Raw genomic sequence first — 72,089 nt, 5'->3', positions numbered from 1 at the left:
AGGCCTGGCCTCTTATACACAGTTAAATGAATTTTATTGCAGGTAACACAGTCTTGTAATGCTTTGAAGTACGAAAGGATGTCCTCCGAATCTCCCCTTCAGGCCCGTTCCCACACACATTTACAGTTGAAGTCCCCACCCCGGTCACAACAGGTGATGATTATCGCGCAGCTGGACATTCCGCCGATTCATGGAATGTGGGGGTTTGATCGGATCTCATAGGGTGGGGGCTTTGATCAACTCGGGGGTCCTTTGATGAGGGAAGCTTTCTACTGTACGGGGAGGGGCAATAAACAGTATCGGCAGAGCTAGGTGTCGGCCTGGGAACGAGGGAGACAAACGGGCACACAGGAAAAGGGGGTTTGTATCAAAAGGGCCTGGGACCATGAAAGGAATGAAGGGAGGTGTCGCGCTGGGAACAGGATGGGGTTCTGAAGCAGAGCTGCGCTGAAGGGGGGGGTTTATGACCCAAGGCATGTGCGAGCGGGGGTTGTCAGTGTGCGGGCTTTTGTGAGGGCGAAGGGCTATGCTGGGGGCCAGTGGCATGCAAAGGGGGTGGTTCTGATCGAGGCACCTAAAATGGCGGGTGCGCACGACAAAAGTGTGGCATCAGGGGAAAAAGGCAAGATGGCGCAGATAATGTTTACCAAACCGTACTAATTTTCCACAGAGGGAAGCAACGTGCAGTGTCCAACCACAGTCCCATATCTAGCTTGATAACACGCCCTCTGATGGGCTGCTCATGATGAGGCTGTGTACTGCTTTGTGGGAGTTGTGGTCGGAAAAATTATTATTTGCATCCATTTCATTTTCGTTGATCCTTTCTTTTACTGTGGGTATTTCAAGCTCATAGATTGAGCCCCAGTCTGTGTGTGTCTTAAAATCCAGCACCTCTGCTCCAGGTCAGAGGCTCGTAGGATATTTGCCCCTGTGGCCCCCTGCTTCAAAAGGTGGTGCACCTCGGCGGCACGACCGCCGCCTATGTATTACTGCTCCCAGCTTGGTGTCGTCGTGCGAGGTACACTCTAGGAGAGGTGAAGAGCTCCACGCCTCAGCTCCAATAAACCGGTAAAAGGCACCAGCCGGCTGTTCCCCTTTCACAGTCCTGCTACCATCGTAGCCTTACGCATTTCGAATATTTTCTTCCTCAGAGGCTGATGGTGGAGGGAAGCAACGTGCAGGGTCCAACCACAGTCCCTTATCTAGCTTGATGACACGCCCTCTGATGGGCTGCTCGTGATGAGGCTGTGTACTGCTTTGTGTGAGTTGTGGTCGGAAAAATTATTATTTGCATCCATTTCATTTTCGTTGATCCTTTCTTTTACTGTGGGTATTTCAAGCTCATAGATTGAGCCCCAGTCTGTGTGTGTCTTAAAATCCAGCACCTCTGCTCCAGGTCAGAGGCTCGTAGTGTGATGTATTCCTATAGGTTCTTAATTGATCCTCCTATTCCTGACCCTGTTCTGGTTAATAATTAACTAGCAGCCATCCCACGGTGCAAAAACCGTTATCTGATTAAGCCACACCACGGCACAGGAACGCGTTATCTGATTAGGTCATAACGCTTGCCATCTAATTAGGCAAGCACTATTCCTTCAGCCCCTGATAAGGCATACGGAGTTCTCAAAACAAATCAAACCTATTACAACCTAGGAAAATCCCCGGGGCCATTGTTTTGATTTCACCAAGAACTTCAGTAAAGAATGTGCTAACGACCAGTTCGTATGACATCCTTATTGACGTATCTATGTCCATCCTTACGTCAATCTCGGCACCTTACAGGTATAAATATTACCGACATTGCCTTAAGCAAACACACGCGGTGGTGACGAGATCGGAGCAGTGAGACTTGCCGAAGAGGCCAGCACAGAGCGGACCCCGCTGGCGCTGCCCCGCCTTCCTGACGCGCTGAGAACGAGACGCTGCTTTCTCCTGCCGAGACATCCAGCTCCGGCGCTTCCAAGCAGCCCTCGCAGGCAGCTGGAATATCGAGACCAAAGACGAGAGATACCAGCCCTCAACCATTCTAGATCTCAGGTACAGAACTGAATAACCCCTTACAGAGAATTCTTGAGTCAGTCACTTGGCAAAACTAACTTAACTTAAACTGCTACTTATCTACTCCCGCCCACGTATTAGGCTTAGGTCAGGTACACTGGGGTAGGCGTAGTTAGAAGCACCAGTTGAGTACGATTAGTCAAATGTATATATGTATGTATCTATTTTATCCATTTTAAATATCTTATGGCTTAAGAAACCATATCAATGCTATTACAGTATTATTTTATACTCCTGCTTTTATTGTATGCACTTTACTTAACCATAAGTATTGCAATAATATCGATTCATTTCTCTTGTACAAGAAAAGAGACTGATCAATAAATAACATCTTTTATTGAACACGCCCGTCTCTTCCTTTTCTCTACAATCTGGTGAAACTAAGATTGCACTGAACTGACTGAGTAAAATAAGTTGTCTTTTGTTTTCACACAACTCTAGAGATACACTCTTGATTAGGGGAGAGCAAAGTTGTCATGTTCTATGGTTGTCAGAAACTAAATCCCTTCTTGTCTATCCAGGGAGGTTAAACTCCTCCTTGCCTATTCGAGAAAGTTTCTAGTGAACTCTGAGCTAGCTGGCAAACACAAAACTTTAAGTCTAATATCGTCAGTAGAAGACCTAGTTAACCTCCGTCCTAGGTCTATACTATTGAAGGTATTATTCCAATGCACAGAGACTATTGGGTTAATAGGAACTACACTACATGGCGCCCAACGTTTGGAAAGGCGATAAAACTAACGCAAGACATTAGAGTAACTCAGTCGTGCTTTTTCACACAGAACCCCCTTTTTTCCCATAATACTCCAAAGACGTCTGGAGTGGGTGAAAGGTCATATCCGCCAAACCTCGCAGGAGGAGACTCCTATGTATGGTTCTTGGTTTAGTCAACGTTGAAGGATACGCTGTTCCAAAATATTGTGCATCTAATCTTTGTTTCCATAAGAAACCTGATCTGCAAACAAACTGAATAACCTTCCGGACAGTAAAATGTCAGACAGTGAAGGTGAAAGAGAGGCAGCTAGAATAGCAGCTGAACTCGTAGCAGCTGATAATACTATGCAAGAAGCAGACCCGGATATAATACTCATCCCGGTCAACAAAAGGAAATCTGTAACTTTAAAACTTATAGAAAATGGACTGACACCTAGAGGTGGCACAGTCATATTCGTAATAGAGGCACACGAATATCGGCAGACAGAGGTATTCTATTCATGGATAAACTTTCCAGCAGCTAATGCTGTAACAAAGGTCTTCCACTATTACAAAACAGAGGAACCTCCTGATGAGTACATTCCTTTCGAGGAGGTGGAAGTACCACTCAAATTCCAAGAGCACCTGCTCTTGTTTGATGGCGCCCTAAAACATAATAATCACATCACCAGGCTCGATCCACTAGGTAGACCAGGAGCAACGTGGCCGGTCCTAGCCGGATACACACCACATCCAGACATTGAAGAAATGCCTGCAGCAGCTCTTTTAATACAATTAAAACAATTAATAAAAGTACATAGACAATTAGTCCGATATGTAATGCGGACTTCAACAATCCAACCAGCAATCAAAATTCCACAGCTGACCCCTCATCAGGGGAACACAAATAAAATTACACCACAGAACATACAGTCCTGTCTAGGTAAAGTACCCGCAAAAAGGGAACAAATACCTTTCTGGCTAGCACAAAAAATCAGTCTAATAGAGGCGGTGTTTCCAGACACCACCCCTGTTGAGAAACACAGGATTCTGACTATCTGCCTTCCAATGGGAATCGCACCACACGTGGAGGACTGTGACACTTGGGGTACAGTCTTTGCTTCCATATACACAAAAACACATGGTGTACCATCCATGTCAGTAATACCAGATGTGCTAAAACAAATTCAAGATGAATATGGTCCAGAACCCGCTTTAACTCTTGGTATGAAATTACTGAAAGACTTCAAGCAGGTCTCGGCTATATTATTAGCCAACATAAAGGAAGAAGCAGCAAACGTGGCGATCCGCCAAAGGTTAAAAGAAACAGATATAGCAGACCAACCAACTAAAATTGCCAGAATCATAGAAAAATCCTATGAAGAACTAGGAAGAGATAGCCTGGGTGGAATATCGGTGAAACCTCAACTATTTGAAAGTCCAGAAAAAATATTTATTAAAAATAATTTAACACAAAAAAAGAGCTGGGAAGGAAATAAACAATCCTATCCTAAAGAAAAAAGATTCCAGACCAGAGGAAGGTCTCCTCGGCGGAGAGAAAGATCTCCTGACCAAGGACGCAAGTCTCCCCAAAGGGAGCCCTCTGTGAAAAAATACAACCTTAGAAATAGGGATAATATAAAGAAACCTGATAGATATCAAGATAATGATACACGTCCCTCTCAATCTTTTCAGACTTCCTCGCAGAAATCGGAAAGAAGAGGACGATCAGAACACAGGGAAGAGAACGTCAAGTCCAAAGACAAGGAACCTGCTCATCCAAATAAAAAATTACAATTTCCAAAAAAGAAGGTAGCCAGCATTAAAGTAATCAATAATGCCGAGAATACTGAGGACACAACTGAAAAACGGAGAATGGGCTCAGACAATGCTAGACAGCGCAGCAGAAGTGAGCATAGCTCGCAAAGTCCTTATGAATCATCTGGAGACAGTGGACACGAATGAATACATTCAGGTGGAAACTGCAGACACCAGAGTTAGCAAACCTCACAAAATATATGAAATAACATTACGTATAGAGGGGGATAAGACTAGGAAAATAAGGGGTCTATTTTGGGATAATCTCTCCCAGGGCTATGACATCCTTCTAGCTGAACGAGACTGGCCACCCGAGTTTGTCAGGGAGTCCCCTCATGGCGAAGAAATAATTATGCCTGCCTTCTCAAATCACATTCCAATTCATAAAAAATATACACTTGCAAGAAAGTGGGCAGTAGCTCTAGCTCCTGCTTTATATAAAAATCATGTAGGATGGGATAAGGACTCTCCTCCTCATAAAATCCAGTTAAAATCACAACCTACTGCACAGAGGCAGTACCCAATTAAGCAAGAAGCTAAAAAACAGGTAAAAGAGATCCTAGATCAACTTGAATACCAGGGGGTGATTGAAACTTGCACCTCACAAATGAACAACCCTTTGTTTCCTGTCTCCAAACCAGACAACTCATATCGTCTAGTTTTGGATTACAGACACCTTAACTCATGTTGCAAAACGTTTGCAGTGCAAAACTCGCATAGTACTGCACTAATGAATAACATAGTGCGCAAAAAATACAAAACAACATTAGACATCTCTAATGGATTCTTTTGTCAAAATATAGCACCAGAGAGCAGATATTTGACTGCGTTCTCGGTAAATGGCTCGCAAAAAAGTTTCTGCCGTTTACCCCAGGGGCACAAGAACAGCCCAGGATTATTCTCAGCGAGAGTAACAGAATTACTACAAACATATGATGACGAGGCATTATCTTATGTCGACGACATTTACCTAACAGATGATGACTTGGATACTCACTTGAAGAGAGTGAACACCATAATACTTGGGTTCGCAGCAGAGGGTTACAAATTCAACTTTAAAAAGTCTAGAATTGCCCATCTAACAGTCCTGTTTTTAGGATATGAATTATCAGTGAAGGCAAAAGCCTGGCTGACAATTTCCTAGAGAAATGTGCTGTACTCCAAGCACCTAGAACACTAAAAAACCTACAATCAATTCTAGGCTTCCTAAATTTCGGAAGAACATACATTGCAAATTACGCAGAAAGGGTAAAACCCCTTTATGATCTAATAAAACCAGATTTTAAAAGAATCAATTGGACTCAAAAACACACAGAAATTTTGAGATCTTTACAAACAGACATGTTAATTAAAACAAAATTAGAAACACGTGATAACACACGCAATCTTGTGATTCGACTCATCCCAGGAAGATGCGGATTCACATACCTGACCTCTAATGAGGGAGAAAAGGTACCAATTGCATACAAATCACACTTGTACACAGAAGCTGAAAAGAAGTTCAGTATTAAAGAAAACATTGTTCATGCAGTTCAAACGGCTATAGCAAGAGAAAAAGACAACGCTGACGGTAGACGTATCACAGTCAGAACAGCGGAGTCAGCCTTTGAGGCATTAACAACCCCATGTAATTTACCAACAACAGCGTTGAATCCAGAATGGATACAATGGGTGAATTCAATTACAACGGACAGAGTAAAATACTACTTTGATCCAGAATTAAAGGAATTAAAATATCTAGAATATGAACTGACATACCCTCTGCCAATCGACATTCTGCCCTTACGACAGTACGCCTGTGTAATTTATACAGACGGCCATGCTCAACCACCAGGGTGGGGAGAACAAGCATATAACCCCACATGTGAAATCACAAAAGAAGTGTGGCACGGAGGGAAACTGAGACCTCTGCTAATAAAAACACACTCAGTAGAAACTAATTCAGAAGAACAAACTGAAATAATAGCATTGAAAATGGCGCTAGATAATGCAGATCGCGAATTCCCGACACTTATAGTGTCCGATTCATATTACTGCGTCAAATCATATAACAACGATTTGCAGAAATGGATTCAAAACGGTTACAAAGATGACACAGGTGCAACAATAAAGCAAAAAGTGCTTTGGAAACAAATTGTTCTTTTGCAGAAAGAACTACCAAAAACTCACGTGATACACTCACTGAGTCATCAGCGTGATGGCGTTCACGTTGCAGGGAATTCATTGGCCGAAAAAGCCACAACGGCAGCAACTGAATCGGCTTCCGTAGTAAGTAAAAAGCGTGCAGTAAAATACATTGACGGTGAAACAGTGCTGGCGGTGAAAACGTCATCAAAAGGCGACTGCTCAGCACTACCGATCAACTATCCACTCAATTATACATACATAATCGATGCAAACTCCGTTCCTTTTGCTCGAATCCCTGGAGTGGGGGATAGAGTAATTCCAAACACGGACAGGAGAGGCTTGTTAATAGCAGACGCACATATGGGTGAGGGTCTAAGACACCTCAAACTAAAAGATTCTCTGGAAGAATTACAATCAACGTACTGGTGGCCAGGCATGAGCCTGCAGCATCACATTTTTGTAAAAAAATGCCCTGACTGCAACAGAGAACGCAGTGGCGAGAGAAACGGTATATTACCATGGCGTTTCACTCCAGAATGGATCAACAATAAAAATTAATGCGTCCAATTAACATATAAAGACAATTTTTCCACTTGTAATGTAGACCCCAGCACTCGGCTGACGTCTGGACTGTTATACAAAGATTTGCGAGTCTATAATGGCATATACGCTTGAAGCATGCTACGTTTGGCTAAATGTTTTTTCCTCTTGCACAAAAGCGTGTGGAAAAACATGGCCAAATGAGCATAGCATAGCGGGGACTCTTCTCACTTCCTACCTGAGGGAACGGGATGGTGTAAAGAAAAAACCAAAGGCATAAAGCAATCTATAACAGCGAAGGTATTAGGTTCGGGAGCTGGGTGGGTCAAACATCTAATAAGTGTCCAGCGTAGTCTAAACAACCTGCCAAGAAATTCTCTGAGGGGATTCAGTCCGTACGAATTATTGTTTTGAACTAGAATGATGGTCTTAGATCTTGACAGTCAGACTTCAGTGGTTAAAGAAAAAAGCTTTGATATCAAAGATCGTTTGGCTATTTTACAGGACTTAAACGAAACAAGGAAAGACCTGAGCAACATAAAGTTGAAACAACAGCCAACGACCACTGAAGAAAAACCACCTGTCCCAGCAAGACCTGTCTGGATTCCAAAAGTCGGGGATCTAGTCAGAGAAAAGATCGCGGTAAAGAAGGAATTTGGGCCTTCTTACAGAAAAGCAGTTCCTGTCTTGTCAATCAACGGAACAAGATCAGTAGTACTACCGCCCCTTGCTGGTAAAAAAGGAGAACAGAGTTGTATCAATCGACCTGGTAAAACCACAATCATGTGGCCGATAACAAACAGTAGGCCAAGTGGACTCCCGATAAGTAGTAGAACACCAAGGTTTGCTACAAACACAGAGGTTCAATCTAAGAGGCTACTCACATTTGAAATGCCTACAGAACAACAACAAGGACTATGCAACAATGCTATGGAACTTAAACCTCTAAAAACCCAAATAAAAACATTTAGCAGAGACACACCAATCTACAATGAAGTAACAGATGACTATGCTGCTGCAACAAAACACACTAATAAAGCAAACAGTAATCCTGAAGCAATTGGAACAATAGACAGAACGGCATCCGGCTACTTCATCAACTTCAATGATTCATCTGAAGATCTGAGTGAATCAAAGAAACAGACATCAACAAAAACCTTTAAAGATAAAGCTAAGGAACTTTTTCAACATCTGAAAGAAACCTATCTAATTTCTCCATGGATTGAATTCTGGGTGGCCTTAGGTACACTTATCCTCATACTTTGGCTCATCATGGTACTATGTTTGGGACATTTCATTGAGGGAAAATATGTTAAAATGGACACAGCAAGCTAGAAAATCAACTTGGTCCTCAAACCACACACATCTTCACACTTCAAGAAAAGAGAACTTTCTTCAGTCAACTTCACAGCCAATCCTATACCCGGTGGGGTAGCATGGGACAATACTGATTATGAAATCTTTGGTCCGGTTGAAATCCTGAAGTATCCACATCAAATTAAGATCTCATTGAGTGACTTTGTAAAACCAAGCACATTTGCTGATGATTGGGACTTTGAAAGTATTAATGATATGATGTCTGACCTAGTGATGTCTGCTAAATTTACAAAACATGATTATTTGCAGGGTTCGTCTAATTATGATAAGATGTTCTGCTATAATCACTTTAGTAACCATTATCTGCATAAATCTGCACAACCTAGAAATGTTTTAAATTATAATCAATGGGAACACTGTGCAACCCCTCCAAAAGGCAGCTCAAGAACTTTTTATGACAAATATTCATATTTTTCAGGGTTCAACACAAGTAATGCAGAAACATTTTATTTCAAATTGTCAAACAGGACAGGTACAAAGACCATGCTTACAAACACTAAATTGATATGTTCAGACTCATTTTTTGAACAAATGAATACATTTGGGTTTGATTACTGGGACAAAAATGTTGAAGTAAAAAGTGTTTGGGGTACAAAAGAATGGCAAGTACAAGGTATAGAATCATTGTTTAGAGCCTGCATGATCCCAGAACAAATTATATTTTTGAATGACACTGTTCAACAAACTACCTGTCTTGGCCTAGCCAAAATCAAAGATTTAAACAAACCGTCTATTCCAAAGCCAACAATGAACAGTAATAGCTCTACAGATGAGGAGATAGACATAAACAATATATTAAGCCAAAACAGAACACATCCTGATTGGAAACAATGGTTGATCTGGCCCACAGATACTAATAACTGTCAAGACAGATTCCTGAACAAAATACTGGGGTTCACATTGACCAGGCCAGACCCTAGATATTCCCAAAGACAACACCCAGGGATAATTACCACGTACAGTGTGGGCAAACTCTGCCTTCAATGGCTACAAACATCCACACTGGCAGAAATTAAGCAACACCAAACTTTACTTACTGATGGTGCTGACTTGCGTGATTTCATTATGGGACCGCGCAAACAGCGTCAAAAACGCTTCATAGCAGCCTCTGCATATGCAGCTTATAACGAAGCCTGGAAAATAACTCAAATTGAAACATCAGAGAGAATACGGGAAATTGACCGTATTAATTTGGAAAAATCACTTTCTGTAGTGGACAATGGGTTAATGACTCTGTCCTCCAGAATATACTCTTTGGACAGCATTGTGTCTTCAGCAATCGACATAATATCGCAAGACTTACTGTTGTTACAACACGGTCAGTCCCAATTGCGTTCTATTGTACAGCTAGGCTGGACGTTACAAAATCTGCGTTCAGGCTATGTGCCTTGGCGTTTGATCAACACAACGTCACTATTCAATATCTTTAACCTTACTGATAAACAAATCAGTATGGCACAGAAGGGTGCTGATTATACAATCCTGAGCATTGAGAAACTCGAGAGATTACCATTGAAAATGTCAGAACGACCGGTCAGTAAATGGATAATACATGGGATAATTAATATTCCAATATCTACTTTCAGGTTTCAATACTGCCAAAAATATATACAGGCTGGCATGTACGATAAAAAATTGGGAAAAGGGTACATTAAGTCAACATGGAACTTGCCCTATTCACATGCATGTGTCAGTAATAAAGGCCAGAAAGTGTTTCTTAGTGGCAATAATTGTGCGATGTCACTAAGCGGTACACTTCTGTGTAATGGTATTAGTTTACACGGAGCCTGTGAAGGGTCCTCAAATAACCTTTCATGCCACCAGCTAGGCACACCTGCAACACAAATAGAACCATTCTTTAGGAGACTATCGAACGGGAGTTACATTGTAATTGTAGACCGCAGATGTTGTAGTTTGCTGCCCGGAATACCTTATCTCATAACTACGACTGCAAAGGTCATGTGCGGTGAACGAGTATTGTTCCCCAGCGCAATGCCAGACAGGGAGGCAAGGTTATGGCCGAATTTGAAAATTGCCCCTATTCGAATTGATACTTTAAGCAGAATGAAAACAGTGCTCCTTCAAACGCCGACCCAGCTCACGTCATCAAAAGAAACGTATGATCTCCAAGTTGCAAGGACAACGGCAGAGATTCATTCATTGTTATCAACTAATTCCCCCATACATTTGGCAGAAATCCTGAACGAAATCTTAAATATTTCTGATACCAGTGGAGTCTCAAATGTATTTAAGACAGCGTTTTTGGGGGCTTTAACACCATTTAAAGCCATTCTGGGTATTTTTACGGACTTCGTCCATTCCATCTTTGGTGGACTTCCTCTCCTTTTGGGACTAGTGGCAGGAATACTATTTTTGATCCTGTTATTTCGCTTTGGCAAACCGTGTCACAGACAAAACACCTGCGACAAGGGAAGAAACAATCCTAGCCATTGGATACCGGGACCGGATATCTAAAATCCTTGGACTATCCCGGCTTAGAGACCTGAACATGACTTGGTTTCTTTCATTTAGACCAATGTGGCAAAGATGTGTTTTACCTGTATTAAGGTGCTTGCTATGCGGAGAAGAATGCGTGTTGGACACCTGTCTGACGCTACAATCGGATGCGCCAATGGATGCAGAAACTTTGTTGGGTCCGGTCACGGCTCATGCATTGTGCTGTCCCCAGCGGCTACCAATCCTGATGACGGCATTCGTGGAAACTTCACCACTACGATTGAGGGGTAGTGAGGTTCAAGATGAAAGCAGCATCAATCAGGGACGACCTTCTGTCAGCTATGCTGATCAAAACATCAATGGAGGCAATCATGCTCATGAATGCATGGGGACCACTTTTTCCGAGTTAGTGGAACTTTCACAGGAAGCTGTTGACAGCTTTTTCGACAGTCTAAATGATATGATGTTCTCACCAGAGCAGAAATAATGACTTTTGAGCAAGCTGGCACGCGGCGTTCCAACCACCATGAATTTGGCCTTCAACTTTAATGATAAAGTAACATGAACAATTTTTCTCCAGTCTACGGACAGCAGATTTTTTCAAAACCCCCAAAATATTTTTATGGTTTTTCGGGACACTTATCTTCTGCTTAAAGTAGAAACTATTCTTAGAGAAATAAATTTCTATTTTAGGAACTTTTGAGACATTAGCTGTCTTCTGGCATGTTCATGGATATTTTCATTTGTGATGAAATGGTCTCGCATTTTTTCTTCTGTATTAAGAGCCATTTCATGTGTTATTTTCATATCTTATTAATAATGATGTATAAATATGCGTGATTAATTTAGCATTCCTCTACTGCTTATGTGCATATAGTGCATATGATTATATTTTTCTCGTGTATTACATAATTTCGAAATACATATGGATGTATTTTGGGGTGGTACGGTATACACATACGTCACTGTATATTTACTATGCCTAGATTTGTAAACATGGACATAGTCTGCGTGGAGTGGGTTTGATGTATTCCTATAGGTTCTGTATCGATCCCCCTATTCCTGACCCTGTTCTGGTTAATAATTAACTACCAGCCATCCCACGGTGCAAAAACCGTTATCTGATTAAGCCACACCACGGCACAGGAACGCGTTATCTGATTAGGTCATAACGCTTGCCATCTAATTAGGCAAGCACTATTCCTTCAGCCCCTGATAAGGCATACGGAGTTCTCAAAACAAATCAAACCTATGACAACCTGGGAAAATCCCTGCGGCCATTGTTTTCATTTCACCAAGAACTTCAGTAAAGAATGTGCTAACGACCAGTTCGTATGACATCCTTATTGACGTATTTATGTCCATCCTTACGTCAATCTCGGCACCTTACAGGTATAAATATTACCGACATTGCCTTAAGCAAACACACGCGGTGGTGACGAGATCGGAGCAGCGAGACTTGCCGAAGAGGCCAGCACAGAGCGGACCCCGCTGGCGCTGCCCCGCCTTCCTGACGCGCTGAGAACGAGACGCTGCTTTTCTCCTGCCGAGAAATCCAGCTCCGGCGCTTCCAAGCAGCCCTCGCAGGCAGCTGGAATATCGAGACCAAAGACGAGAGATACCAGCCCTCAACCATTCTAGATCTCAGGTACAGAACTGAATAACCCCTTACAGAGAATTCTTGAGTCAGTCACTTGGCAAAACTAACTTAACTTAAACTGCTACTTATCTACTCCCGCCCACGTATTAGGCTTAGGTCAGGTACACTGGGGTAGGCGTAGTTAGAAGCACCAGTTGAGTACGATTAGTCAAATGTATATATGTATGTATCTATTTTATTCATTTTAAATATCTTATGGCTTAGAAACCATATCAATGCTGTTACAGTATTATTTTATACTCCTGCTTTTATTGTATGCACTTTACTTAACCATAAGTATTGCAATAATATCGATTCATTTCTCTTGTACGAGAAAAGAGACTGATCAATAAATAACATCTTTTATTGAACACGCCCGTCTCTTCCTTTTCTCTACAATCTGGTGAAACTAAGAATGCACTGAACTGACTGAGTAAAATAAGTTGTCTTTTGTTTTCACACGACTCTAGAGATACACTCTTGATTAGGGGAGAGCAAAGTTGTCATGTTCTATGGTTGTCAGAAACTAAATCCCTTCTTGTCTATCCAGGGAGGTTAAACTCCTCCTTGCCTATTCGAAAAAGTTTCTAGTGAACTCTGAGCTAGCTGGCAAACACAAAACTTTAAGTCTAATATCGTCAGTAGAAGACCTAGTTAACCTCCGTCCTAGGTCTATACTATTGAAGGTATTATTCCAATGCGCAGAGCCTATTGGGATAATAGGAACTACACTACAGTAGGATACTTACCCCTGTGGCCCCCTGCTTCAAAAGGTGGTGCACCTCGGCGGCACGACCGCCGCCTATGTATTACTGCTCCCAGCTTGCTGTCGTCGTGCGAGGTGCACTCTAGGAGAGGTGAAGAGCTCCAAGCCTCAGCTCCAATAAACAGGTAAAAGGCACCATCCGTCTGTTCCCCTTTCACAGTCCTGCTACCATCGTAGCCTTACGCGTTTCGAATATTTTCTTCCTCAGAGGCTGATGGTGGAGGGAAGCAACGTGCAGTGTCCAACCACAGTCCCATATCTAGCTTGATAACATGCCCTCTGATGGGCTGCTCGTGATGAGGCTGTGTACTCCTTTGTGGGAGTTGTGGTCGGAAAAATTATTATTTGCATCCATTTCATTTTCGTTGATCCTTTCTTTTACTGTGGGTTTTTCAAGCTCATAGATTGAGCCCCAGTCTGCGTGTGTCTTAAAATCCTGCACCTCTGCTCCAGGTCAGAGGCTCGTAGGATACTTGCCCCTGTGGCCCCCTGCTTCAAAAGGTGGTGCACCTCGGCGGCACGACCGCCGCCTATGTATTACTGCTCCCAGCTTGGTGTCGTCGTGCGAGGTGCATTCTAGGAGAGGTGAGGAGCTCCAAGTCTCAGCTCCAATAAACAGGTAAAAGGCACCAGCAGGCTGTTCCCCTTTCACAGTCCTGCTACCATCGTAGCCTTACGCGTTTCGAATACTTTCTTCCTCAGAGGCTGATGGTGGAGGGAAGCAACGTGCAGTGTCCAACCACAGTCCCTTATCTAGCTTGATGACACGCCCTCTGATGGGCTGCTCGTGATGAGGCTGTGTACTGCTTTGTGGGAGTTGTGGTCGGAAAAATTATTATTTGCATCCATTTCATTTTCGTTGATCCTTTCTTTTACTGTGGGTATTTCAAGCTCATAGATTGAGCCCCAGTCTGCGTGTGTCTTAAAATCCTGCACCTCTGCTCCAGGTCAGAGGCTCGTAGGATACTTGCCGCTGTTGCCCCCTGCTTCAAAAGGTGGTGCACCTCGGCGGCACGACCGCCGCCTATGTATTACTGCTCCCAGCTTGGTGTCATCGTGCGAGGTGCACTCTAGGAGAGGTGAAGAGCTCCAAGCCTTAGCTCCAATAAACAGGTAAAAGGCACCAGCCGGCTGTTCACCTTTCACAGTCCTGCTACCATCGTAGCCTTACGCGTTTAGAATATTTTCTTCCTCAGAGGCTGATGGTGGAGGGAAGCAATGTGCAGTGTCCAACCACAGTCCCTTATCTAGCTTGATGACACGCCCTCTGATGGGCTGCTCGTGATGAGGCTGTGTACTGCTTTGTGGGAGTTGTGGTCGGAAAAATTATTATTTGCATCCATTTCATTTTCGTTGATCCTTTCTTTTACTGTGGGTATTTCAAGCTCATAGATTGAGCCCCAGTCTGCGTGTGTCTTAAAATCCAGCACCTCTGCTCCAGGTCAGAGGCTCGTAGGATACTTGCCCCTGTGGCCCCCTGCTTCAAAAGGTGGTGCACCTCAGCGGCACGACCGCCGCCTATGTATTACTGCTCCCAGCTTGGTGTCGTCGTGCGAGGTGCACTCTAGGAGAGGTGAAGAGCTCCAAGCCTCAGCGCCAATAAACAGGTAAAAGGCACCAGCCGGCTGTTCCCCTTTCACAGTCCTGCTACCATCGTAGCCTTACGCGTTTCGAACATTTTCTTCCTCAGAGGCTGATGGTGGAGGGAAGCAACGTGCAGTGTCCAACCACAGTCCCTTATCTAGCTTGATGACACGCCCTCTGATGGGCTGCTCGTGATGAGGCTGTGTACTGCTTTGTGGGAGTTGTGGTCGGAAAAATTATTATTTGCATTCATTTCATTTTCGCTGTTCCTTTCTTTTACTGTGGGTATTTCAAGCTCATAGATTGAGCCCCAGTCTGCGTGTGTCTTAAAATCCAGCACCTCTGCTCCAGGTCAGAGGCTCGTAGGATACTTGCCCCTGTGGCCCCCTGCTTCAAAAGGTGTTGCACCTCGGCGGCACGACCGCCGCCTATGTATTACTGCTCCCAGCTTGGTGTCGTCGTGCGAGGTGCACTCTAGGTGAGGTGAAGAGCTCCAAGCCTCAGCTCCAATAAACAGCTAAAAGGCACCAGCCGGCTGTTCCCCTTTCACAGTCCTTCTACCATCGTAGCCTTACGCGTTTCGAATATTTTCTTCCTCAGAGGCTGATGGTGGAGGGAAGCAACGTGCAGTGTCCAACCACAGTCCCTTATCTAGCTTGATTACACGCCCTCTGATGGGCTGCTCGTGATGAGGCTGTGTACTGCTTTGTGGGAGTTGTGGTCGGAAAAATTATTATTTGCATCCATTTAATTTTCGTTGATCCTTTCTTTTACTGTGGGTATTTCAAGCTCATAGATTGAGCCCCAGTCTGTGTGTGTCTTAAAATCCAGCACCTCTGCTCCAGGTCAGAGGCTCGTAGGATACTTGCCCCTGTGGCCCCCTGCTTCAAAAGGTGGTGCACCTCGGCGGAACGACCGCCGCCTATGTATTACTGCTCCCAGCTTGGTGTCGTCGTGCGAGGTGCAGTCTAGGAGAGGTGAAGAGCTCCAAGCCTCAGCTCCAATAAACAGGTAAAAGGCACCAGCCGGCTGTTCCCCTTTCACAGTCCTGCTACCATCGTAGCCTTACGCGTTTAGAATATTTTCTTCCTCAGAGGCTGATGGTGGAGGGAAGCAACGTGCAGTGTCCAACCACAGTCCCTTATCTAGCTTGATGACACGCCCTCTGATGGGCTGCTCGTGATGAGGCTGTGTGCTGCTTTGTGGGAGTTGTGCTCGGAACAATTATTATTTGCATCCATTTCATTTTCGTTGATCCTTTCTTTTACTGTGGGTATTTCAAGCTCATAGATTGAGCCCCAGTCTGCGTGTGTCTTAAAATCCAGCACCTCTGCTCCAGGTCAGAAGCTCGTAGGATACTTGCCCCTGTGGCCCCCTGCTTCAAAAGGTAGTGCACCTCAGAGGCACGACCGCCGCCTATGTATTACTGCTCCCAGCTTGGTGTCGTCGTGCGAGGTGCACTCTAGGAGAGGTGAAGAGCTCCAAGCCTCAGCGCCAATAAACAGGTAAAAGGCACCAGCCGGCTGTTCCCCTTTCACAGTCCTGCTACCATCGTAGCCTTACGCGTTTCGAACATTTTCTTCCTCAGAGGCTGATGGTGGAGGGAAGCAACGTGCAGTGTCCAACCACAGTCCCTTATCTAGCTTGATGACACGCCCTCTGATGGGCTGCTCGTGATGAGGCTGTGTACTGCTTTGTGGGAGTTGTGGTCGGAAAAATTATTATTTGCATTCATTTCATTTTCGTTGTTCCTTTCTTTTACTGTGGGTATTTCAAGCTCATAGATTGAGCCCCAGTCTGCGTGTGTCTTAAAATCCAGCACCTCTGCTCCAGGTCAGAGGCTCATAGGATACTTGCCCCTGTGGCCCACTGCTTCAAAAGGTGTTGCACCTCGGCGGCACGACCGCCGCCTATGTATTACTGCTCCCAGCTTGGTGTCGTCGTGCGAGGTGCACTCTAGGTGAGGTGAAGAGCTCCAAGCCTCAGCTCCAATAAACAGGTAAAAGGCACCAGCCGGCTGTTCCCCTTTCACAGACCTGCTACCATCGTAGCCTTACGCGTTTCGAATATTTTCTTCCTCAGAGGCTGATGGTGGAGGGAAGCAACGTGCAGTGTCCAACCACAGTCCCTTATCTAGCTTGATGACACGCCCTCTGATGGGCTGCTCGTGATGAGGCTGTGTGCTGCTTTGTGGGAGTTGTGCTCGGAACAATTATTATTTGCATCCATTTCATTTTCGTTGATCCTTTCTTTTACTGTGGGTATTTCAAGCTCATAGATTGAGCCCCAGTCTGCATGTGTCTTAAAATCCAGCACCTCTGCTCCAGGTCAGAAGCTCGTAGGATACTTGCCCCTGTGGCCCCCTGCTTCAAAAGGTGGTGCAACTCGGCGGCACGACCGCCGCCTATGTATTACTGCTCCCAGCTTGGTTTCGTCGTGCGAGGTGCACTCTAGGAGAGGTGAAGAGCTCCAAGCCTCAGCTCCAATAAACAGGTAAAAGGCACCAGCCGGCTGTTCCCATTTCACAGTCCTGCTACCATCGTAGCCTTACGCGTTTTGAATATTTTCTTCCTCAGAGGCTGATGGTGGAGGGAAGCAACGTGCAGTGTCCAACCACAGTCCCTTATCTAGCTTGATGACACGCCCTCTGATGGGCTGCTCGTGATGAGGCTGTGTACTGGTTTGTGGGAGTTGTGCTCGGAAAAATTATTATTTGCATCCATTTCATTTTCGTTGATCCTTTCTTTTACTGTGGGTATTTCACGCTCATAGATTGAGCCCCAGTCTGCATGTGTCTTAAAATCCAGCACCTCTGCTCCAGGTCAGAGGCTCGTAGGATACTTGCCCCTGTGGCCCCCTGCTTCAAAAGGTGGTGCACCTCGGCGGCACGACCGCCGCCTATGCATTACTGCTCCCAGCTTGGTGTCGTCGTGCGAGGTGTACTCTAGGAGAGGTGAAGAGCTCCAAGCCTCAGCTCCAATAAACAGGAAAAAGGCACCAGCCGACTGTTCCCCTTTCACAGTCCTGCTACCATCGTAGCCTTACGCGTTTCGAATATTTTCCTCCTCAGAGGCTGATGGTGGAGGGAAGCAACGTGCAGTGTCCAACCACAGTCCCATATCTAGCTTGATAACATGCTCTCTGATGGGCTGCTCGTGATGAGGCTGTGTACTCCTTTGTGGGAGTTGTGGTCGGAAAAATTATTATTTGCATCCATTTCATTTTCGTTGATCCTTTCTTTTACTGTGGGTTTTTCAAGCTCATAGATTGAGCCCCAGTCTGCATGTGTCTTAAAATCCAGCACCTCTGCTCCAGGTCAGAGGCTCGTAGGATACTTGCCCCTGTGGCCCCCTGCTTCAAAAGGTGGTACACCTCGGCGGCACGACCGCCGCCTATGTATTACTGCTCCCAGCTTGGTGTCGTCGTGCGAGGTGCATTCTAGAAGAGGTGAGGAGCTCCAAGCCTCAGCTCCAATAAACAGGTAAAAGGCACCAGCAGGCTGTTCCCCTTTCACAGTCCTGCTACCATCGTAGCCTTACGCGTTTCGAATACTTTCTTCCTCAGAGGCTGATGGTGGAGGGAAGCAACGTGCAGTGTCCAACCACAGTCCCTTATCTAGCTTGATGACACGCCCTCTGATGGGCTGCTCGTGATGAGGCTGTGTACTGCTTTGTGGGAGTTGTGGTCGGAAAAATTATTATTTGCATCCATTTCATTTTCGTTGATCCTTTCTTTTACTGTGGGTATTTCAAGCTCATAGATTGAGCCCCAGTCTGCGTGTGTCTTAAAATCCTGCACCTCTGCTCCAGGTCAGAGGCTCGTAGGATACTTGCCCCTGTGGCCCCCTGCTTCAAAAGGTGGTGCACCTCGGCGGCACGACCGCCGCCTATGTATTACTGCTCCCAGCTTGGTGTCATCGTGCGAGGTGCACTCTAGGAGAGGTGAAGAGCTCCAAGCCTCAGCTCCAATAAACAGGTAAAAGGCACCAGCCGGCTGTTCACCTTTCACAGTCCTGCTACCATCGTAGCCTTACGCATTTAGAATATTTTCTTCCTCAGAGGCTGATGGTGGAGGGAAGCAATGTGCAGTGTCCAACCACAGTCCCTTATCTAGCTTGATGACACGCCCTCTGATGGGCTGCTCGTGATGAGGCTGTGTACTGCTTTGTGGGAGTTGTGGTCGGAAAAATTATTATTTGCATCCATTTCATTTTCGTTGATCCTTTCTTTTACTGTGGGTATTTCAAGCTCATAGATTGAGCCCCAGTCTGCGTGTGTCTTAAAATCCAGCACCTCTGCTCCAGGTCAGAGGCTCGTAGGATACTTGCCCCTGTGGCCCCCTGCTTCAAAAGGTGGTGCACCTCAGCGGCACGACCGCCGCCTATGTATTACTGCTCCCAGCTTGGTGTCGTCGTGCGAGGTGCACTCTAGGAGAGGTGAAGAGCTCCAAGCCTCAGCGCCAATAAACAGGTAAAAGGCACCAGCCGGCTGTTCCCCTTTCACAGTCCTGCTACCATCGTAGCCTTACGCGTTTCGAACATTTTCTTCCTCAGAGGCTGATGGTGGAGGGAAGCAACGTGCAGTGTCCAACCACAGTCCCTTATCTAGCTTGATGACACGCCCTCTGATGGGCTGCTTGTGATGAGGCTGTGTACTGCTTTGTGGGAGTTGTGGTCGGAAAAATTATTATTTGCATTCATTTCATTTTCGTTGTTCCTTTCTTTTACTGTGGGTATTTCAAGCTCATAGATTGAGCCCCAGTCTGCGTGTGTCTTAAAATCCAGCACCTCTGCTCCAGGTCAGAGGCTCGTAGGATACTTGCCCCTGTGGCCCCCTGCTTCAAAAGGTGTTGCACCTCGGCGGCACGACCGCCGCCTATGTATTACTGCTCCCAGCTTGGTGTCGTCGTGCGAGGTGCACTCTAGGTGAGGTGAAGAGCTCCAAGCCTCAGCTCCAATAAACAGGTAAAAGGCACCAGCCGGCTGTTCCCCTTTCACAGTCCTGCTACCATCGTAGCCTTACGCGTTTCGAATATTTTCTTCCTCAGAGGCTGATGGTGGAGGGAAGCAACGTGCAGTGTCCAACCACAGTCCCTTATCTAGCTTGATTACACGCCCTCTGATGGGCTGCTCGTGATGAGGCTGTGTACTGCTTTGTGGGAGTTGTGGTCGGAAAAATTATTATTTGCATCCATTTCATTTTCGTTGATCCTTTCTTTTACTGTGGGTATTTCAAGCTCATAGATTGAGCCCCAGTCTGTGTGTGTCTTAAAATCCAGCACCTCTGCTCCAGGTCAGAGGCTCGTAGGATACTTGCCCCTGTGGCCCCCTGCTTCAAAAGGTGGTGCACCTCGGCGGCACGACCGCCGCCTATGTATTACTGCTCCCAGCTTGGTGTCGTCGTGCGAGGTGCAGTCTAGGAGAGGTGAAGAACTCCAAGCATCAGCTCCAATAAACAGGTAAAAGGCACCAGCCGGCTGTTCCCCTTTCACAGTCCTGCTACCATCGTAGCCTTACGCGTTTATAATATTTTCTTCCTCAGAGGCTGATGGTGGAGGGAAGCAACGTGCAGTGTCCAACCACAGTCCCTTATCTAGCTTGATGACACGCCCTCTGATGGGCTGCTCGTGATGAGGCTGTGTGCTGCTTTGTGGGAGTTGTGCTCGGAACAATTATTATTTGCATCCATTTCATTTTCGTTGATCCTTTCTTTTACTGTGGGTATTTCAAGCTCATAGATTGAGCCCCAGTCTGCGTGTGTCTTAAAATCCAGCACCTCTGCTCCAGGTCAGAGGCTCATAGGATACTTGCCCCTGTGGCCCCCTGCTTCAAAAGGTGGTGCACCTCGGCGGCACGACCGCCGCCTATGTATTACTGCTCCCAGCTTGGTGTCGTCGTGCAAGGTGTACTCTAGGAGAGGTGAAGAGCTCCAAGCCTCCGCTCCAATAAACAGGTAAAAGGCACCAGCCGACTGTTCCCCTTTCACAGTCCTGCTACCATTGTAGCCTTACGCGTTTCGAATATTTTCTTCCTCAGAGGCTGATGGTGGAGGGAAGCAACGTGCAGTGTCCAACCACAGTCCCTTATCTAGCTTGATGACACGCCCTCTGATGGGCTGCTCGTGATGAGGCTGTGTACTGCTTTGTGGGAGTTGTGGTCGGAAAAATTATTATTTGCTTCTATTTTATTTTCGTTCATCCTTTCTTTTACTGTGGGTATTTCAAGCTCATAGATTGAGCCCCAGTCTGTGTGTGTCTTAAAATCCAGCACCTCTGCTCCAGGTCAGAGGCTCGTAGGATACTTGCCCCTGTGGCCCCCTGCTTCAAAAGGTGGTGCACCTCGGCGGCACGACCGCCGCCTATGTATTACTGCTCCCAGCTTGGTGTCGTCATGCGAGGTGCACTCTAGGAGAGGTGAAGAGCTCCAAGCCTCAGCTCCAATAAACAGGTAAAAGGCACCAGCCGGCTGTTCCCCTTTCACAGTCCTGCTACCATCGTAGCCTTACGCGTTTCGAATATTTTCTTCCTCAGAGGCTGATGGTGGAGGGAAGCAATGTGCAGGGTCCAACCACAGTCCCTTATCTAGCTTGATGACACGCCCTCTGATGGGCTGCTCGTGATGAGGCTGTGTACTGCTTCGTGGGAGTTGTGGTCGGAAAAATTATTATTTGCATCCATTTCATTTTCGTTGATCCTTTCTTTTACTGTGGGTATTTCAAGCTCATAGATTGAGCCCCAGTCTGTGTGTGTCTTAAAATCCAGCACCTCTGCTCCAGGTCAGAGGCTCGTAGGATACTTACCCCTGTGGCCCCCTGCTTTAAAAGGTGGTGCACCTCGGCGGCACGACCGCCGCCTATGTATTACTGCTCCCAGCTTGGTGTCGTCGTGCGAGGTGCACTCTAGGAGAGGTGAAGAGCTCCAAGCCTCAGCTCCAATAAACAGGTAAAAGGCACCAGCCGGCTGTTCCCCTTTCGCAGTCCTGCTACTATCGTAGCCTTACACGTTTTGAATATTTTCTTCCTCAGAGGCTGATGGTGGAGGGAAGCAACGTGCAGTGTCCAACCACAGTCCCATATCTAGCTTGATGACACGCCCTCTGATGGGCTGCTTGTGATGAGGCTGTGTACTGCTTGGTGGGAGTTGTGGTCGGAAAAATTATTATTTGCATCCATTTCATTTTCGTTGATTCTTTCTTTTACTGTGGGTATTTCAAGCTCATAGATTGAGCCCCAGTCTGCGTGTGTCTTAAAATCCAGCACCTCTGCTCCAGGTCAGAGGCTCGTAGGATACTTGCCCCTGTGGCCCCCTGCTTCAAAAGGTGGTGCACCTCGGCGGCACGACCGCCGCCTATGTATTACTGCTCCCAGCTTGGTGTCGTCGTGCGAGGTGCACTCTAGGAGAGGTGAAGAGCTCCAATCCTCAGCTCCAATAAACAGGTAAAAGGCACCAGCCGGCTGTTCCCCTTTCACAGTCCTGCTACCATCGTAGCCTTACGCGTTTCGAATATTTTCTTCCTCAGAGGCTGATGGTGGAGGGAAGCAACGTGCAGTGTCCAACCACAGTCCCTTATCTAGCTTGATGACACTCCCTCTGATGGGCTGCTCGTGATGAGGCTGTGTACTGCTTTGTGGGAATTGTGGTCGGAAAAAATATTATTTGCATCCATTTCATTTTCGCTGATCCTTTCTTTTACTGTTGGTATTTCAAGCTCATAGATTGAGCCCCAGTCTGCGTGTGTCTTAAAATCCAGCACCTCTGCTCCAGGTCAGAGGCTCGTAGGATACTTGCCCCTGGGGCCCCCTGTTTCAAAAGGTGGTACACCTTGGCGGCACGATCGCCACTTATGTATTACTGCTCCCAGCTTGGTGTCGACGTGCGAGGTGCACTCTAGGAGAGGTGAAGAGCTCCAAGCCTCAGCTCCAATAAACAGGTAAAAGGCACCAGCCGGCTGTTCCCCTTTCACAGTCCTGCTACCATCGTAGCCTTACGCGTTTCGAATATTTTCTTCCTCAGAGGCTGATGGTGGAGGGAAGCAACGTGCAGTGTCCAACCACAGTCCCTTATCTAGCTTGATGACACGCCCTCTGATGGGCTGCTCGTGATGAGGATGTGTACTGCTTTGTGGGAGTTGTGGTCGGAAAAATTATTATTTGCATCCATTTACTTTTCATTGATCCTTTCTTTTACTGTGGGTATTTCAAGCTCATAGATTGAGCCCCAGTCTGCTTGTGTCTTAAAATCCAGCCCCTCGGCTCCAGGTCAGAGGCTCGTAGGATACTTGCCCCTGTGGCCCCCTGCTTCAAAAGGTGGTGCATCGCGGCGGCACGACCACGCCTATGTATTACTGCTCCCAGCTTGGTGTCGTCGTGCGAGGTGTACTCTAGGAGAGGTGAAGCGCTCCAAGCCTCAGCTCCAATAAACAGGTAAAAGGCACCAGCCGGCTGTTCCCCTTTCACAGTCCTGCTACCATCGTAGCCTTACGCGTTTCGAATATTTTCTTCCTCAGAGGCTGATGGTGGAGGGAAGCAACGTGCAGTGTCCAACCACAGTCCCTTATCTAGCTTGATGACACGCCCTCTGATGGGCTGCTCGTGAAGAAGCTGTGTACTGCTTTGTGGGACTTGTGGTCGGAAAAATTATTATTTGCATCCTTTTCATTTTCGTTGATCCTTTCTTTTACTGTGGGTATTTCAAGCTCATACATTGAGCCCCAGTCTGCATGTGTCTTAAAATCCAGCACCTCTGCTCCAGGTCAGAGGCTCGTAGGATACTTGCCCCTGTGGCCCCCTGCTTCAAAAGGTGGTGCAACTCGGCGGCACGACCGCCGCCTATGTATTACTGCTCCCAGCTTGGTGTCGTCGTGCGAGGTGCACTCTTGGAGAGGTGAAGAGCTCCAAGCCTCAGCTCCAATAAACAGGTAAAAGGCACCAGCCAGCTGTTCCCCTTTCACAGTCCTGCTACCATCGTAGCCTTACGCGTTTCAAATATTTTCTTCCTCAGATGCTGATGGTGGAGGCAAGCAACGTGCAGTGTCCAACCACAGTCCCTTATCTAGCTTGATGACACGCCCTCTGATGGGCTGCTCGTGATGAGGCTGTGTACTGCTTTGTGGGAGTTGTGGTCGGAAAAATTATTATTTGCATCCATTTCATTTTCGTTGATCCTTTCTTTTACTGTGGGTATTTCAAGCTCATAGATTGAGCCCCAGTCTGCGTGTGTCTTAAACCTGTTTATTGGAGCTGAGGCTTGGAGCTCTTCACCTCTCCTAGAGTGCACCACACACGACGATACCAAGCTGGGAGCAGTAATACATAGGCGGCGGTTGTGCCGCCGAGGTGCACCACCTTTTGAAGCAGGGGGCCACAGGGCCAAGTATCCTACGAGCCTCTGACTTGGAGCAGAGGTGCTGGATTTGAAGACACACGCAGACTGGGGCTCAATCTATGAGCTTGAAATACCCACAGTAAAAGAAAGGATCAACGAAAATGAAATGGATGCAAATAATAATTTTTCCGACCACAACTCCCACAAAGCAATGCACAGCCTTATCACGAGCAGCCCATCAGAGGGCATTTTATCAAGCTAGATAAGGGACTGTGGTTGGACACTGCACGTTGCTTTCCTCCACCATCAGCCTCTGAGAAAGAAAATATTCGAAACGCGTAAGGCTACGATGGTAGCAGGACTGTAAAAGGGGAACAGCCGGCTGGTGCCTTTTACCTGTTTATTGGCGCTGAGGCTTGGAGCTCTTCACCTCTCCTAGAGTGCACCTCGCACGACGATACCAAGCTGGGAGCAGTAATATATATATATATATATATATATACATATATATATATATATATATATATATATATATATATATATATATATATATATATATATATATATATATATATATATATATATATATATATATATATATATATATATATATATATATATATATATATATATATATATATATATATATATATATATATATATATATATATATATATATATATATATATATATATATATACAAGGGGACAGGAGCAAGCTGCAGTATTTTGGTTTGGATTTTATTCCTGCTAACATCAGGGGCGGCGACAGGCTGCGGAAGCTACGCCGCTTAGAATCCAGTTATATCATTGATTTATCAACAAAATTTACCAGGGGCCTTAATAGTGGAGAGGAGTTAGCTGTTCACTTGGGGAAATAGTAACATATTTCCTTTGATCTCGTCCCTTCTCAGACTTAGCTTATGCTGTTTGTCCTATTAGAAGAAGCACTGCATGGTTGCATGTTGTACCAATACAATGTTTACGATTTGAATAAGTAATTAAATATATGTATGTTTACGTGTATATATGCTGCTAGGTAGTTTGGTTGCTTTCGAAGAAGTAATGATCTGATATTACACTAATTTAATACTTATGAATTGAATCAGTATTTTAAGGTGTATGAGATTTACTATATGTATGCTGTAGACTATTTTGACTGATTATATTTTCGCACTATGTTCATGTTATTATTTTCAAGTAAGGGACATTAGCCGATCCACGGCGATATTGTCTCTTACACTCCTTTACATTGTGTAAATATGGATGAATTGCTTTGCCAATTCACTGCGATTCACTGCGTCATAGGAGTCTTTTGTAGCGCGTTAATTCATATGTATTGAATGTTGATGTGCTTTGTTTACGTGACATTGAGAATTCCAAAATGGCGCCCATGTTGTGTAAAGGTGTAATTGTCCCTTCTTGATGTTTATACATGCCTGAAACTTTATTAGCATGCCACACCTACGGTGTCATGAACACCGATGTAGGCTAAACGCCGAAACGCGTATGTTCAAGCAATAAAGAAGTCTGCAAACGCTCCCCCGTGAGTGCAGTAATTCTTTCGTAAAACAAGGAATTTTAGCTTGCATATATATATATATATATATGAGAATTGACAACATGAATTTAAAGATTGTTCGACATTTTAGTAAGAGGATACTCTTCAAACTACAAATCACTATTTTTGCAATGGGTAGAGCATCATTCACTTACGTAGTCCTGGTTTTTTTACTGATATTTTGACTAAAATGAATGAAGAGCATTTGTATGATTATGACATTTCATCTGCGTATTTACACAACTATATTTGCACTAGTATATTGTGGCTGCTATGTACATATATATATATATATATATATATACATCACACGAGGTTGCCCCAGTAGAAATACCACACCCGGGGAGTATCCTCCATCATGCTGGCAACAGTGAAACTGGCCCCACCTTTCATCAAGTTCAAGCGCCAAACATGTTTCGGACTGGGTCGTCCTTGATCACTGGCAAAATAAACAAAGCAAACGGCAGCAGATTGTTGGAACACCTGCCTTCTTTATTGAAAAAGGTCCCGCCCCACTGGGCGTGATTTCCAATCAGCAAGTGCTGTGTGCCACTAAGCACTCTGGTACTGGCAGTCCCAACAAGTATCAATCCACAGTGGGTGCTGCAGTGCGCCTTGAAGTAAGTCTAGTAAATACCCTAGTGGGGTGATGCGAGGTGTGGGTGCTCGAAGCACTGTTGATTACAAAGTCCCGCATGGTTGGGCCCCCCGGTCCTGTTGAGTCTTCGAACCTGGAGACTCTGAAGCCGATGAAATCACGGCGGGGCATTTCTGCGGCCGGGCCGGCCGCTAAATAAACATCACACGAGGTTGCCCCAGTAGAAATACCACACCCGGGGAGTATCCTCCATCATGCTGGCAACAGTGAAACTGGCCCCACCTTTCATCAAGTTCAAGCGCCAAACATGTTTCGGACTGGGTCGTCCTTGATCAGTGGCAAAATAAACAAAGCAAACGGCAGCAGATTGTTGGAACACCTGCCTTCTTTATTGAAAAAGGTCCCGCCCCACTGGGCGTTATTTCCAATCAGCAAGTGCTGTGTGCCACTAAGCACTCTGGTACTGGCAGTCCCAACAAGTATCAATCCACAGTGGGTGCTGCAGTGCGCCTTGAAGTAAGTCTAGTAAATACCCTAGTGGGGTGATGCGAGGTGTGGGTGCTCGAAGCACTGTTGATTACAAAGTCCCGCATGGTTGGGCCCCCCGGTCCTGTTTAGTCTTCGAACCTGGAGACTCTGAAGCCGATGAAATCACGGCGGGGCATTTCTGCGGCCGGGCCGGCCGCTAAATAAACATCACACGAGGTTGCCCCAGTAGAAATACCACACCCGGGGAGTATCCTCCATCATGCTGGCAACAGTGAAACTGGCCCCACCTTTCATCAAGTTCAAGCGCCAAACATGTTTCGGACTGGGTCGTCCTTGATCACTGGCAAAATAAACAAAGCAAACGGCAGCAGATTGTTGGAACACCTGCCTTCTTTATTGAAAAAGGTCCCGCCCCACTGGGCGTGATTTCCAATCAGCAAGTGCTGTGTGCCACTAAGCACTCTGGTACTGGCAGTCCCAACAAGTATCAATCCACAGTGGGTGCTGCAGTGCGCCTTGAAGTAAGTCTAGTAAATACCCTAGTGGGGTGATGCGAGGTGTGGGTGCTCGAAGCACTGTTGATTACAAAGTCCCGCATGGTTGGGCCCCCCGGTCCTGTTGAGTCTTCGAACCTGGAGACTCTGAAGCTGATGAAATCACGGCGGGGCATTTCTGCGGCCGGGCCGGCCGCTAAATAAACATCACACGAGGTTGCCCCAGTAGAAATACCACACCCGGGGAGTATCCTCCATCATGCTGGCAACAGTGAAACTGGCCCCACCTTTCATCAAGTTCAAGCGCCAAACATGTTTCGGACTGGGTCGTCCTTGATCACTGGCAAAATAAACAAAGCAAACGGCAGCAGATTGTTGGAACACCTGCCTTCTTTATTGAAAAAGGTCCCGCCCCACTGGGCGTGATTTCCAATCAGCAAGTGCTGTGTGCCACTAAGCACTCTGGTACTGGCAGTCCCAACAAGTATCAATCCACAGTGGGTGCTGCAGTGCGCCTTGAAGTAAGTCTAGTAAATACCCAGGTGGGGTGATGCGAGGTGTGGGTGCTCGAAGCACTGTTGATTACAAAGTCCCGCATGGTTGGGCCCCCCGGTCCTGTTGAGTCTTCGAACCTGGAGACTCTGAAGCCGATGAAATCACGGCGGGGCATTTCTGCGGCCGGGCCGGCCGCTAAATAAACATCACACGAGGTTGCCCCAGTAGAAATACCACACCCGGGGAGTATCCTCCATCATGCTGGCAACAGTGAAACTGGCCCCACCTTTCATCAAGTTCAAGCGCCAAACATGTTTCGGACTGGGTCGTCCTTGATCACTGGCAAAATAAACAAAGCAAACGGCAGCAGATTGTTGGAACACCTGCCTTCTTTATTGAAAAAGGTCCCGCCCCACTGGGCGTGATTTCCAATCAGCAAGTGCTGTGTGCCACTAAGCACTCTGGTACTGGCAGTCCCAACAAGTATCAATCCACAGTGGGTGCTGCAGTGCGCCTTGAAGTAAGTCTAGTAAATACCCTAGTGGGGTGATGCGAGGTGTGGGTGCTCGAAGCACTGTTGATTACAAAGTCCCGCATGGTTGGGCCCCCCGGTCCTGTTGAGTCTTCGAACCTGGAGACTCTGAAGCCGATGAAATCACGGCGGGGCATTTCTGCGGCCGGGCCGGCCGCTAAATAAACATCACATGAGGTTGCCCCAGTAGAAATACCACACCCGGGGAGTATCCTCCATCATGCTGGCAACAGTGAAACTGGCCCCACCTTTCATCAAGTTCAAGCGCCAAACATGTTTCGGACTGGGTCGTCCTTGATCACTGGCAAAATAAACAAAGCAAACGGCAGCAGATTGTTGGAACACCTGCCTTCTTTATTGAAAAAGGTCCCGCCCCACTGGATGGATTAAACGCGAGTGATGCAAAGGCGCCCACTGGGGCAAAAACAATAGGAACTCAAAGTACCGGCATGCATAGCATGCATACGCCCACAGAGGCGGGACTATTTGAAATGCACAGCAGCTGTTCCTGATTGATAGCCAGCATTCATTCCTACCATTCGCCCGTGATCAAGAGCACCTCAGTGCTTGAAACGCGTTGGGCTTTTTAGGAACTGGGAAGCGAGATTGTTACCCTGCCAAGCTACAGCCATTCATTAAAGGCGTTTACTCTCTGCTGTGCGGCGTCCTCACTGTTTGGGCAGTTTTTGAATGGATTATTGCGGCCGGCCTGGTCGCGAGGACGCTCTGCTGTTTCCATGCAGATCCCCGGTTCGTACTTGCGAACTTAGTGGAGCAGGGTGTGCCGTGTGAATGGACTTTGGAAACATGGCTCGCAGTGGATATCAGCTCTCTTTCAACCCACTGGGGTAAAATTATGGATTAAACGCGAGTGATGCAAAGGCGCCCACTGGGGCAAAAACAATAGGAACTCAAAGTACCGGCATGCATAGCATGCATACGCCCACAGAGGCGGGACTATTTGAAATGCACAGCAGCTGTTCCTGATTGATAGCCAGCATTCATTCCTACCATTCGCCCGTGATCAAGAGCACCTCAGTGCTTGAAACGCGTTGGGCTTTTTAGGAACTGGGAAGCGAGATTGTTACCCTGCCAAGCTACAGCCATTCATTAAAGGCGTTTACTCTCTGCTGTGCGGCGTCCTCACTGTTTGGGCAGTTTTTGAATGGATATATATATATATATATAAAAAATTGCTGGCATTTGCACAATTACATTTGCACTAATATATTAATTGCTGCTATATACTAAATTGCTGCTATATTGTTGTAAATAACTTTATTTGCGTTTATATTGATTTTAGCATTTTAGCTATCTTAGATCAAATGTGTCACATTTTCATTGTGTAAAATTTATGACATATCCCAGTCTTTTAAACCTGTCTTCACAACGACCAGTCTGTCATCACTGCCCATTGTTTTGTGATGCTTGATATCCAATCATGTGCGTGTTTTCTTTGAACTTGCACTTTAAAAGCTGTTTGCTTCCTCTATGGCGTCATGTGATCAAGGCCTCTGGGTAGGCCGAAACGTCATGCTGGCGGGGTGCGCTTTGTGTTAATAAACACCGAAATTGCTCACCTGCATTCCTGGGTCGACTCTCGTTTCTTGTCTTCGAATCGCTCCCTGAACTGGGGGCTCGGTGATTTGGACTGAGTTTGAGATATATATATATATATATATATATATATATATATATATATATTTGTATTGGTGCCGTGGGTCCTTGCTGCATGGAAGCTTGGAGATTGTGAAATATATATATATATATATATCTTTTTTTTAAACATCCATGAAGTGATCACGCTCTCTCAGGAGATCAGTTCAAGCTTCGATTTTAATCCAGTTACGCATTTCGGGACACACAGTCCCCTTGCTCACACACTGGGTACTCTGTTACAACCACAACTTAAACTAAAATCGAAGCTTGAACTGATCTCCTGAGAGAGTGTGATTACTTCGTGGATGTTCAAAAAAAACTATGCCCAATGGGCTTCGCCGGGATTCGCTCCATCTGCCACGGGCTGAGTGGGGCGGAAGAAGCACCGTGTTCAAATGATATATATATATATATATATACATTTTTTTCCAGTTCCAGTTTCCCAATATAAATCTGACACCAAACACAAGGTGTGACGCTCCAATGCTATTTCCACAATTATTTTAATTTCACTGTAACGCGTTACTGCCTTGTTCACACATCATGTGTTTTACATACATTGAGTTTAAAAACCCTCGGGACCTAGCAATCACATGGGCAAAGATTTCAGTGCAACTGAAAACAGACTTTGAGGTCAAAGTTCTTTTTCATTTTCTCTTTTTTTCCTTTACTCAATAATCACATATTACTACATATGTATGTGTCTGTTCAGTCATCAAAATTATGTTTAAAATGTGTCACATAATAAAATACAAATTTCATTCATGTTATTCTATACATTTTTCCATGTGACCCACATGATTATGTCTTGAAGTTTACTACTTCTATTGCTAACCTGTACATACGAGACCATGTATTTTTTTATGATAAAGTGAAAGTGCATGGCTTTACTCCACATTCTTAAATAGTTTTTCTTGCGGTACCCACCAAGTGGCAAGTATTGCAATAAGCATGAAACCTCTATATATATATGTAAATATATATATCACCTACTGGCGGTCGCCAGTAAGTAGTTATAGTTAGGACCTATTATCTATAGGAAAACTGCAACATTCTATTGCCAATAACTTTGGCGTCGATTGATGAATCTTCTTGAAATTATCGAAAGTTTTGGCCAGCTTAGTTCTGCTCCCTCCCTGAAAGTTTGGGGGTGATTGGTGTAGTGGGGGCCGAGAGAAAGGAGGTCCCAAAACGCGTTTTCTCTTATGCAATTTTTTCATAGGACCTTTAGCCACGGCTACAGCTCGAACGGCTGAACAGAATTACACCAAATTTGGCAGAGAGGTAGTCCTCAGTTCCCACTTGTGCTTTTGGCATATCTGGTCTCAATCTGTTCAGTTTCTTTAAAAATTATGGTTAAAGTCATTAATAAATCTATGGGCGCGGAGGATCCGCGGATTGTGAGAGGATTGGCCTCGTAGGATAAGCGCACTTTCCGATCACGCGCTGAATTCTAATTGGCTGTCAAGCGGTTGTAAACATTCGAAACCAGGAACTGTTGGCAGCCATTTTGTGCCTCGGTAGAACCGACTGTGAAGAAGTCTGTGAAATATGTTGGCAAAACATGAACAGGGGCAGGTTAGATACACCCTGACCCCCTAGGCCTGCTCAGGGGGTGACATAGGGACCCATAGGGCAAAAAAAGTAAGACATCTTTTTTACATAAAAAGTCGCAAGATGCGTGTAGGATCCGCGCATTTGGTCGCTGAAAAAAACGAAGCATGTATTTTTGAGATATATATCAAGCTTATGTCTATAGATGATGGGTGGTTCTACAAAGAGCCCTTGTGTTTATTGAGAGATTTTAGTAATTACAAGTAAGTACAGATGCAGAGTCTAAAGTTCATGAGGAAGACTTGGTTTCCTTCATCTGTAAAATTTACACTATCTCTTTAATAGATGCCATGCATTTTGAAACGCAGATTGTTTGTGGTAAATGGACAATATTCTATAGTCTCGTAGAAAATTAGAAAGATTTATTCACATGTTTATTCACTTATCTGCGCAGATCAGGTGTTCCAGTCTTCCCCTATCTCGAAGACTGGCTCGCCCCAGACAGTCGTCTCCCACCTCCAGACTACGGTCGACCTCTTGCACCTGCTGGGGTTGTCCATCAACGAGCAGAAGTCGCACCTGTGCCCCTCTCAGAAGCTCCTCTTCTTCGGAGCGGTCTGGACTCGGCGCAGTTTCAGGTTTTTCAGTCCGAACAGTGGGTGTGGAGGTTCAGGATATTTAGGCTCTGATTCTGATATTTCAGCTTTTATCCCGGGTCTCGGTCAGGTTGACGCTGCGGCTCCTGGGGCTGAAGGCCTCCTGCATCCTAGTGGTGCATCACGCAAGGTGGCATGTGAATAAATATAAACATAGGCCACGCAGTTTGCCTCTCGTAATACACTAATTTCAGGGGGTGGTGGTTCCCGGGGCTTGAGGAGGGTCGTTGAAGCCCACATACTTGTAATGTTGTAGGGGGAGCCTTGGACGCGAAAGTGGTGCAAGGGGGTTACAAATCTGGTACGCAGTATTTTGTTTTACTTTGCTTTCCTTTCTCTGATGTAGAAGATCCTGGGTAAATATAACGTTTTTTGTACAGCCAGTAACTTTTAACCCTACCCCAAATGGCTTTCTGCCTGTTACCATAGTAACAGTTCATGGAACACTTACGTGAGCACAGAGGTTAAAAGTTCACCACACTATGTTGCTAATGAGTTAGCCTCAGAATTATACTTCAAATTAAAAATATCATTTCTATTGATGACTGCTACCCCCACAAAAAAACAGATGTATGTACTTTTTTAATAAAGTTTTATTAAAATAATAACTGGAACTATAACTAAAAGATAACAATACAATAAATAACTATAACTATAACTAACAAAGCAGTATAATAAACAACATATAATAACGACACCAAAAGAAGTATTGTAGTTAATCTGCAAAACAAAAAAGAAAATTAGTGTTTAAAATTAGATTGATATGACTAAATGAGGTCAAACATTAAAAGTCAAAGTAACACGACAATATTTATATGTTTTTTAAATGTTTGCAGTGTGTCTGAAACGCTTCCACTGGCATTGTACATGCAGACTTTGGTCCACCCTTTTTATCAATTTTGGAAGTTTGAGATATAATGTCCTACCTCTGTTATTCATCTCCTACTTTCTCCTTTCAAATTCTCTTGTAAAGACCTTAACAACAATTAAAGGGATCATGTTCTGCATATTTTTAATAAAGTATTTGACACAATGCATAGTGACACCGTATTTATTGAATGTTTTGAAATTAATTTTCACAAGTCTTAAAAAAGGTGAATGCAAGAAAAGTTACTTGCCACATATGCAAGACTGCTTTCAAGAGGAGACCCCAATAAAGAGGACTGGTGTGGAACTGCAAGTATGCGGAAGCACTTGCAGACTAAGAATCCGGTCAACTTTGCAAGGGAAAAGTTAAGGAGATTAAGAGAGGCTCCTCCTGCTTCATGAGGAGGCCCAGTGGAGCAACACCATCAACCTCTACTGCACAGCCTAATATTCGTCCCCAATTTGGAACCCTTTAAGAAAAAAAGTAAGAAGGTTGGGAGCTCTGTATGCCATCCTAATACCTAATCATCCTTTAGTTATACAGAGATCTACCCTATATCAGACCTATCCGTACAAGTGTGAATTTGAGATCATCTGCCACCGAAAACCCCTCAAGTACTTGTATCCGTTACTTTTTAACTTCGTAGAGTAGTCATATTGTGAGTATTTACCTTAAAGTTGTCCGTTAAAAATTTGTGAATCTCTCTGGCTTCATACAACTAGTTCATGCCGTATTTGAGACATTGGTAAAATGAACTGGAACAGGAGGATATACTTTCTTCAATGTTGGTAACTTGCTGCTCACTTATGTAACATTGTGGTACCTGAAAAAAGATTTTAAAATGTGTACTCCGCTTATTGTCATCGTACCATGAGCGCACCCTTCCCATCACGTGCTGAAGGCTTATTGGCTGTCAAGTGGTTGTCAACATTCGAAACTAGAAAGTACAAGGGAGGCTGAAGAAGTGTGTGAAATGTGTATTTAAAACGTGAAAAGGGGGAGGGTAGACCCACCCTGATCCTCTAGGTCTCCTCAGGGGATCCAACAAGGTCTCCCAGGGCCCCTATTTTTTTTCTTTTTTTGGGAAAAATCGCGGGGTGCGCGTATGACCCGCTCATTATAGCGATATTTACAACAACAAAAAAGACCTGGGCTTCCGCGCGTCTTTGGTAATTTGCATTCTTTTAACTGTTTAGAGGAGATGCAGCAGTGCTGTATCCAGAATCCACCACTGAGTAAGAAAAGGTAACGATAACACTATTTACCTGCTAAGTGAATTTCTACCCATAGGATAACAGTGATGTACTTTTTAAGAAAGTTAAAGAAAATGATTAAAATAATAACCTCAGATAATCTCTTGTCTTAATATTTATATTAAATATATATAAATAAGTTTTTCAACATTGAAAAAATTGCGGAAGGCGCGCACACACCGCGTCTGATATGTATATGACGTCATGTGCTACCGCGCGTCAGTCACATCGCGTTATACGTACATCTCGCGTATGCGGAAGGCGTTGCGCACAAGTCACAAAGCAACCGTGTGGGAAAAGTTGTACCCATCGCACACCCTTCGCGGATCATAGACAGTGACCCTAAAATGGCGGACATGTTTCGCGCAGTAAATTAGTAGGGTGTTCGTAGGGTGCGCAACTGCAATAAAAAAGGAAAAAAATAATAACAATTATTTAGGTATATTATAAACAATGTAAAATAATGGAAAAAATTATATTTTTATGTAAAAAAATAATCAAAAATGTGTATTGTAATTTAAAAAATACATCTAAAAATAAAAAGATTAAAAAAATGTAGTTAGAAAATATAAAAAAAACAATTACAATATTTACAAATTAGCATTTAAAAAATCTTTGAAATTCACTGAAAAAACCATAGGTTTCAGACATGTTATAGTTAGGAATTAGCATTTAAAAAACCTTTGAAATTCACTTAAAAAACCATAGGTTTCAGATAAGTTATAGTTAGGAATTAGCATTTAAAAAACCTTAGAAATTCACTGAAAAAACCATAGGCTTTAGGGGTGTTATAGTTAGCTGCGCATTTCAGTCGTATAAAACTATTAAAATTCCCCCGTTATAGTTAGTTGTACTAACTATAACTCGCGCGCCCGCAATCCACTGCTGATATTACATCATTCATGACATGGTCAGTGACATCACTGATGACATCACTGATGACATCTCAAATGACATGACAATGCCGTATCTATATCTTGCTATCCTCTCATTTTATATTTGCAAAAAACGGCGAAATGAGCAGTGTTCTTTCTCAGTGTTTCTTACTACTATTTATATACATTAAATCTCATTAAATCTAGCCGTGGATCGGCATAGCCGCCGTGATCCTGCCTACATTGTGACACATACCAGCGGATTAACTGCCCAATTAATACTAAACAAAATCCTCTACCTCATAGGTGAGGACAACAAATTAAATGGCTAAGTACCACATTAATGATGCAATTCTAATGTCTCCCTAACTTCAAATATTTCGGTGGTTCTGGTGCTGAGTGATTCATTACCTCTCTTCTCTATTTACCCAGATGTACTGCAAGTTCCTCCCCTTTATTCAATCCATTGGGTGCTTTGCATTGTAGATTGTATTGTGTATGACAGCACTCTTTTACTCTTAGCACAGGCTTTACACTACCCACAGGGAAAGAAGCCTCTCATATCTTTTACTCGTCCAGTTTTCTCAGGAAGTTTCTGTAAATTACTGTGGACCAGCCGGTCCCGTAATGATCTTGCCATTTTGAAGGTAATGAGGGGTGCTCTTGGTATATCGTTCCCAATGATAGTGTCGGTCTTTAAGATGTGCCAACTCTTACTCAGGATTTTTCTTCGGGTATTGGCATCATCCGAGTAAGTAGTTACTAGTCTAAATTTCCCTCCATCTGTTTCCCCTTCCCTCCTGGTATTTTTCTCTGTTTTCAGTAGCTCACTCCAAGAGATCTTTTTTACTTTCTCTAGTGTAGTATTTAGAAGATCTGCATTATATCCTCTAGTCCTGAATCTCGCTATACTGTCTTTTGCTCCTGCAGTAAAATCGCACTCTCTAGAACAATTTCTTCTTAATCGGAGAAACTCACCATATGGAATGCTTTTTATAATTTTTGGTGAATGATTGCTGCTAGCCTGCAGTATCAAATCGCCAGCTGTTCTTTTAATATACAGCTCTGTTTCCAGTTTACCATCTTTTTCAAATCCTTTCAAATCTAAATAATTTACAATTTGAGAGCTTATATCTGAAGTGAACGTCAGGTTAATCTCATTTTTGTTCAAATATTGAACAAATTCCTCCGCCGAGGTTGGCGACCCCCTCCAAACAAGGAAGAGGTTGTCAATATACCTGTACAAGACAACAATGTTTTCAGCCCAGATTGCATTTTTGGGGTCCTGAAGTACCTGCTCCTCCCACCAGCCAATGAACAAGTACGCATGGCTGGGGGCGAAGCAGGTACCCATTGCTGTCCCCGATGTTTGTCTGTACAGATCACCTTCAAATAAGAAAATGTTATTAGTTAAACAGAATCTTACAAGTTCAATAAGCATTTCACTGTGTACTGAGTACTTCAAAGGTCTTTTGTAATGCTTAACCGCTGTAAGTCCATGTTCGTGATCTATGCATGTATCTAGGCTTCTGATATCTAAAGCCACCAAAATGTAAGTTGGTTTCCATATAAGGTCACTCATTTTCATGATGAAATCTTTGGTGTCTTTGATGTAAGATTTCTGTTGTACAACCCAGGGAAACAAGAAGTAATCAATATATATTGATAAATTCTCCGCCAAGCTCCCGATCGATGAAACGATCTGTCTTCCCGGTGGGTTCCTTTCAGCCTTGTGGACTTTCGGTAAATGATAAAAAGTTGGTATAACTGGATGGATCTTTTTGAGAAAAAGATACTCTTCTGTGTCCAACATAGATTTCACATGCCACTTTTTAATAAGACCCTGTTGTTCTGTAATGCTCTCATTATAATTTCTCATACTGGTTTTCTCATAGAAGTTTCCATCATTCAGCTGTCTTAATGCTTCTCGGCAGTACTGTTCCCTTGTTAAGAGAACAATATTGCCCCCTTTGTCTGCTGGTTTACTTACTATGTTATGATTGATTTCTAAGTCTTTCAATATAGATCTTTGTTCTTTCGAAATATTCTGCTTCTTCATTCTTGGAATTTTGTTATTAGTGCGGAATTTGATAAGATCTTTCATCACTGCATCAGAGAATGCATCTATTCCATCATATGGCATTTGAAGTGTAAATTGCGAGGCAGGTTTGAAGTTTGTTGATTGTGCTTCTACTTCTATTCCTGCCCCCCTAATCCTTTGTGCCAGAGTTAGATCGTCAATCTCTTGTTTCTCAGTCCTTACATTTTCTAGCATCTCCAACATGGACACATCATCAGTTGTTAGTGTGTCCGTGTCTTTGAGTTTCAACTCCCTGCATTCTTTCACTGTTGGTTTAGTTTTGAAAAATGTGTGAAATTTCATCTTCCGCACAAATTTAAAAAGGTCTATTCTGGTTTGTGTAAATTCCATTCTCTCATTGGGACAAAAGGTCAAACCAAGTTTTAATGTTGATTCTTCCACAGGTGTCAATGTTCTAGTCGTAAGGTTTATGATGGTCAGATTATACTTCTCCTATACCACCTCCCTCCTCTCTTGCTCCGTATCACTCTTGGGGTGACTGTTCCTCTTCCCCTTCCCCTTCCGGCCCCCTCTCCTGGTTCTCCTGTGGATTCTCGTGCCTTGCTTTTCCCCCCTCTTAGCCACGTTTGCCTTATTAGGTTGAATTCCATGTGAAAAGGGGTCTTCGGGTTCTCAGTGGAGCTCATTGGGGTTTCATCTCCAGAGTTTTCATTTTCAGTTACCTCAGATTCCGAGGTCTCCACTCTCGTTGGGGGTGGCATGGCTTTCTTTTTAATCATTTCCTTTCTTGGGGCATCGAACTTTTTGGCAAAGGTCAATACCTTACCCTGTAGGTAATCCCTTTCATCTCTTTCAAACTTCTCTTGTGTCTTTCCCTGTGGGAAGTGTAAAGCCTGTGCTAAGAGTAAAAGAGTGCTGTCATACACAATACCAGGTTTGAAAAATGGAAAAATGATTAATAAATTCCTTACCTGCCATACGACGCATGCCGTGTATTGCCTCACATGTCCTTGTGGGTTGCGATATGTCGGCAGCACTGTGCACAGTGTGAAAATTAGGATTTTAGAACATCAGCGAGCGATTGCCAACAGAGATTTTAATTACCCAGTAGCAAGGCATTTTTCAATCAAACATGAAAGCAACAGGGAGCTGTTGCAGTATTTTTCCTTAGACCATGTACCGCTGGACCCAAGAGGAGGGGATAGAATATCGAAACTGCAGAGATTAGAGTTGCAGTACATTATAGAGCTACAATGCAAGGCACCCAATGGATTGAAAAAAGGGGAGGAACTTGCAGTACATCTAGGTAAATAGAGAAGAGAGGTAATGAATCACTCAGCACCAGAACCATCGAAATATTTGAAGTTTGGGAGACATTAGAATTGCATCATTAGTGTAGTACATAGCCATTTAATTTGTTGTCCTCACCTATGAGGTAGAGGATTTTCTTTAGTATTAATTGGGCAATTATTTTGCTGGTATGTGCCACAATGTAGGCATGAGTACGGGGGCTAAGCCGATCCACGGCTAGATTTAATGAGATTTAATGTATATAAATAGTGGTAAGAAACACTGATAAAGAACACTGCTCATTTCGCCGTTTCTTGCAAATATAAAATGAGAGGATAGCAAGATATAGATAAGGCGTCTTTGCCGATCCACGGCACTATTGGATAGTGAAGAGCTCACAAATACTGCATTAATGAGAAGCGCCATATCGAACTATGTAAATATGTATATAAAGTTGTTTCGAATGAATTCAAAACTGTGAAGTTGTAAATAGCATTTAAATATGTATATAGAATCTTGTATTTATGAAAATAGCTATGAGAAACGATATTTACAAATGGCGCACATAACAGTCTCCTTTCTATGTTTATAATTTGTGAGGTATAACAGTGCAAATGGCTCCTCGCAGTGTCGTTTTGCAAACACTGACGAAGGCAAACCCAAAACGCGTCTGTTTTGAGAAAATAAAGATTTGACAAATCCTCCCCCGTGAGTGCTGGTACTCTTATCCGAGAAGAGGAATTTGGGAGTAAGGAGCAGGATATATATATATATATATATATATATATATGTGTATATATATATATATATACATATACACACGCTGGCCAACAACTGCAGGGCCACACTTCAGCTCTATGCCAGTCTGAACCCAGGTGGTTCCCTCTGGCAAAGCTCCCAGGACCAACTAAGCTACCCAATTGGGACCTAGTTGTCAGTGGCCAATACCAGGCCCTAGGCCATCCAGATGTCTCTGGTCATTGCCATCTCATAGAGTGGGGTGGGGGACAGTAGCCCCCGGTACATAGTACCTCTTCTCCATTCTACCTCTCATCAGTGTAGTTCTAAACTGCCACTGATCCTTCAACCTATGGTCTGCACCCTCAGTCTGACCAGAGGTCTTGGGAGAGGCTCTCCTCACTCTACCTCTCCTTCTTGGGTTCCGCACTCTCCTCCTAGGAGGGGCACCCTCAGAACACAACTCTCCCAACTGTTCAGGACGTCTCTGCTGCAACTAGTCTCCCAACCTAGGATCTAAACCCTCAGGTTGAACCGGGGCCAGAAGCGAGGATCCCTCCCTCTGCACCCCCTTGCAGAGTTCTGCACCCTCCCACCTGGAGTGGTAGTCCCAGAAGACAAAACGGTAGGGACACTGGTTACAGACTTCTTTCCCTCCAGGTCAGACAGAACCTGAACCTGGCCTCCCAGCCCAGGGGCTAAACCCTGTGGCTGAACACTTGCCTGGCACATCAGGACCTCCGGGGGCACACAGCACCCAACCAAGGGTAACACATACCTCATGTGTTGCGTGACAGTCTGCCTGGCGCTGATCTCCTGACCGCTGCCCATATGATAGTGCACAAAGACCCCCCAAGACAGAAGTGGTGTCACCATGGTCACTCCCAGAAGGCTCAGCCCTTATGGCTGGCCCCTGACCCATTGGTTCTCCCATTGGGGACCGCATCCCCCTCTCACCCCTCCATCTGGGCTTCTGCACCCTCCACTTAAGAGTGGCACCGCCAGACAACAGAACTGATGGAGGTCTGCTTACAGACACTCCATGTTCTCCTGACACTAGGAGCTCCCCCTCAACGGATGGCCTACCAGTACAGCGTAGGCTCTCCACCTGGCATTCCCTTTGGGATCCCTCCAGGCCCTGAGACTGGGTTTTGGGCACCTTGGGACGCATCCCATTCTCACTCCTCTGCAGAGACAGGACGTGAGTTCCTGCACCTCTCCCACTACACCTGGACCTGTCTGGGCTACCACAAACCTCTCCCACCACTCCGGGCTGGGAAATACCTGAGCACCTCCTCTTAGGGTCACTCCCCAATGGCTCCTCAGACCCTCTGCATCCCACCCAGAGGTCTGCCTCCCTTGCAAGCTCCCTGGCATCAGAGAACTCCCACTCCCACAGGTGTTGGCGTAGCCCTGGAAAACATCAACGGAACATGTGCTTACCTTAGGGTGACTGATATGTAGTAAAAGGGGAGTCACAGATGTGGCACCCTCTTTATGTGCCACGTCACAGTGGCAGTAAACTGCATGTGCAGGCCCTGCAGAGGCCCAAGACAGGTTTAAAAGGCTACTTTGGTGAGTGGTGCAAGCAACGCTGCAAGCCCACCATTAGCATTTAATTTACTGGCCTTGGGTATCTGAGATGCCACTTTACAAGGGACTGATACGTAAATTAAATATGCCAAACAGGTGTAGACCAATCTTATCATGTTTACCATAGAGAGTACATGCACTCAACACTGGCAGCAGTGATAAAGTGCCCAGATTCCTAAAACCACCAACACCAGGTCAGAAAAAAATACCAGGATGATCCTGGATAAACGGCCAAGTCCAACACACATTCTGCAATCTCTGAAGATGACAGGTGATACAGAGGGAAAACCTGAGGTAAATAATGTTAGTGTTGCCCTTGTAGTATGTTGTGAACGGATCTCTTAGATGGCGTTCTGGAGACTGCGATGTCGCAGTACCCAGAGGCCATAATATCTCAGTAGTCTGCAACCGTGCGGTCCTATCTTAAGCCTGCAGGTGCAGGCATGGGGTAACAATTAACTGGGTCAAGTTTTAATGGAGCTTCCCAGCTACTTGATACTTCTGGGTGCAGCTGACTGTCTTCCCAAGTGTTTTACTCGAAAAGAGCCTGAAATTTTACAGGTGAGCTTTAAAGTGGCACTGCTAATGGTCCGGTTTAGGATTTCTTTTCCATTTTCCACATGGATTTTTCTTTATTTAGTTTCTATTGGATCTCCCAGTCAATCATGGGGATTATCACGTGGACCTTTCATTTTTTCCTGTTCCTGTTTTTCCATATTTAAGTGTTCAGGCTTGGTTGGAGAGTGTGTCGTAATGCAAGCTTGTTCCTTCTGCAGTTTCTCGTTGTTGCCATCTGCTGATTCCTGTTTCTTGTGTTAGTAGGTGATTCTTCTGGAAATGTTTCCTGCTCTTTGAAATCCTCTATTGGCCCTTCAAAGTTCCTCATCATATATGGAGGTGTTTCTGTGCCTACAGCTTTTGGCTCCTGAAACTCTGATAAGTCACAGGAGGTCGAATAGCAGAATGATATGCATGTACTATATGCAAGATTTACTTTCTAAAGGAAAATAAGAACTGCATCAACGATGTTAATTTCACAAATAAATATAATCCCTAAAGGAAATCCCCCTCCCAGCTGTAGAGCAAAAGCTCCAACCAATGGAAACATGTAAATGCCTAAAATAAAAAAAGTGTGGAGGTGATGATTTCGGGCTCCAACTCAGGGTGAGGAGGACCCAGAAGATGAGTTAAAGAACGAGAGCATGTGGCTCAGAGCAATTTGGTGGTTGTCCCATCATCCTAGGACCATCACAGGCGAAGACATGGGCCACATGAGTTTTGAAATAAAAGGCACTGCAAAGCATTATGGGACAAATCTCTTCAGTTCAGTGAATCATATAGCAGCTGGTAGCCTGCAGTGCTGGGGAGAGTTTGAAGAGGTTTTACTTAGTTTTTTCCCCTATTTTGCTACGGCTTCACACCTATTAAAGCAAAAAAGGATCCTAGCTCAATTGATTTGCCCAGAATTACAGGATGTTGAGCCAGCGTTGCTTCAAGGTCGGCAATGCTGGCTGTTACGCCACATCCTTTCCCCTATAAAAACGTACAAAACACAAATCCTGGGAAATGTAATGAAAAGAGCAGAAGCATAGAAAGAGCCTGCCAAGATGTACAAGCAGTGTTGTGAGGGTGCAGTACCACAGGCTGTCACTAGGTATCCTAGCACCTTTTTTGGACACATATGGTACTGCACCCTGCAAAATGGCTAGGGAAAGGATATGGCTCAGCAGTGAGAGCTGCAGACTGGGAAGGTGGGGATCCGTGTTCGAGTTGGCTGAGCGTTGAGCAGCATGGATAGGTGCAATATATAAATAATAGCAACTAATTTAAAATAACATAAGAATTCAAATCAGTGATCTCAGGGACAGGCAAGCAGCATCGTGCAAGTGGTTGGTGGTAGACTGCATAAATTAACCAAATGAGCAACACAGCAGTGGCCTCAGAGGGGTGGTGGTGGCATGTGAGCACTGTTGGTTGAGGGGGAGGCACGGGAGACAACAGACCGAAATAGTGTGGTGGGAGGGATCAGGGGGAGGCAAGCAAATGAAATGACCGAAGTTTCATTGCACAAGTTCAAGTTCAAGTTCAAGAACAGTTAACGAGCAAAAAGGCAGGTTTTCTAAAAAAAAATCTCTCTAACTATAAACAACCTGAGCAGTAACAACACATGTAAGAAGGCCAGTCCTCGTGGGAGGATACACAATAGCAAAAGAAGGGACTTCTAAGTATATTCACCAATGAAAAGCCAGCATTTCTAAAGGACAGCAAAGGGAACCAATCACAAAATAGACGGTTTTCCAAGCCCATATCCTAGATACAGCATGTCTCGAAGAGACAGAGTATGCACTGCCTTGGTGAGAACTAAAGAATTAGTCTCCATTGTTGTCAAGTGAGATTGTGCTCAAAATCCAATCTCACCTTCATTGGAGATTCAGGTGGCTGATAGGTATGTTGTACTACCACCAACGTGGCTGCATCTGGGCCAAAATCAGGGTCTTATACAAGCTTATGACACATTCAGAACAGTAAATGGTCCTACCACAACAGCCTCACATCACAGCCTGCCACGTTCCAACTCAGAAGCTAAGTTCGGCTTACCATAATTTGCTGTGCTGCTTGTGGGTTCCATGAATTTTATGTAATAGGCCCTCTGCACTTGTACTCACTACTCTTGGACATTTGTGCAGCCATTTCTTCCAAAGATTTTTTTTAAGTATTTAAAGTTACATTATGCAAATCGCACACATGCCAACAGACCCGATTCAGGCAGGAGACTTTTGATTTTAAAGCCAAAAATTGCTGTATATTAGCTGTCTTTTAACTAAAATTGACTCTGTTTTATAATCGGGACACGAATAACTATTATTTACTTGCTCCTTCTCTTCTGTAAGACTTGGTAGATGTGTACTTCGAAGTTTGCCTATCTTCACTAATGATAGCTAAACATTTGGCACAATTAATTCATACTGCAGCTGATCACTTCGATGCAATGTCACTCACCCTACCACCTTGTAGTATGTTTTCTTTCATTTGTATGACTTTTCATCAGGGTCTGGTTGCTCATTTGACTAATGCATTTACTCCAGAAATCTGTGGTTCACCTCATAGTCACAGATTTGAATTTAGGTGTGTCTACTGACACCTTCATCTTTCAGAAGTTGCTAAAATGAAAGCCATTGTATTTGATAACAACAATCACTGATATTTAAAAGTCAAGATGCTGCAAGAGCTAAATATGCTGCTTGCAAATGCATGTTTTGCTTCAGATAGAAATATTAAGGGATGCTAAATTAATAAAAGTCATAAGAGAAACTTTCAGCACGTTATTGCTTTTAATCCAGCGGTAATTGCATGCTGGGAGTTTGAGGCTTATACCAATTTAAAATAGAAACTACAAGTCCCAGACTGAAACATTCTATTGATTAAAATGCCAGAACTGGCTGAACGTATCCACGTGACATGTCCCTGGGCTGGCAAATCCGACTGAAAAAGGCTCTATTGGTACACAAGGGCCTCTGTCATTGGTCTTTACGATAGCAGCTGTCAAGAGGCCTCATTTAGTATGGGTGTCTTTCAACCGGTCTTGGTTTTCCAGCCTATAACACTCGCTGTTTCTAAACTTCTGGTCTACCTTCTCTACTGCGTGCAAGCCTACAAATCCAAACGTCTCTACTTCGTGCATTCCTACAAATCCGAGCAAGCTTTGTGAAGTTAGCTGAAAATAGACGAACAGCGGTTGAACCTCAATCATATTGGTTACCATGTGTATATAGCACGCCACTTTCCTATCGCTCAGGAGGCCCATATGGCATGTGAACAGGTATGCAATGTCATTCCTAATGCCCTGCAGCCCGCATATGGACTTGGGGCTTTCAAACTAAAACCCGCACCCCTAGACCGCCATAGCTGCCTGGCAAAAAACACAATCGTTAACTTTAACCTGATATTAAACGCGCGCCCGACTCTCCCCCTGAAAAATGCATTCATCAGGCAGGAGAAAATGCAGATTTATTTTCTACGGGTCGCCGAACAGGGTATGAAATGGATGCAATTAAAATTGCAGTAAAACCCCGAATTTCAGGCTTGGGTTGCTCCGCGCGGCCTGCCCCTTTAAATCAGACCCGGCTCGAGCGCGGCACATTTATAATTCCGCCTCTTCGGCGGGAGAACGCTTCGGTGTGGGAGTGCCCTCTTTAATTACAACTTCACAGTAATAAGATGAGAAACGAGCGGGCAAGGAAGTGCTGGCGGAATGAGACATGATAAATCAGTTTGTCCAAGCAAGCACGTTTATGCCAAATCTATCACGGCGCTGGGCCCGGCGCTATCTTTCTTATTTCAATAAGGGAATCTCGGGGAGAAATTTTAATTGCATGCGATTAGGTGAAAGTCAATGTGCCATAATGAGCGCAGTGAAACCAGCATTTTTTCTTCTTTTATCTTCGCGCTATGAGTTCTCTAGGTTTAACACAAAATGATTTGCCCTTAAATTGCACTCTTTTTTTGCTCATTTGTTTGAAGGATGTAGATTTTAGACAATTTAAAAGCCACCGGCTCCCGGCGCCTTTGCTTCATGATTGCACGATGAAAACGGAGGAAAAACACTCCCAATTTCAAATCGCCCGTTGTCAAGGGTGACTGAATGGCAGGCGGCAATTATATTATTTCAATGTAATTCATTTGGGGCGAATAGACCGGTTCAGAGATGCCGGGGACACGAGAATGGTGCAGCCGTTTGATTAATTTCCAAACTTTAAAACCATTTTCAAACATGCAGTTGAAAAGAGGTGAGGCTGACATGTTTGTGATTTGAGACAGGGCTACTCTATAATTGAAGTCAACGATCTCCCAGGGAACATTACTGAATGTTTTTTGTGGTAGACTAGAATGTTCCCCAATTTGATCTCTTTCAAAATAGTCTGCAGTGGTTTGTTTTCATTCTGTAGCATTTCTGCTGCTTTTAGCCAACTTTAATTGCACATTGCTTCTAAATATGCCATTGTTATAGAAAATAAAATCACATGGTAATATTGTAGAAGTTAGTTCTAGTTACTTAGCAGCAATCCTCTTCCTTACTTGGGGTTCAGGTATTCCTCTCCAGGTTCAATGTTTCCCAGCCATAAGGGGGCCAGTTTCAGACTTAGACAAGAGCTTGGTATGACAAGAAGTTAGGTTTTTGGGGCCTCCCACTCCCAGCAGCCTTCAGAAAAAAACCTCTAAATACTTTTCCTTAGACCTAAGTTGTAGAGAGACTACCTTCAGCAGCAAGGACTACCAGCAGCAAGGAGCTCCAGCACCCCTCTGGAGGCCGCGGCCTGTGTCCAGCTTGTGCATGCTAAATGCCTGACTTCCTTCTTATATCATTCTGCAGAAAAGTGAAGTCGGCCATCTTGGAGAGATGCAAAATTAGTATGCAGAGTGTGTATTTTGACTTAGGAGTGTTCTGTCCACAGCAGTCAAGCTCACTAGTAATGACTGTGGCGCGGAAGACGGACGAGGAGGTAATGACTATATTTTTCAAGCAACGAAATGAAGCGTGTTAGCGCTTGCATTTCTATGATCTAATTTTATGTATGACCCTACTGGTGTTAGTATTCTCAGCATCACTGACTGTAAAACAAGGACTGTCTAAAAATCACCCTTCAGTCATTGTGCTGTTGACATTCAAGTACCACTGAGCACATGTGCAAGTCTGCAAACTGAAATACATTAGTAAATCTGATCACTATGGGCCTTGAGCACACAGACCCGGAAATAGCAGACCATAAGACGTTATATTTAAATAGTTGCAGTCACTGAGTAAAAGTCACAAGGAATAACAGAATAAGAACAAGCATTAGCAAAAACAGGCCTCGCCCGTGAAAGCAATTGGCGTTGCCAATGCCTTTCCTCCCCCCTATAGGTCTTCTGTGTACGGGGGCACATGATCTGTGGCCATTTTTAAAAGTTTTTTCTTACAGGAAAATAAAATCACTTAAATATAGCCTTCACATATGTGTGTGCACTCAAATTGACCAACATTTCTAATACAAATTTGTGTGCACTTAGCAAACTCATGAAGTTTTAATCCCTTTTAAGGCAAACATAAGCCCATCAAAAAGATAAATAATGCAGTCAGTTCGATTTATACGTCTTTAATGTACTTATTCAGCCAAAGAATTATGGATAAAAGCATTAATTGCAGACCATTTTGACAGATGACACGTTTTGTCCAGTAGAACCTTTCTTAAGGCGTATATAGTCAATAATCTTTTTTAGTGTAAACGTGTCAAGCACAACTCTGTTATCTATTTTAATTATATGATAAATGTATTTATTGAAAAGGTAAAATGTCATACTGTCAATCTCACCTACTTTACAGGAGGAATGTACACAAAGTTGTTCAAACCGGTATGGTATGGTAATTGTTATTGGTGACATGCGTAGAGCACAATTCTCACAAGTCTTGTTCTAAATGGTATGATAAGCGTGGCTCAAATCCACCCGAGTGACTTACAGCACTCACCTATTATTCCCAATAATAAGTCAGCCGGACAGTGGAGAAGAATAAAAACAATTAGTTTTATTAGGCCATACACTCCCATTTGAGAGGGCCCTGTTCGACCTCACCCCTAAGAGTGCGCCGAGAAGGACTGCCTCCCGTCATTACAGTAACACATTATAATGCGAAAAAGCATAGTAAGGCACGCCCATTTGTGGAAAAGTACTGAACCCCTGAGATGGTGAACAATGGTCTCATACAGTAGGCATCTGCACCTGGGATTGCAACATTCCCCTATCAGCCCCCAAAGACACGGAGCCAGGCTTGAGCATCTCCAGCACTTGAGAACAGAGTGATAAGGAGTTTCGCTGGTAGTTTCAGTCACAGTGGGCCAAAAAGCAAAAACTGCTGACATGTGGAATATTCCTATTCCTACGGGAGGGGGAATGAGTAAGTGCAACTCGCACGAATAGGGAAATGCATCAAAATGGTGGCACACAGGCTAAGCTAAGAACACTGAAATAATGTCACACGCATAAATGGATAACTAATAGAAGCATATAAACGTAAATGCATAAATGAATATATCAGTAGTTAGACACATTCTGCTAACTCATAAGCATAATGTAGGCAGTGGGCGGGGCATGGAGAAATGAAACCTATCAGACCCTCCTTTTAGCAGACTGTGGCTAACTTTATTAACTAAAAGGAGAGCCTTTACATCAAATTCTAAGGGCCAGCATAACATATTAATCAAGAACATCATCATCGATAAGCATTAGCCAGCAGGGACCATAAAGTTCAAAATCATCGGAAACAGGGAATTGCTTTGACCGTCTTTTAGAAACTCGTATGTTACTGGCACACATAGAGCAGCAAGGAGGAAGGCAGTACACGCAAAGGCAACATGTCAGAAGGACACCAACTACTCCTACTAAACCCATCAGTATTTTCCAACCCCAGGAGGAGAAAACACCCCACAACCATGTCTGCAAGGACCAGGTACCAGTGTCCTGATGGAGTTCGGCAGCCAACCTATGGAGTTTCTGTACAGCTAAATTAACCGTCGGGGCGGAGTCAGGGATGTACACACAGCAAGAGGTCCCGATGACGCGACAAGCTCCACCCCTATCTGCAAGGATGACGTCAAGCACCATCCGATTTTGGATCGTGAATAATCTCATGGCCTGCATCTCAAGAGACATATTTGCTGCAATGTCAGCCTCCGTAGTCACCAATTTTTCCATCACCCTCGACAGACGCCTAATGGCTCTACTATTAAAGATAGGACCCCAGAATGGTAACAAACCCTTCGAGAAGTCTGTGAATTGTTGCCCAAAAGTGTCAGAATGATCAACGTCCTCCACATGGAGGTCCCTCCTTTTACGCAGTTCTTCCATGACGGCAAACCTTCGGTGAGTTTTATGATAATCTGAAGGTGCCACATAAACAGGTGGGAGTAAATACGCCAAGTAACATGTCCCACCCCAACCCTCAGGCAACCACAAATACCCATTATCTCCACATACAAAATAGATATTCGGGGGGGTAACCATTGAAGGACTGAGGGGCAGGCGAATCGAGGCAGTCACATTGCAAAGGCTGTCACCCACTTTAATCGGACCTCTACCCTGAATACAGAAGTAAGGTGAGGGCCCTACTGTCGCTAGGGGTACCAGAGAATGACTAGTACTATTCGCTGAGGGGGAATGTCTATATGCTAGGGAAGAGTTCAACTGTAGAAAACTCTCTCGTACTTTGTCAGTGTCATTAGGCATCGTGAATCGTTCTATCTTTTTCGAACAGGTCTCGAGGAAATTTTGGTCAAAACGTCCATCAGTATACAACCGTCCGAGGGATGAAGGGGGCAGAGGGCGTACTCGCATTGTCAGTGTGGACCCACTACCAGGGATTCGTGGGGACAGAGAATCAGGCTGCTGAAAGAATTTTACCATGCCTATCAGGGTATACCAGCCCACACAGTCAATTGAAGTGCCAGTAACCTGTCCTTTTTATATGCAGCAGAAGGAAGCAACCCGCATACCCAACAGTCTGTCACATTGTACACAGCATGTGCATGATGCAAAGTTTTTATGAAAACATTATCACGATAGCCCTTTCTCATACATTGTTCACCGTAGTCAACAGTGATCATATTATGCTCTGGCAAAGTAGAGGGAGTAGGAACCAGCTTGTGGACAGGGTAAGCTTCATCCAGAAAGAACAATATTCCAAGTATTATCAAAAATATAATAAGGAACACCACAATAGCCACAATTTTTCCTTTTCGCGGCAGAGCATGCCATGGGGAATCAGGTTCAGATCTGCGAGGGGCAGCAAAGGGCTGTTCCTCCTCAGGGATAGGACGACCAAAGGGATACATGTCTCCGAATGAACGGACCAAGTGACACCCTAAAAGTTCAAAATACTAGGGGCTCTACTAAAAGTTCCAGACACTCCAAAACCGGCCAGAGGCGTGCTTCGCCCTTCAAAGGGCTCTTCTCCCTATGTCCGTTAAAGCCTCATAGGCAGGCTTTTCAGTCTCGCAAACCCTAATCCCTCGACGGAGTCGCACAACTACAGCAACTCAGGAGCACTGAACTTGGGCCAACACACACACCTCTAGCGTCCCGCTCAGCAATGTCTCAAGAGTGCACCAGGGCTCTTTCAACAGTCCATCCCTATCTCTAAGCTAACCTGTTCAAAATAGTCCACTTCTAATCCCTATCTCAGCCCTTCTTCCAGTGCTCAGCTCTTTCGCCTCTCCTTTCTGGGCCGCAAGTTATAGCGAGTGCTCCCTCGCACTTCAGGATCTGTGAACAGAATTGGTGAATCACTTTCAAAAGGGGTGGCTTCCGTTGTTTGTGCACTGTGACCAAAAGGAGCCTCGCTACTTGTACTCAGGGCTGGCCCCTGCGCGCTCTAGTTGTTCTCCCCCTCTATCAGTAAAGCATCAGAGAAGGGAATATATCTAGGCATACGCTCGGTCTCGTGATCTGCTAAGCCACCTCGGATCCACGCATCATAAGGTAGAGGTAGAGGAACCTTTTTCACGTGGGAGGCGTGCGTCCACGCCTTCCGGCCCTCCACTCGAAGTGCGGTGCGGGTGGTGAGGAGCACCAACTTTGGTTCGGACCATCTAGGCTCCAGACAGGACTTCCGCTGGTATTTCTTCACCACGACCCAGTCCCCTGGGTGGATGTCGTGGCCCGGCCTCTCAGGCAACGGCTTCAGTGTATCTGCTACCTGCTGATGAATAGAACGAAGATCTTTAGTCAAAGCATACAGATAATCTGTCAACAAAGGATATTCAATCTCTGAGAAACATTTGGGTCTAGGGACACCCCACACATTGGAGGGCCTGCCAAATATAACCTCATGGGGAGAAACTGCTGTCTTAGAATTCACTGTTACTCTTGTGGAAAGCAAGGCAAGGGGAAGTGCGTCTGGCCAACGCAGCCCGGTACTTTCCTGTATCTTGGCCATCTTTAACTTCAAGGTACCGTTGAATCTTTCAACCAAACCCGCCGCCTGTGGATGTTGGGCTGCGTGGAATTTTTGAGAGATTTGTAAGCCCTTACAGATCTGTTTCATCAGTTCAGCATTGAAGGACGTTCCGTTATCGCTCCAGATCACCCTGGGTAAACCGAACCTACTGAAGTACTCTTTGATCAACATCTTAGCTGTCGATATGGCTGTACAGTCCTTTGTTGGAAAAGCCTCCACCCACCTACTGAATGAGCATACCACCACAAGGACATATTTTAGGTTGTTCACCCTCTCCATTTCAATGTAATCCATCTGGATCACTTCAAAAGGGTAGGATGGAGGTGCGAAATTGCCTACAGGGACGGGTGTTCCCTTCCCAGGATTATGTCTTAAGCAAACCATACACTGCTGTACCAAATGTGTCGCCACCCTGGAAATGTTCTTATTACTCCACACCGGATCTAATAATTTACATATTCCCTTTGTACTTATATGAGCTGGTCCATGTGCCATCGTCACTACTGGGAGAACATATGCTTTCGGGAGCAACCATCGTCGTTTGTCTGACACATCCGTCCAACACTCATTCGAGTCCAACCGCCCCCCTCCATCCTTCCATTGTTTCAACTCTTCCTCAGTTGCTTTCTCTTGTATGTTCCGCACACTCTGTACAGTGTCTTCAAACATGTTAACGTCTGGTACCCACCTAGCTGGTCCTGCCACGAACATTCGCGGAAGTTTTGTCCTAGCACTTTCTTTAGCTGTCTGATCTGCAAATGCATTCCCTCGTCCTACATCATCCACCACTGCCTTGTGTGCACTACACTTAATCACGGCCAATCGTTTGGGGAGTGTCAAAGCTGTCAACAGTCGTAATATCAATGGGCCATTTTGAATTTTCTGTCCATGTGATGTCAAAAATCCCCTCTCCGCCCACAGCCTCCCATAACTATGAGCCACGCCAAAGGCGTATTGGCTGTCTGTGTAAATGTTCACCTCCAATCCTTCACTTAATTCACACGCTCGCATCAATGCTATTATCTCTGCAGCCTGAGCTGAATTGTACGGGACTCTAGAAGTCTCTACCACTGTTTTCAAAGTCATGACTGGATATGCTGCCGTTGTGGTACCATCTGCTAGTTTAAAACAGGACCCATCAACATACAGCTCCCCATCAGGATCATCTAGGGGCTTATCCGTCAAATCTACTCTTCCTTTTGTTTCCTCTTCTGTCCGAAACAAGCAATCATGGACCTCATCGTCTTTTTCATCTGAAGGGAGAGGTAACAACGTGGCTGGGTTCAGGGTGGCACATCTCTTTATCGTTACATGTGGGGCAAATAATGTCATCTCATAACCCGTTAGACGAGCACTAGTTAAATGCTGCGTCTGTGTCCTGTTTAGCAAAATGTCCACGGCATGTGGTACCATTACTGTGAGGGGTGAGCCCAGTACGAGCCCTGCCGATTGTCTTATCGAGACCGCAGCAGCCGCTGTAGCCCTTAGACAGCTCGGCAGTGCTCTTGCCACGTTGTCAAGCATAGCAGAGAAGTAAGCACAAGGTCTCTGTTTCCCGCCAAAACTCTGAGTTAGGACAGACAGCGCGCAACCTTCCGCCTCGTGCACGTAAAGTACAAAGGGCTTCTGGTAATCGGGTGTTCCCAAGACAGGTGCAGAACATAAAGCAGTTTTTAATGACTCAAACGCTTCCTGACATGCTGGAGTCCAAGGTAGGGGTTCGCGCACTTCTTTAGTAGTCAGATACAGAAGGGGTTTTGTTAGTAAAGCATAATTAGGTATCCACTGGCGACAGTACGATGTTATGCCCAAAAATGCACGCACCTCTCGCTGCGTGTTAGGTACAGCCATGTTAGTTATCGCCTTGATGCGCTCCGGCGTCAGCCTTCTCCCCTCATTCGATAGGAGATGACCGAGGTAGGTAACCTCCTGTCGACAGTATTGGAATTTAGGAAGAGACACCTTGTGTCCCTTACAGGCCAAATGATGCAACAATTTAACAGTAGACTCACAGCATCCATCCTCTGTATCTGAGGCAATGAGAATATCATCGACATACTGCAACAAGACATTCCCATGTGGGAGCTCCAAATCATCCAACTGTGCTTTCAGAGCTTGACTGTAAATACTGGGACTTTCCGTATAACCTTGGGGAATTCTACAAAATCTAAAACTGCGGCCAGCCAATGAGAATCCGAAGAGATATCGGCTATCTGGATGCACAGGGATACTAAAGAAAGCATTCTTAAGGTCCAGTACAGAAAAAATACTTAGCTGTAGAAGGTATCATGGTCAAAATAGTGGTGATATCGGAGACCACCGGATACTGAGGCTCAACCACCTTGTTAATGTGGCGTAAATCAATCACAAAACGATAGACATCAGGTGTACCCTCGCCTGCATCACCTGAGGGTCTCTTAAGTATCGGAAGGATGGGGCTATTGCAACTGTTAGAATTTGTTTCTTCTACCACCCCAGACCGGATCAAGTCCTGTATTATTTGCAGCAGAGCCCTCTCCCCATCCCTAGATATTTTATACTGGGGTATCCGAGGCAACTTCGCTCCCATCTTAACTTTTATGGACACTGGGTCAATGTCCATCTTCCCCACATCAGTGTCGCTGCTGGCCCACAGACTCCCAGGAACACCCTCCAATTCAACCGGGAGGGGCTCATCTTTCGAGAAACACTGCTGCGCACGCGCGACAGAAGGACCCAACGTGAGGTACACACCGTCTGGAGAACAGTAGATTGTAGCATTCAATCTTTTCAACAGGTCACAACCCAATAAATTCTCACCACAATTAGATGTTAAAAGAAAAGGAGAGTCAACAGTGAAAGGGCCAATCGTAAGTGCAAGAGGCTTAGATACGGGGCTAACCACTGGGGTACCGGAGAATCCCACAGAAATGTTAATCTTGCCAGACAGAGCCTCCCCGGGGACCTGGGCATGTGCCACAGAACTTTTCGTAGCACCCGTATCCACTAAAAATTTCTGAGGGGATCCCGACAAGTCTCCCGTTACATAAGGCCCACGTTGATCAACATCCACAGAAACAGGTCCCTCGCTCTGCCCTACGCTGTCCTAGTTATAAGAAAAGCCAGTCAGGTCATCCATAGCATAAGCATCGTTATAGTACTGCCGATCTCCATAATCGTCACCCTCCCTTTGAAAGTGCTGTCTATCCCTTCCTCCGTCGAAGTAATTCCCACCTGGTCTCCTGCCTTCTTCAGACTGTCTATTATCTTTATTCGCGTCTCCCCGTCCGCGTCCCCTGCCCTGTCCAACAGTGGACCGGAGCAGTGGACAGTCTTTCCACCAGTGCCCCTCCTGTTTGCAGTTGGCGCACTGGTTCTGACCCAAACGCTCTCTTTTCTCTCCCCGTCCGTAGCTACCTACTCCTCGACCAGCCGCCATGGGCGGGGCTCCCCGTCCCCGTCCCTTCGCCACTTGCTGCAATAACACCTTTGTCTTCAAATCCTTCGCCTTCTTTTCTTGCCTGTCCTTATTTTCATTTTCCCTATGCTCGTAATACTGGGCCATACTCAGAATCCCAGAGGGAGTGGATGTCGTCAACGTACTCTCGGACGCTTGCAATCGAGTTGATATCTCTGGCAACAGATTCGTTACGAACCTGTTAACAAAGAGTCGCAACCCGCCATCCTGAGATATATCTTGCCCGCTAAAATCCATGAACGTTTCCTCAAAACGGGTAAAGAAATCTGAAACAGCCTCGTCCTTTTTCTGTCTACATGCCGTCAACTTATCCCAGTCTACTTTCTTTAGCGGGATGAGTGAGTGCATGTATTTTATTATGCGCCTTGGCAGCGCTAGCATCTCCGCCTTCGGCTTCTCACCTGGCTTTCTCTCCTTATCCCAATCCGTAAATTCTTCCCAAGTACCGCCCAGCTCCTCTCTATGATCTGAACCCTTCACCTGTCTCCACACGTCCACAGGAACCAATAATCCGAAAAATAATTCAATATCTGCTAAAGTCATGACCGTCGAGGAAGCTGCCTCTGTTAATTCCTTATAATTAGCCGTCGGATTCTTTCTCGAGTCAGGCAACTGAGCCTTCAAAGCCAATACCTCGCTCCTTTTCCAGGGCGTGTACACCCACTGTTCCTGAAAATGAGCGTCGATACGAGCTCGGGTCACAACCTGTGTCGTAGGGTCTCTTATCTCTGGTATCTCAGGGTGAAATATAGGATGCACTTCCCGCATCGGGTGTACCCCAGGGTAAAGGGGTTCCCCCGCCTCTGGCAACTCGTTTCTATATTCTAACAGGAACCTCAAACTACGGAACACATCCCTTATTCCAGTGTTGGCCCTATAGGCATTATTCTTGATATCCCGGAGAATCGCTGGCGCTTCCCCACCATACCCCTGTTCCCACAACGCTATCAATGTCGTCGACATGTGCCACAAAACATGCTGCTGCATCAGAGGCTCGTAGTCTTTCATGGTAGACCAAATGTCTTCCAATGAATAAATGTTATTTCTGGCCCATTGGCAAGCTTGATTGGCTACCATTGTCTTCTCATCCAACCCAACAGCCGAACGTGTAAGTAACATCCGTACCTGAGTAAACAGTCCGCCTCCCGCTCCTCTAGTGGGGGTCAGTAGCGCGCTCTGAGGGGTAGCACTGGCTGAAACAGCGGGAATGGCAAAATCAGTAGAGAATACCGGGGAGAGCTCAGATGCCGGGGAGAGCACAGCGGGTACAATTGGGCTTGCCGCGGAAAAAGAGAGCGGGGGCGTAGTGACAGAGGGGGGTGGTCGTTCAGCCACGGAGGAAGCAGGTGCACCGGACAAGGGAGGGGCACCCATTTGAGGAACTGAAACCGCGGCCGAGGAGGTGGAATCCACCAACACGGGATACAAAGACTGCGGGGCATATGGGGGAGGGGGTCGGGCGTTCAAAATGTCCTCCATTTCATCCTGTTCATCTTCTCTCACCACATAACTCTTATTATCCAACAGCCTAAAACGTCTATCTGCGCGCTCAATACGCAGCTCATTCTCTTTTTTAGTGTGTTCTCTGGCCTTCTGCGCCATAGTCTGCGCCGCTCTCTTCTGAGTCACCTTCTCCTCCCTCATCTGCCGCTCTCGTACCTCCTTTTGCCACATTCGCAAAGAATCGAAAATGCTCTGGCGGCTGCGCCTAGCAAACAATCTGACTTGTAAATAATCTAATTTTGCTCCATCAAAAGAACCAAGCAAAGGCCACTGCAAATCCACATTATCTTTGGTATACTTATGCCACAGAGTAGAAAACAAAATCGGGGGTAAGCCGTGCTTAACGTACATTTCGAAATTTGGAGAGCCCTCCGTGGGTGCAGGTTGACTCTCGGCCAGTCTAACGTCTGAGACCTCACCACAGCACCCCAAACACCGCAATTTACTGAAACACGGCATCTTGCTCTCTCACAATCACACACTAACATACAGATTTACACCGACACACTTACTCGCTTACCGGTAAATCACACTCACAACTTCAATGCACGTTACATGAAATCCGTACCAAGACACGTGTTACCAAAATGGGACAAGGCCCGTCGACCAAGTCCTGGGGAACCTGGACCCTACCGCAGACCGAACAGCGCACACCCGCTATTCTGAGACTGAGGAACACATCCGTCTCCTGGGCAACACTACAAATCGGCATGCGCTACACCACACGAGACTCGGCGCTCTTCTCCGTGAACCACCACCCTAGGTGTCCGGGTGAGCCCCGAGATCCCTCCGTGGCAAGCCACCTGCCGCCTACAGTATTATCCAGTCGGATGACCACGAAACAACGTTCACCCAATCTCCGCTAAGTCTGTCAGAGCGCCTTTTGCACTCTGAGTTCCCCGGAGCACACTAGCCCCAGGAGCACGCCGGCTCCTCCAATCACCAGAGACGCACCGGTCCCTCGGAGCACTCCGGCTCTTCCAAACAACAGTCGGACCACTCACCTTCTATGCGCGGTACCAACTTCTACCGTTCTCCACCTCCGGCTGCCTGGACCAACACGGTCAGCTCCAAAGTTCCGCCTTCTGGACTCCGGCGTAGGATCATGGACCGGGACCTCTTCCGATCAGCAGGGCGGGGCAGCGCTGCGAGAACCAAGCTCGGCATCAAATGGGTACCCGGGCCCACCGTGCCGACCAGAGGGTCCCCGGCCTTCTGCTACCCCCTTACGGGTGAGAAAGGTCCTAATCGCGGAGTCCCTGTTTGGGCGCCATCTGATAAGCGTGGCTCAAATCCACCCGAGTGACTTACAGCACTCACCTATTATTCCCAATAATAAGTCAGCAGGACAGTGGAGAAGAATAAAAACAATTAGTTTTATTAGGCCATACACTCCCATATGAGAGGGCCCTGTTCGACCTCACCCCTAAGAGTGCGCCGAGAAGGACTGCCTCCCGTCATTACAGTAACACATTATAATGCGAAAAAGCATAGTAAGGCACGCCCATTTGTGGAAAAGTACTGAACCCCTGAGATGGTGAACAATGGTCTCATACAGTAGGCATCTGCACCTGGGATTGCAACATTCCCCTATCAGCCCCCAAGGACACGGAGCCAGGCTTGAGCATCTCCAGCACATGAGAACAGAGTGATAAGGAGTTTCGCTGGTAGTTTCAGTCACAGTGGGCCGAGAAGCAAAAACTGCTGACATGTGGAATATTCCTATTCCTACGGGAGGGGGAATGAGTAAGTGCAACTCGCACGAATAGGGAAATGCATCAAAATGGTGGCACACAGGCTAAGCTAAGAACACTGAAATAATGTCACACGCATAAATGGATAACTAATAGAAGCATATAAACGTAAATGCATAAATGAATATATCAGTAGTTAGACACATTCTGCTAACTCATAAGCATAATGTAGGCAGTGGGCGGGGCATGGTGAAATGAAACCTATCAGGTAGACTCTATGAAGAGAATTTCTCTTATTACTCAATTGGATACATGGATAACTTTAATCATATCCTTGATAAGTTTACACTGAAAAAGATAAAGGACTGTATTCACCTTGAGAATTTTCCCTTTAGTATAAAAAGTGATAGCAGTCTAAATTGGTTGCAAAGTATGCTTTTATCCATGTTTCTTTGGACGAATAGGAACAATAAAGTCTTATAAACGAACTGACTCCAAGACTTTGTTTATGTTTTAATAACAGACGGCTACCGTAAGAGAACTTCCCAGTGCTGTTGTCCGAAATGGCCACAACAGGACCCTCACAGAACATCCAAATGTCAGGTTTTTAACCGTTTTCTGAAAGTAATCTTGCTAGGGCTATGGCGGTGCTAAGGAAGAAGGGCATTCCAAAGTTTAGCTGCCTGATATTTAAAGAATCAACCTCCCATTTTGTCTCTGCTAAACTTGAGAAGAATAGTCAGATTTGAGCTGGCGTATCTCAGTGCTCTTGATTAAAGGTATAACTTAATCAGATGTCTGAGATACTGCGGGCCAGATCCCGAGAAGGCTCATAAGCCAAAACAAAGAACCTTAAATGTAATCCTTTTCTGAACTTGTAATTAGTGAACGGCTGAAAGCTGGAAGGAAACTGATTGATGCTTAGGGGTGTGCAGGAGTAACCGGGCTGTAGCATTATGTGGAGCTTGCAAACACTTAATGGAGGACTGTGATGCAGCAAAGCAAAGAACATTCCCATAGTTCAGGCATGAGATGATGATGCCTGGTGAATCAGATAAGGTCCAGAGAAACTTATAGCAACTTCTCAGAAGCCCGAAGCAACAACCGGACAGATATTTTGATCTGGAGATCCACAGTGAGGTCAACATCTATTCATAGTCCAAATTTCTTAAGAACAGGCTCAAGAGTAGAGTAAGGGCCAAGATCGATGGGGCTACCACTCACATGAGCTGCTTTCTCACCACAAGGACATTCATCTTCGAAAGGCAAGTTTGTCCCATTCAGTTGTATACAGCTGAGAGGCACCTCCTAAGATGGTCCAGAGCTCTGCCCTGATGAGGTGAAAATGAAAACTTGGTGTCATAAGCATTTGAAAGCAGAGAAAAGCCAGAAGATTCCATAAGGTCCACAAAAAGGCGGACATAGATATTGAAAAGGGTCAGACTCGGGGAACAGCCCTGGGGAACTACACAGACGATCGACAAGGTCTCAGAAAAAAAGAAATCAGAAAAATGATTTTACTTTTCCTGCCAGAGAAAGCTTTACAAGAGAGTCATGTGTGTCAATGCAAGCATCATTGCCATCTTTGATTGATTTTTCTCAAGATGGCTGCTGTGCATGCACATGCATATAGTGTGGCCATCTTTATACGCTATTTTTAATTGACCATTCTATGTTGGAAGATTGCCAATTCGAAATGGGAAATTCAAAAATAAAATGTGCACAGAATGCTGTGCAAATTGTTGCAATTGAGTGGCCCGCGGGTAGTGGGCAGAGCGGAAGGGTGATGAGAAGGATGAGTGCCCAAGGAACAAATGTGCACAGGTTGCTAGCTGTGAATAACTGCTGGGCCCCCACAAAAATTAAAATCAATAAAATTTTTATAAAATGGAGTTAGTTAGTGAGTAATGCAGTGCACCCCCACAACAATTAAAATCAATATAAATTGAATAAAAAGGGGTTAGTTAGTGAGTAATGTAGTGCACCCCCAGACGAGAAATCTAACACAGATCAATATGACAGACCTGGGGGAAAGAGTAAACTCGCTCCTTCCTATCTCCACAGACGATCTCTCCACCACGGAACTCACCTCTCATTATAACACAACTATGATGACCATCCTAGACCAATTAGCCCGCCCTGAAACTAAAAAATCCAGGAACATTCCATCCAGATCCTAGTTCACCACTGATATCAACGCTGAAAGAAGACAACTTAGAGCCACAGAAGAACAATCCCTCCACAAGCCTCTATGAGCAACTCAAAGCAGCCTGAAGGAAATATAAAAAGCATATCAATAACGAAAAATCCACTTTTTTATCCACCGCCTTGGACAAGGCGGCAAAAAAGGCCCAAAGAACTCATCAACATCGTCAGACAGCAAACTTCTAAGCCCCCTGCTGCCTCAGTTCAGGCCTCCAAAGTCATGTGCAACAACTTAGCCAACTTCTTCAATGATAAAATCACCAAGATTGAGCTCTCTCTAGACATTAACCTTAATCCCTCCCATGAAAGTCCGACCACAGAGACCGCAGACAGCACACACAGACTCCCCTCGAAAGCCTAGAAATCTTTCAACTACATCCCTGAAGCTGAGATTCTCAAACTGATCTCCACCTCCAAACCCGCATCTCATGTCCTAGATCCTATTCTCTCCCACTTGACCAAAAAGATGGGACTCTCCCTAGCCTCGTTTTGGTGCAAGATCATAAACAGCGCCTTGAGAACCGGCGTCATAACATACTGCCTCAAAGTCGGCCAAGTCACGCCACTACTGAAAAAAACAGTCCTTGACACCAACAATCTGAACAACTTCAGACCCGTTTCTAATCTCCCTCTCCTTTACAAAACCCTCAAAATGTCCATTCTCCAACAACTGACCCAACATCTGGACAACATCAACTTTCTAGACCCACACCAATCAGGCTTCAGAAAAGGCTGTAGCACAGGGACTGCTATCCTTAACGTCATAGATGATATCCGCAAATCTCTAGATACTGACAAATGGTGCCTACTTATTCTCTTGGACCTTTCAGCATCCTTTGACATGATTGACCATAACCTACTCATTAAGGCTCTTCAAGAAAGGGTAGGTGCAGATGAGGTGGTCATACAATGGTTCTCCTCCTTCTTACACACCCGCTCCCAAATTATAAAAATCAAAACCTTTACGTTTGACCTTCACCCTGTCAGAATAGGTGTTCCCCAAGGCTCAGTGCTCTCTCCTCAACTGTTGAACATATACATGGAACCCCTCACTACCCTACTCAAAAAAGCCAACATCCCCTTCCACCTTTATGCAGATGACACCCAGATCTACCTGCAAACCCTCCATTGGTGACATTCAGAGACTCAACAACACACTAAGAGAAGTCCATCACTGGCTATCAACAAACCCCCAAAAACTCAACCAAGTCAAAACAGAAATCCTCCTTATCTCTAACATAGAAGAAAACCCCCAATTTGTAGAATGGCTCAAAGCAATTGACGCCCTCAATGGCAATCTCACTCTGGCTGACTCAGTTAAATCATTAGGAATCACCCTAGACCCAAAACTTGACATGGCCAAACACATTAAGAACTCCGCTATGAATGCCTTCCTAAATCTGAAGCTACGTAACAAAATAAAACCATACATCCCGCCCAAAGAGCTCAAACTAGCCAATCAATCTTTAGTGGTATCCAGACTCAACTATGGGAATGAAGTCCTTACTGGTTCAACAAAATCTCACCTAGCTCCCCTCAAAACAACCCTTAATGCAGCAGCCAGAATGGTCACTGGAGCCAAGAAATATGATCACATCTGACCCGCACTCAGAGAACTAAAATGGCTCCCCATCGAAATGCGTGCCAACTTCAGAACTGCCTGCCTCACGCACAAAGCCCTGCACACATGGAAACCCGGCTACCTAGCCTCAAAACTCAAGAGAGACAGTCAGACAAGGAACCTCAGAAGCTCTAACACCCTTCTACTTATCCCCATGAAAACATGCAAACAAAAAACCGCTGCACGGTCCTTAGCTGGAAACGCACCCAAAATCTGGAACTCCATCCCAATCGATATCAGGACTATCTCTTCCTTTGTCAAATTCAATAAACTCCTAAAAGACCTCTTCCTCAATTGTGCCTTCCCGAACCGGTAACATCCGCCGAAGCGCAAAAGCCCACTCTCTGCAGCATCTTGACATTGTGTTACTTAAACATACCTCATCCCCGCTCCCCTCCTCCTCGTTCCCTCCTCCCTGAAAGAGGTTCAACCCAAGACTTTGTGCACTTTCTCAGGACTTCCCTACCTCAATGTTGAACAGCACACTGGGACCTCCGAAACAATATTAAATACCAAGACCTATTGTATTACCCTGCATTAAAAATGTTGTAAAGCGCTCCGATACCCTCAGGTCTGGCCAGCGCTATATAAAACTCCTCAATAAATAAATAAAGAAATGTTAATGGTGGATACCGTGAGAAGTTAAAAAAAGTTGCAGCTGATCCATAGAGCCTACGGGGTTAAAAGATATTTTAAAATGGAAAGGTAAAGGTGAAGTGTGAGCCACTTAAGTTGAGTGTGTAGTGTGGCCCAAGCAATTCATCAGTTGGATAGTGGAGAGCTCTCTAAAAGACATGCACGTTTTCACCTCCCACAGAAGAAATTCTAAAATGGACACATCCCTATATTTTTATCACTTTACCTTCCAATTCCTCATTGGATGACGTTCACTTGCAATCAGATTTCCAGTTTTATTGTAAAACTGGTTAAACTGCTCAATTAACAAGCATTTGTAATGCAATCGGTCTCGCCTTTGGTTCCTTGTAAGTGTTTAGCCAGAGCTATTGGCTCTGCCAATGTGTTTAAGTAGTGTTATAAAAAAAATATTCAATTTAAAAGCTATCAGCGGTCGCCATGTCAACAGTACTATTTGTGTAAGATTCTCCTATTATTAGGCAGACTTCTACCGTTATGAATCACATGTAGATTTATTAGCAAAAGATGAGTTTGGGACTAGACAATAGCACGATCTCGCTGAATCCAGTTTCTCCACTGGAAGTGAGGGTGGGGAGGCAAACCAGACTAACAGTTTGCAATCTTCGATGAAACATTATTGGAGAATTAAATGAACGTGTATTGAAAGCTGCCAACTTGAACGCCCAATGTAAATGGCAATTGAACAATACTTTAGTGAGAGCCCTTGATGATATGTGTTCTTACAGCGCCACAAAAGGCAATAGCGGTGCATCAAGAACCTGTTTTAACAATTGTGTGGACTGTCTGTTAAATCACAAAATTGAGAAATGAACGTGCCCGGAAAGCATGTTTGTTTAAAAAAAATGGAGGCCGGTGTATTTAGCCATGTCTTGTCATCTTTTCAAATTTTGGATACGCTTTTATGACGTTATTTCGGTTGGAGAAGCGGTGCTGTGCCCCGTTGAGTCATTTTTGTTTGCAGTGAGCGCTGGACAGATGTTAACAGCCGGAGGTGTAAAATTCAACTACTGGTGAAGATCTGCAGCTACATTATTTATTTTAATAAAAGTTTGTGGTGGCAAAGTCCTGTGTTACACAGCAATGCTTTCCAGGCTCGGTTCATGCTGTAGCTATTGAGGTCAAGCTGGACCTCCCACGGAAGGGAGAGTATTGAAAACAATGGCAGGGTAGGTGCAAGAACGTAAAACAACGATGGGAGGGAGGGTTAAGAATTGTAAACAATGGGAGGGTGAGGAGAACTGCAAAAACCCACAAGATGCTGGTGAGAGGGAGGGACCATGTGCAAGTAAATGGTGATCACGTAAAGCGGTCCAAAACTTTCATATCAAATTGGCACTATATAAAGCTGAAAAATAAATGTTATAAAAGCATTCCCAAAGCTTTGCCAATGTTGTTTTTCTAACAAGTTAGGAGGACAATAAGAAACTATGGGAGGCTATTTGGTAACAGGTCGGGCAGCAGGAGTGGGGAGGCAAAGAGCAAAGTGGGTGGAGGCAAAGGACAGCAGGTGGACAGTGATTGGGCGCTGGAGAAACAAGAATGCAAGTGTGATTACGCGTGTGGCATTCAAACAATTGAGATCGTTGAATATGCCAGGCCACAGGCACAAATTAACAGCTTCCCATGTCCTCCCCTTCGAGGTTGTGCTACAGTTAAGCTAGGGTGAGGGGAGCAGGGCAAAGAAATTGTAATTAAATAAATCAGGTGCCCTGAGTGACAAGGAGTGCTTTTAAAGAACTTCGAGAAAATGACAGGGGTGAACTGACCTGCTGTTCTTCCCCTCCAAACAAGGATAAACTAGGGTGTGGACATTAACATTGGTGGAATGAAGACCAAAGCCCCTGCCATGGATGTTTTTGCTCAATGAGCTGCCTGATCAACTTCTTTTTTTTTATTTTTATTTTTTATTTTAATTTATTTTTTATTTTTATTGAAGTTGTATTCAGATTATATACAGCATACATAAAAAATAAGAAAACACAGAAAAATAACAATTACATTTAGTTTCAACTTAACGTAATGTTAAACCAATTTACTCAAAATAACATCCCCAAATTTGATCGAATTTTCTAATACCCCCAACTCTTTGAGCATATAAAAGTTCGCTTTTCCTGACCCTTTTCATTTTTTCCAACCATTCCTGCAGCGTCGGGATATAGGTTGAAAGCCAATTCTGCAGTAATAAAGATCTAGCCACAGCCATTATAATATAAATCAATTTTGCCAGGTGACTGGAAAATATACAATCAGGGTCATATCCAAATAATAACATTGTTGCATTGCATGGGACAGATAACAAACAATAAGTCTTTAAAAAACCAATAATTTCTTCCCAGAAATGCTTAATTTTAGGACAAGACATAATAATGTGAGACCAATTGGCTTGTTCACAATTGCAATGTCTGAAACAAAAAGCAGACGCATTGTTATACATTTTAGCAATTATTACTGGTGTACGATATAATAGCCACTTGCTAAAATACAACATTCGGCGCCAGTTGGCACCACGCAGTACGCAGAAATTAAATTGATTAATGGTTTTCCAGATTTCCGGTGACAATATAAAATTTTCTTGAGTGTACCATTTACGGATAACTTTAGCAGTCAACTCTACCTCCCGACTTTGTGTCAGACACTGTTTCCATACTCCTGGTTTCTTCTCCAAATTATTAATAAAAAGATCTAAAACAAGAGTAGAAGTATAATTCGCAATGGTACCGGGATCTAATTGCGCCAACATAGGATAAATTAAATTAGAGTAGGAGCCAATTAGCAAAAAATTGCCACCAATACGAGCTGACATCTCAGTAACTGAGAGCCAAGTCCCGCTTACCAAAAAGTCAGATAATGTTTTAAACCCAGACCTACCCCAATTTTTTATTACAATGGGATTGATTTTAATCTTTAAAAAAGAAAACACTCCAATTAAGGGAGTTAGTAAATGAAAGTGTGGAAGTGAATATCTCTTAAGCATTGCATTACGTCGTTTAAAAAACCAATTTAGGATTTTATACCGCACAAATTTGGGTGATTTCAATACAAACAACGGGGATGGTATTTGTATTTCTGAGCATATCAAATCAAAATTTTTTTTTATAAAACAACTAGTTACTGCATTCCTGTTCTTAAATCTCTCTAAGTACTGTGCAAAGTAAGCAAAATAATAATCTTTCAAATTTGGTAAAGAAAGACCGCCATAGTTAGTTTCTGCAGTTAATGTCCGTATATCTAATCTAGGTGTTTTTTTTGCCCAAATAAATTTAGAGAACATAGATTCTATTTTGGAAAAAAAAGTACCCGACAAATAGACTGGAATTGATGCAAACAAAAAATTGAAAAGAGGAAGGATTGACATTTTAATTAAATTGATGCGTCCGAGAATAGTTAAAGGCAGAGGATCCCAGCGAGTGAACATTGATTGGACTTTTTTAATTAATGGAACAAAATTAAGTGTATATAAATCCAAAATATTTGAAGAGAACAAAATTCCTAGATATCTTTTAGGTTTTAAATTAATGCAGCCTTGTAAATCTTTGTGTAAAACTGGGTTCCCACCCCCACAAACCAATATTTCTGTCTTTTTTTTATTAATCCGATAACCTCCTAGAGATTCAAACTCTTCAAAAATTTGAAAAATATAGGTCTGTGATTCCAAATCAGGTTTAATAAGTAGCATAATATTATCTGCGTAAAGTTTAATTTTGGCCATTGAGGTAACTGGAGGTTTGATCTGGAAACAATTCCTGATAGCAATAGTTAATGGTTCGATAAAAAAGGCAAAAAGAATAGGTGATAAAGGGCAGCCTTGCCTAGTGCCACGTTGAACTAAAATTGAGCCTGCTAATGACTTGTTAACAATTATGTTTGCTCTAGCGCCTACATACAAATTCTTTATCAAATTAATGATGCGTTGGGAAATGGCAAACTTAGATAAAATAATGAAAAGGGTGTCCCATACCACCAAATCAAAAGCTTTTTCTGCATCTAAAAGTAAGACCAAGGCCTGTATCCCACGTGCTTCAAAATAATCTAATGCTTCAACTAAAAAATGTGTGTTAGTAAATAATTGTCTGCCTCTTATAAAGCCATTTTGATCTGGATGGATCAAATCCACCGCCTGATCATTAAGACGTAATGACAACATCTTAGTAGTTATTTTATAATCGGAGTTTAATAAAGTAATTGGCCTGTATGAATTCGGATCTTTGGATTCTTTCCCTTTTTTTAAAAAGCTAATGACTGTACCTTCATGGAAGGATTCCGGGACTTGTCCTCCTTCCAGCATTGAATTCAACAGAAGCAGAAATAAGTCACTAAAGGAGCTAAAAAAAACTTTAAAGAATTCTGAAGGGAAGCCGTCAGGACCACAAGCCTTGCCTAATGGTAGATTTTTAACAACTTCTTCCAATTCTGCTTTAGAAAAAGGTCTCTGCATATGCCTCTGATCTTCGAGGGGTAGATTCGGAATCTCATATCGGTCTAAAAACTCTGATAGTTTTTGATGATTAAAATTATGTTTTACTGAGTAAATACGCTCATAATGTTTAAGCATAATATTATTTATTTCAACCTGATCAAATGTTTCGAAATGAGTAAGAGGGTCTTTTAAGGAATGAATCAAGTTTGAAGCCGCTTGTTCTCTTACTTGCCAGGCTAGGAATTTCCCTGAAAAATTACTCTCTTCGTACACTTTTTGTGATTGTTTCTGGAACACCAATTCACTTTGCTCATAATAATAAGCGCTGAGCGCTTGTTTAGCTTCCCTCAGTTGGATTGCAACTTCATAATTTGGTTGACATTGATAGCTAAATGTTATATCCTGAATTTTTTGAAGCAAGGAGTTCCTTTTACTTTTCACAGCGCTCCACTCAGCCGCATCCTTACTAATAAGAACCCCCCGTAAAAATGCCTTTAACGAGTCCCAGATAACATGAAGAGGGGCCGTGCCTATATTTCGGTTAATGTACTCTGCTATCTCCACCTTTAATGCTGATATCCAATTCAAATTCTGTAAATACATTTTTATTAAACATCCATCTTTTCGAAACCTTTATAGTCTCTACATAGTCGAAATTAATCACTATCATAGCATGATCTGAAAAGCCATTGTGGTAAAATCTCTGTGAACTAAATTTAAGCTGTCTGGATGTTAGAAAAAAATCTATACGAGATGAGGATTTAAACCTTCCGGACCAGCAGGTGTACTCCATTTTCAGAGGGTTTCTCACACGCCATGGGTCACATAAACCAAATAAAGATATATAATTTAGGATAGTCTTAAGAGATCTAGGCTTAGACTGCCTCTTAAGAGTTGATGTAGAATCTAAACTAGGGTTCATAAGTATATTAAAATCGCCACCTATAATGATATCTCCACCTACCAATAGAAGAGATTGAAACAGAGCGTCATAAATCTGGGGGTTATCCTCTATAGGTGCATAAAAACAAACAAAAGTAATCAAGGAGTGATGATTTTTGACTTTACATGAAACCCAACACCAACGACCTGAAGAATCATTTTCCGTCTGGACTATCTCAATCTCAAAATTTTTATTTATGAATAGAGCGACGCCTCGTTGTGAACCCATGGCGCACGAAAACCCCCGAAAAGAAGCCCACGTTTTAAACATCTTAAAATCCTCTTTCTTAGCAGCCGCTATATGAGTCTCCTGTAACATGATCACTGTAGGATTTTCAGTTCTAATCCAAGACTCTATTGCACGCAATTTTCTGGCATTATTCAGACCATTCACATTAAAGGATATCAATTTCAACTCCATCCTAGACGACATGGGCCATCATTAATTGCACAAAGAAATACAAAAGTTTTAAACTCAAAAATACTTAAATTACATATATATATGCAAAAAAGCATACAAGAGTACCAAAAATGCAGGATCTTGCCACATTCAAATCCACTGAAAACAACCTCAATTTTTCCATTTTTTCCCCTCCCCCCTTTCACCCATGGCCCTCCTCCTACTGCTCTCCCCCACGCTCGCCACCGGGTATCCCCCCCAACCATAGAGGTGTCTTGGAATAACACCCCGCTCCCTGCCCTCCCCCTCCCGCTCCCTCACCCCTCACCCCTCCACCAGATCCACCATATCTCTAACCATGGTATAGCCATCATTTAACATCATTTAACAAAAGAAGAAACCTGAGAAAAATACAAGAAAAGAAGAGAGTGTGCTAAGAAATCATAAAGTTTGCCTTCAACCTCTATCCGGATGACATTTGGCTAAGTAAAACATTGGCTTCATCAATATCTGTGAGCAAATTAAATTTGCCATTAATCAACACCTTCAATTTTGACTGTTGTGCTATAGACGCTTGTGCCCCTTTAGCTTTAAACAGGTGCAAAAGTTTAACGAACTCTCTTCTACGCTTCGCAGCAACGGCTGACATATCGGTAAAAATCCGGCATTTGGAAGTAGCATTTGCTGCAAACTGACCCTGTTTAATGGCTCTTGTCAGAATTGTCTCCTTAACCCGATAGTCAGCGAAATTAACCAAAATAGTACGGGGAAAGGGAGAGTTTGGAAATGGCTGAGCGGGCACACGATGAGCTCGGGTGATTGTCAAATCACCTTTAAATTCCGGAATTACTTCGTGCGATATAAAAGAAGTGATCCATTGAACCATATCTGAGCCCTCAATCTTCTCTGGAACCCCTACTATTCGCAGATTTGATCTACGATTATAATTCTCCAACTCATCAAGCTTGGATTCCAAGGTCTTCGATGATTTATAAACGTCCTTGACGTCCTTTTGAAGTTTGGGGATTTCATCCTCTAAGCTTGAAATTCTGGCTTCAGCCTCCTGAAGACGAGGTGGGAAAGAAGTGACAATAACCTCAATTTTTTCCAAACGATTTTGAATCCCGGCGAATTCTGCTTTTTGAGACTGTTGAGACTGCTTCACTTCACGAATCTCATCCAAAATTAAATTTAGCATGTCCTTGACTGACAATTGCATTGTTTTTAAACCTGTTGTCTGGTTAGTCTCGTTATTCAAAGACAGGATGGGGCTCGTCATACCCGCTTGTTCCTTCCCGACTTGTATCCCAAAACTTGTGTCTTGAACCACCTGACCATCCGCTCCGTCATTCAAATTAGTGACTACTATTGCAGCAGCAGAACCTGTACTTAGATCTTGAGCACAAGCTGAACCAGAGTTAGGGTTAGGCTGGGTGGTAACAAAACTACTTGACATGTGCGAGTTATTAGGCAATGGAGACTGTGCATTCGCATTAGCATCCTCTATAGGCTCGGAATCTTGTGAAATAGATTCAGTTTGGAAAGTCTCAAGTGAGTGAGCGTTCCCCAATGTATCGGGAATATCAGAAATATCCGGAGGTTCTGTAATTGCCTCAGTCTCCCCCTCAGAGCTCACCAAAGAAATCTCCGCTCTACCTTCCATTTGGTCAGTTATTTTATCAGTTATTTTATCAGATGCGGCCTCCTCTAAAGCTTTTAACCGTCGGGCTCTCGTCTTAGCACGAACATTGGTTAGTTTGCCCATTTACGACTGCAGTTAAACAAAAAGTCTCTCAAAAAATGAGGGGAGTCACGCAATAGAGATACGCTTGCATAGAATAGTGCAAATAGAATAGGCAATAGCGTGAGGCCGCAAAGCTTTTCAGTTTTTTTTCCCAGGTTATTCCCAGGTTTTTTCAGGTTCCAGGTTCCAGGTTTTTCCAGATAAGCAGGGCACTATGGGAGATATAGTCCTGTAGTCCTGTATTCCTTTATGCAGCGTGTAGTACTCAAGCATTCAATGCGACTGCAGAGTGAATAGCGCTATTTAATTACTTAATGCTTCGTGCTTCGTGCTTAAGTACAGAGTACAAATGCCGTTTATATTTAAAGGAAAAGTCAAATGCTTACTGAGAACCACTCAGCATATCCATATCCAAGCATAGCAGCAGCTCAGCTCTCCGACCTCAAAGTCCGTCTCAAATCATTTCCCACGTCTCCCACCGGTATCGAGTTACAGTTACAAGGAATAATGAAGGAGCCAATATAAGAACCCCTACAGCGGCAGCCAAGATCAGGCGTTTTCCACTCCTGCTCACCGTGTCAGTTGAATGGCACACCTGTGCTGTTTAAATATGCCGCTCCTATCACCCTGTATCACTCGCGGTAGAGAAGATAGCTTGCAGCCCAAAGGATCCCAATCGGGCTATCAGCTCCTGAGGCACCGGTCTCTGCTTCGGTCTCTGCTTCGGACGCTTTGGATCAGCTTCTCAGAGAGACGCCATCACCCTCTCCTCGCCATCGACATCGCCGCCGCCGTGGTCACGTTCATGGTAGGGGGGAGGAGCAAGGAGGCAAGAGGTGGGAGCGTTCAGGTGCTACGTGGAGGCGTGGAACTCCACCGTAGCTGATCAACTTCAAAATGTGCCTGTACGGGTCTCAAAACCGCGACCTCGGTTATGTTATGTTATGTTACGTGAATTTGTACTGCGCACAGCTGCCCCAGCCAAGGGGCGTCCCGGCGCATGTCAAGGTAACACGCAACAACCACAGGAAACACAACAGCTAAAAGTAAAAATTAAGGTTAAAACAGGAAAGTTTTTATCGCCTTGCGGAAGGAAAGAAGGTCTTCCAGCAACCGAATCTCCACCGGGAGAGAGTTCCAGAGTTCGGCCGCTTTGACCCGGAAGGAACGACCACCGATACGGCACAGCTTGTATCGCGGAGTGATGGTAAGGGCTTGGCCCAAGGATCTCAGATGTCGAGTGGGGACATACCAGGACAGAAGACCCGTAAGAGTTTGAGGGGCCGTGCCCTTTAGGATCTTAAAGGCCAAGCACAGCACTTTGAACTGGATTCTTGCTCTGACCGGCAGCCAGTGCAGCGCTTTCAGAGTGCCGGAAACAGGGCAGGATCTGGGAAGACCAACGATGGCTCTGGCGGCCGCGTTCTGCACTCGTTGGAGGCGAGTGACTTCGGCCAAGTTAGCGCCAACCAGAAGAGAGCTGGCATAATCCAGGGGCGATATAACAGTCGCCTGGATTACCAACTGCCGTGTATGAGGATCGAAAAACTTCAGAACTGGTCGCAGAGCCCGGAGAATTCCAAAACAGCATGCTGCCGTTTTCTTCGTGTGCCCCACAAAACTGAGAGTGGGATCCATCCACACTCCCAAGTTTTTTAATTCTGTCACCGGAAGGGGGGTCGGCCCAAGCTCCGACGGCCACCACCTGTCCCCCCAGAGATCTGCCCTTCTGCCGACGATCATGATCTCGGTTTTCTTCGCGTTGATCTGGAGGCAATTGGCCTTCATCCAGCTTGCCACCGCTCTGAGTCCACTCTGAAACCTGGGAGCATCCTGGTCCGCATCCCCGCTGATCGTAACCGCTAGCTGGGTGTCATCAGCATATGACACCATTGTCATACCCCACTGCCTGACAACCTCAGCTAGCAGTCTCACGTAAAGATTGAACAATGTGGGACTCAGCGAGGATCCCTGCGGCACTCCCTGTTTCAGAGGATGGAAACTGGACTGGAACGGCGGAATCGCAACGCAGAAGAGACGACCATCGAGGAAGGACTGGAACCACTGGAGGGCGGACCCCCCCACTCCAATCTCCTCCAGGCGGTGCAACAGGATGGAATGGGAGACAGTATCGAAGGCGGCGCTTAGATCTAATAATACCAGCGCCGCCGTCTGTCCTGCATCCATCACTGTGCGGAGATGTTCAGCCATGGTGAGAAGGGCGGTTTCCGTGCTGTGCCCAGCACGGAACCCGTTCTGGGTGGGGTCTAAGATGTTGGCGCGAGTAAGGTGGTTGGAAAGAACCTTGTTCACGTGGGCCTCCACGACTTTGGTCGGCGAGGGGAGCAGGGAAATAGGCCGGTAATTTTCCGGTTTTTCCGGGTCC

This window comes from Lissotriton helveticus, chromosome 2_2, assembly GCF_964261635.1.
Source record: "Lissotriton helveticus chromosome 2_2, aLisHel1.1, whole genome shotgun sequence".
Lineage (NCBI taxonomy): Eukaryota > Metazoa > Chordata > Amphibia > Caudata > Salamandridae > Lissotriton > Lissotriton helveticus.
The sequence above is the reverse complement of the archived record's forward strand: the minus strand, read 5'-3'. Positions refer to the sequence as shown.